The 72,089-nt window shown below is 25.6% G+C and overlaps 3 protein-coding genes and 2 non-coding genes across 5 annotated transcripts; 3 read left to right on the top strand and 2 right to left on the bottom strand.

Moving 5' to 3' along the window:
- The first annotated feature begins 21,307 nt into the window (after window positions 1-21,307).
- On the top strand, window positions 21,308-26,462 carry LOC145837108 (bis(5'-nucleosyl)-tetraphosphatase [asymmetrical]-like). The gene is made up of 2 exons (XM_082944877.1): window positions 21,308-21,439; window positions 25,810-26,462. Exons 1-2 carry the CDS (start codon window positions 21,331-21,333, stop codon window positions 25,920-25,922), a joined length of 222 nt encoding a protein of 73 aa, XP_082801003.1. The 5' UTR covers window positions 21,308-21,330; the 3' UTR covers window positions 25,923-26,462.
- A 1,066-nt stretch (window positions 26,463-27,528) lies between these two features.
- LOC145835958 (endoplasmic reticulum membrane protein complex subunit 7-like) lies at window positions 27,529-35,751 on the top strand. The gene is made up of 4 exons (XM_082943729.1): window positions 27,529-27,751; window positions 28,280-28,455; window positions 34,384-34,515; window positions 34,994-35,751. The coding sequence occupies exons 1-4, from the start codon at window positions 27,536-27,538 to the stop codon at window positions 35,118-35,120; spliced, it is 651 nt and encodes a 216-aa protein (XP_082799855.1). The 5' UTR covers window positions 27,529-27,535; the 3' UTR covers window positions 35,121-35,751.
- Window positions 35,752-47,491: 11,740 nt separating this feature from the next.
- Window positions 47,492-67,500, bottom strand: LOC145836174 (O(6)-methylguanine-induced apoptosis 2-like). Its single transcript, XM_082943987.1, has 8 exons — window positions 67,374-67,500; window positions 62,647-62,768; window positions 61,065-61,163; window positions 60,201-60,389; window positions 55,432-55,540; window positions 51,934-52,102; window positions 49,386-49,551; window positions 47,492-47,816 (listed from the first exon to the last, which is right to left on the bottom strand). The coding sequence occupies exons 1-8, from the start codon at window positions 67,414-67,416 to the stop codon at window positions 47,718-47,720; spliced, it is 996 nt and encodes a 331-aa protein (XP_082800113.1). The 5' UTR covers window positions 67,417-67,500; the 3' UTR covers window positions 47,492-47,717.
- Window positions 53,783-53,864, top strand: Trnas-uga (transfer RNA serine (anticodon UGA)). Its single transcript has one exon. It is a non-coding gene; the product is annotated as a tRNA-Ser (tRNA).
- Window positions 54,257-54,338, bottom strand: Trnas-uga (transfer RNA serine (anticodon UGA)). Its single transcript has one exon. It is a non-coding gene; the product is annotated as a tRNA-Ser (tRNA).
- Window positions 67,501-72,089: the final 4,589 nt, after the last annotated feature.

Below are 72,089 nucleotides of genomic sequence, written 5' to 3'. Positions count from 1 at the left end.
TTTATTACAAATCTATCTTTCAAGAATTAATTATAAAGTTTAAAACATGTTTATTTTGTATAAACTTATCTTCTAAAAGTTAATATTATATAAAAACCTTTTTTTTGTTCAGCCTTTTCAAAATGTTGTATTTGCGTTCTTAGAAATTGTATTTTATAGAAAAATTTTTTTTAGCTCTTAAATAAAACTTTTTATTACTACAATGTAAGTCTATATTTCATTAAATAGTTATTTATTTCTAATTACTAACTTTTTTAATTATCGATCTGTATTCCATTTTGATAACTGCTAATTCTGTTTAAAATTAGTTTTATTAGTTTGGCGTAAAAATAGTTTTAAATTGACTTGAATTTAATGAGTTTTTTATTTACCTTTCTTTAATCTTTTGTACTTTTTAAATTTTTTGTCTTCAGCTTTTCGCTTTTCTTTTTTGCGTCTGTTTTGAAACCAAACCTAAGAAAATAATTTGTGTCAGGTAACTTATCAAAACTTCAGTAATATTCATTTCATATTTAATTAAGGTAATGATTTTTTTTAAGTTATAACTCCATCAACTAACTTTTACTTTTTCACAAGAATTACCAATATCATCTGCAATTTCCGATCTCTTAATTTTGTCAACGCGTAGTTTTTCTTTGTACTTTTGTAAAGGGAATATATTCTGGTCTGGAGTAAAATCGAAACGGAGTCTGATTAAAAGTTTGAGTTATTAAGACAATACAAAAGTATGGTTAGAATTATACCTTTTTAAAAGTCTGTTAGAACTTTAACTCGCCTTTTATTGTTGTTTTCATGTTCAAATGATTTATCTGATTTTCGGTTTATTGACTTCGGTTCTGTAAAAATAAAACCAAACCTTTTTTAATAAAACTATAAATAAGAAAGTTTTATATTCAATATATTCTAACATTTACGTTATTAATTAAACAAACCACTTCTGTTTTGTACAGGCCTTGAAAAGACTAAAAGTGAGTTGTTACAGTTCTGGTTCCAACAATCTTGTTGCTGGAGTACAAAATAATTCTTCTGATCTATTTGATCGAACTAACCTTGAAATTTGATTTGAAACAAAGTTGAAGACGTCGAATCTGGTTGTTGGCTACTTTTAAGGTATTTATTCTTTCCGGTGACGTTTTCACTGTACAGGTAACTAGACTTGTCGTACTTGTAATTATTGGAAGCTTGTTGACGACTGTTGTAACTTTGTTGAGACTGAGAACTGTATGGGTTCATTGAAGACTGATTTGGATCGTAAACATTAAAATTTGAAGTAGAAATTCTAGATTTTTGGCAACTTCCATGAGGTTTGTAGTCACATCGGTTGTCAATCATACTTGTTTTATACTGTGTATTCCGCAAGTTAACTGACAAATTATTTTGAATTCCATCTTCACGCGTAAACGTGTTTGAAACAACATCGTGTACGTTTGTTTTTCCAACATAAGTGTTTCCGGCACCATGGGAGTCAGTACCAAAGAAGTTGTCTACTTGATTGATAGGTTCATTTCCCTGAAAATGTTACTATTTCTTTAAAATATCATGTTTAAAAACAAAGTTACACGATACCTCTTAACAAAATATATAACATATATTAATTTACTTTAACTTCTCTTCTTTCCAAGTTCTCATCTATTTATTTTTGTATTTCCTTTTCAATCTCTTGAGCTATCATACCGACATCAAGTTCACCAATACCGTACCAATCCATGATTGAATCACTACTTGAACTATATTTTAAAATATTATTCAGTGAAAATATCGAATTATTTTGAACTTCAGCATTTGTAACAGACAGGTTTGATTCTTGGTGATTTTCAGTTTGACTATTTTTTACAGAAACGATGTTACTGAAAAGGTAACTAGAGTTGTCACACTGGTAACCAATAGAAGCTTGTTGATAGCCGTTGTAACTATGTTGAGACTGAGCATTGCATGAACACATTGAAGATAGATTTGAATCGCAACCGTCAAAATTTAAAGTAGGCATTTTGGAGTTTCGGAGACTTTTATGAGGGTCGTAGTCACGTTGGGCGTCAACAGCAGGTTGTTGATGGTCCTTGTTGTTACTTTCAATTTAACCAGACATTTTAGTGAAAACCTTCTATAAAATATGTATTTTTGTAGTTTGCTGTAGAAAGGTTTGTTTTAAATTAAAATAGTTTTTCTGAACGTCATTAAGCCTGTATAATGAAATAAATTTTATTTTTTTCAAACTAAATTTAACTATATTTTATTGACTTTAATTAGAAGAAATAAAGATATCGAACTTGTTACTAAAATCGATATAGAAAAGTTCTGAAAGGCATGTATAAATGTGTTGCGCCTAGAAACTGGAATTATACCTAGATTTATTATATTAGAATAACATTTAAATTTTTGTTGAAAATATTTTACTTTTAAATTGTTTTTAAACAGTTAAATATAAGATTTAGGTCAGTTAAGTTAAACTCTAAAATTTGATTAAGTCTTTGCTGTTTTAAAAGCATAATTACAGCTATTTTTTCCAAAATGATGTTCACAATTTACAATTCATCATATATATTGTTTTTGTGATCTACGATTAGATACAATCATTATTATAATGACTTTTTGCAATAAGTATATATTTCAAAAAACTTCAATATTCAAAAAGAAAAAAAAGAAATGATCAAAATAAAACTAATTCAAAATATCAAAAATAAATATCAAAAATAATAAACTGATCAAAAACAATGTTTAAAGTATACAGTATACACCAGGGTTTCCCAAAGTGGGCCATGGCAGATACTCTGGGGGCCATGAGTAGTAAAGGAGCCACAGGGGGGGCATGAGGTCTTAATTTGAAACTTACACTAGAAATTCTTGAGTTGCAGATAAAGTGCAAAAAAACAGGCAAAGATGTTTTTTATTGTAGTTTATAAACTTACACTAGATATTCTCGAGTTGTAGATGAAAAGAAAAAAAGGTAATTCATAAGTAATCTTGCTGAAGGGGGCCATGGCTTTATTAATTTCTTTAATGGGGGCCATTTGCAGAAAAATTATGGGAAACCCTGGTATACACCTTCTCTTTTAAGTAAAGTTGAACGATTTTTAAAATTTCAACTTGCTTTAGCTGAAAATTAAAAACTACTTCGTAGTAACATGTTTGTATAACAATTATGATATGAGTTTAGTTATAACTAAAACATAAATTTATTTTATGAATGAAACTAGAATCTTTTAACTAAATTCGTTCTGAATTAGTTTATAAATTTATTTAAATTTAAGTAACTTTTATATTCGATAAAGTGTACACATAACTTCACTTTCAAGCATAATTGCCAGATCTTAACCAGCTGGGAGCAAGATGCACAAAAACAAACAATCGTTAAGCAAAAAAAGGTTATTGTGGCAACTATGCTTTTGATTAATATAATTTGTTGAGGTTTTATTGTCAATAATACAAAGTATTCAGATTTTATAACAATATATATTTTTTAACTTTAATTTAAGTTAATGTTTTACAATATTTACAAGGTATTTCTGTTTTTTTTTTTACAAAGTAATTTTTTCAATACTTCGTTATTATAATAACTATCAAGTTTTAAAAAAAACTTAAACAAAATTGTCGTTAATTTTAGTTAATGTAATTACTATTCGGTTTCAACTTATTGCATAAAATTAAACTTTTTATTTATTTTTTCACATTGGTTGGATGATTTAAGCATTTTTGAACTTTTTTTAAAATATTTTTTTTACGTTTTTATATTCATATTTTTTGATATTGTTCAAGTAAAACCTGTCATCCTGAACTAAAACTCGTGGCTATGGTGACGTACAAATTTACTTCTCTTACGTTCTTTTTATTAAAAAATCTGAGTTTAAAGTTTTTCAAACTATTTGCATATCTACTAATATTTTGTAATCTAATTTTAACCAGTAATATTTCGGCCATCATCAATAAAATTGAGTTGTTTCACACCATTAATAATTAATAATAAATTTCACTGCACGTCCAACAAAAACGGCATCTGAGACGGCCTCAGCCGGTTTCCTCCTTATTAGGGCTGTTGAGGTCCAACCAAGGGGTGTACGACTATTTAAATATTGATAACTCAAATTACGACAATTCACACTCGGAAAACTCAAATTTCGAATATTCTAATACCGATAGTTTAAGTGAAACAATCAAGTTCTCAAAAATTTATTAAGTTATTGCACCAGTGTGGAGAAAATAAAGAAAGTATAATGATCTAATCTTTAAAAAAAAGTTGAAAACCAATTATAATAACTAAATAAACAAAAATAAACTAGTTATATAGCTTTTTAAGAGCTTGTTTGTTATAAAAGTAACCATGTACCAAAAAGTCTATAAAGCCAATATTTTGAATAAAAAGTAATTTACAACTCAATATTTTTATAACACCTTAGTATATTGTATTGTTAATAATAAAACAAAAATAAAGTAAATTAATCATAAACTGAGTTGTCATTATATTAGTTTTTTTATGCCAAAGCTTGTTTTTTATAGTATGTGTTGCTCCCACCTGGTTAAATCTGGCAATTATGCTTAAAATAAAAGCTATCTTAACGTTTTATTGAACAGAAAAACTACTTAGTTTAATCAAATTTCTAAAAAATTCTGAATGAATAATTAAAACAACCTAGTTTAATTCTTATAATAGTTGTTAAAATTACTTATATACTGCAATATTATTTTTTAAATACTATTTTGATATTCAGTTGATTAAAAATAACGTATTTTAACTTCTAAGTTTTAGTCAAGAATTATCATCTATTTATCAATGTAAACTGAACACAAAACAAAACACTAAGGTTTCGACATTGATAATTTCTTTATTAAAGACATTAAAATTACTTTTATAAAAGCAACTTTATAAAAATAAACATAGCAAAAGAATTGAAAAGATTAATTTAAAGCAATGACTACAACAAAAAAATTGATATAAAACTATAAGACAAATGTAATGTAACTTATTTTCATTGAAAATAAATTAAATTTTAGTTTCTAATGATTTAAATTAAAAGCAGCAGAAAAAAAAAATTGGAAAACATTTAACAGCAGTAAAAATTGTGAAAATCGGTATTTGCCGTCTCAAATTAAGGAAATATTTCGGTTCTTTAATGAAGAAGGTGTTTATTCAAACTAGACAAATGTTCAATTACTAGATGAAGTCATCAGCATATTTGCTGTTCATCTTTCGTCTTCTTTTGCTTCTACCTGTTATTAAATGAGATAAATTGTTTTTTAAGAGGTTTTCAAATGTTATTTTAATTGTGTAAAACCGTGCTTAATTTAATAAGTTTCTACCTTGGCGTACATGGAAATTATCAATATTTTTAATGGTTCAATACGCATTTATTACTGGTATAATTATTAGATGTTATTACTATTTGAAGTAAAAAAATTGAGCAAGGATGTTTATCAATGTATACAATACATACATTTAAACATACACAATATTAAAACCTCTTTTTACTCTTACGCTACTTCTAATTCAAGGTTTGATACATTTGAAATATAAAAATGTCGAATTAACATAATAAAATATGTCATTTATAAAAGCTTCATAATAACTGACAAAATGCACTCATTTCTTTAATGAAAACTTTTATTTTTTGAAAACAATAAGAGAGTAACAACAACATATACCCGTAGCTGCAGTTAGTTTTGTATGTGCTAAATAAATTTAAAAATCATCACAAGTTTTCAAAACTGGAATATTAGATATCAGTTAACAAACACTTTATATTTATTGGCTAAAGATTTATGTAGAAAACAAAACTAGTTTTCATTTAAAATAGTTGTAAAATAATGCAAATTTTTAGAATTAACATACTTAGACGGTTATAAAACACAAACAAAACTAACCAGTTGATGACGGTGAACCAATATCCTGGCTTTCTGCTTTCAATTTTTCCTGATATTTTTTATCTGCTTCTTTAGTCAAACCCGGACAGTCCAGGTCCTTCTTATGAACATACTTAATTTCGAACTGACCTTTCAACTTTATCGCGTATACAACCTGTAAGATAGGTGTAACAACAATCTATTTTTAATTAATAACGAACATCTCATAAGTGTTAAATTTTTCTAGTTAGATGCAATGCTTACTGAAATCACATGGTATTTGAAGCAACATAAACTACCTTAAATATATTTCATCTCTAATTAAACTGAAAAAAAATTTAATGAAAAAGAATTCAAAATTGAAGTTAACAATATTAACTTAGATAGTTGGTGCTGGACCTGTTTTGTCTTAACACTTTATTTAAAGCTGAGTACTAAAAAAAGTAACATTTTTTAGTTTTAAATCGATTAAGTTGAAACTTAAATTATCAACTTGTTAAGCATGATTTCTAACATGTTTATGTTCCTGTAGTATATAACATAGTGCTTAAACGTATCTTAAGATTATTTTTTATTAAATTTATTACAGTATTACAATTTTTAAGTTGACCAAAATAAAACAATAAGTACTCAATTTTAGTAATACGTATTAATAGCATTACATTAATACCCGTGGAAATGAATACATACAAAAAACATTAACACAATAAAAACAACCTCATTATCAAGTATGTGTCTACCTAGCATCTCTTGTATGTCTTTTTCAGTATATGGTTTACTTTTTGATGAAGGTTGCGGCACAACGTCAGTTACTGAGAGATTCCGTGCTTGCGATTTTGGTGGTGAAATCTATTAATTTTTTGATGTTGCAGTACTAAGTGAAAAATGTACTATTATTTTCTTTAGGATTTCAGGTATGAATAAAAATGGTATCTAAATAACTAAACATATGTTTTTGTGGTTGAATTTCTCAGATAGTTTTCTAAAAGTAAATGATCAAATTTCAGAAGAGTTTTGAATGTTAGTATATATTTTAACACTATTGAAAACAATAAAAATTCAAGAATAAAAAACGGGAAATTTCAAAACGCTAAAGTCTGGCTATAATAAAGTACCTGTTTACGTTGCACCTGTGCATTTTGCGTCGCAGGTTCCTTCTTTTTTTCTTCCTGCTGCTTGTACAACATTTCATACTTGTCAAGGAGGCCTTGGTAATTTACTTCGAGGTCTTCTAATTTCTCCCATGTGTTATCAGTTTTCGGCAATCCCTATAAATAGCAGCTAGTTATCTATTAAAAATTTATGTAGTAATTTGTTATTTCAATATATCTATTACCTGCCACTTAACACAGTATTTTATGCTGCTGTCTTTGTAAAGTTTCTTTCCTAACACCTTTTCTGGAATGTGGGTGAATTTTTTAGGGGAATATAATATGAATTCTTCAATATATTCTTCTGTTAAAATATATGCATTTAAAATTTTAAAAATATATTACATATAAAACAAACTAAGATAAGGTGCTCATTAGTTTGCAGAAGTATTGAAAACACGAAAAAGTCGACCCACCTTGTTGAGGATTTTGAGGTTGTGTATTCTTTTCGGTAACGGTTTTAGTTTTACTTACGTTTTGGAGACTTTTAGGAGGGACGTAGTCACGTTGGGCGTCAACAGCGGCTTGTTAATGATCCTTGTTGTTACTTTCAATTTCACGAGACATTTTAGTGTGAACTACCTATAAAATATGTGTTTTTGTAGTTTGCTTTAGAAAGGTTTGTTTTAAGTTAAAATCGTTTTTCTAAACGTGATTAAGTCTGTAGTATAAAATAAGTTAAAAATCTAACTTTACTAAAAAATTAACGTACTTTTGAGAACTTTTCTTTACCGATTTTAGTGATAACTTAGATATCTTTAATTTTTCTAATTAAAGTGAAATAAAAATCATTAATTTAGTTTAATAAAAATCTTTTTATTTCACTTTAATTAGAAAAATTAAAGATATCTAAGTTATCACTAAAATCGGTAAAGAAAAGTTCTCAAAAGTATGTAAAAACTGTGTTACTCCTACAATCTAAAATTATACTTATATTTATAAAATAAGAATAAAAGAAATCCTTTTTAACAAGTAATAAAAAGTTAGATGTTTTTAAGAATTTTAATCTAATTTTTAGTTTTACTTGAGGACTGATTATTATGGTATATTCTCACTGTTAATTAAATAAAATTATTTCAATAAAACGCTTTTTTAACCAGTAATTTATGCTACATAAAATAGAAACCCAAACTTTAAGATCCTTCATAAAAAAATTAAGTTTCAAACGCTGCACTTAGCAACTATAATATTCTAAAGCATAAAATCAACTAATACATAATAATTTTTGTTGTTGTTGATTTTTTAATTATGCACTAGTAGAATTCAAATTAGCTGGTTTTGATTTAGTTGAAACCTATTTGACAGAGAAACTTGCGGAATATTCCTAAACTTTTATAAAAACAGTAAGAACAGAAAATTAAATATTGTTAAGACTCATCACTTGCAACATAAACATTTATGTGATAAAATTCCAATGATACATTATAAAAAAGAAAATTCAAAAGTTAATTGAAACAAATCTTTACAGATGAAAAATAGGACTAGTTATTTTACTCACAAAAAGTATTCAAACTTCAACAACTAATAAAAAGACAATAATATTGTTGTTTAAAGTTTATTACTTTTAAAGTTATTCTAAACAGTTAAATATAAGTTTTAGGTCAGTTAAGTTGAACTCTAAAATTTAATTAAATTTTTGCTGTTTTTAAAACATAATGACAGCTATTTTAATCAAAAACGATATTTACAACTTTCAATTCATCCTCTAAATTGTTTTCGTGATCTATCATTGCCAAACAATCAGTGTTTTAATGTTTTTTATTAAATAACTCAAACTTCAATATTTAAAATTGTAATGTAATGATCAAAGTAAAACGATTTGTAAAAATTTGATTAAATACAATTCTTAAAATATACAGTATACACTATCTAGTTTTAAATAAAATTGATCAATTTTTTAAGTTTCAACTTGTTTTAGCTTAAAATTAAATAAGTACTTTTAAGAAAAACCATAGTAGCACAATTTTTATAACAATTATGATTTGAGTTTAGTTATAACTAAAACATAGGATTATTTTATGAATAAAATTAAGTTTTTAAAGTAAACTGTTTTGAACTTGTTCAGAAGTTTATTTAAATTTAAGTAGCTTTTATGTTCGATAAAGTGTATACATAACTTCACTTATAAACATAATTGCCAGATTTTAACCAGCTTGGAGCAACATTTAACAAACAATCGTTTAGCATAAAGAGGTTGATATTATGGCGACCGTGTTTTTAAATAATATAATTTGTTAATGTATATTGCCAATAGTACGAAATTTCAGCAATTATAACAATCTATATTTTTAAACTAAACGTTTTTAAATAGTTATAATGTAAACTGTTCAACACTTGATTACTATTATACCTTATAAGTGGTTAAAAAACTTAAAAAAATGTTTTTATATTTAGTTGAAGTAGTTTTTGTTTGTTTTCAGTTTTTGTCATTAGATTAACACTAAACTTTTATTTATTTTTTCCTGGTGCGATTACTTAAGCAGTTTTGAGCTTTCTATAAAATATTGTATTTAATTATTCTTATTGTTCAAGTAAAACCTTTCATTTTAAGCTTAAACCGGTGATTATGGTGAAGTACAAATTTACTTCATTTACGTAAAAACGCTGATCGTAAGCCGTACTTAATTTAAAAGACAGTACTTTTATGTTAAAAAAAAACATTTAAAAGTTTGTTAAAATAACAGTTTCAATAAGAAATGGACAACAATTCAAAGTTGTTGAAATAAAAAGTTTAAACATAATTAAATAGTAAGTATTACATTCAATTATACTATTATACTATTATTAAAACCAGATTTACTTACTTTAAAAAGTAGAGAGAGATTTTCAAGGGACTAGCTAAAATATCAGCGATAACTTATAACAAAATATCTGAACTTAAATCACTAATTTGACTCTGAGTAACATTTTGTGAATACGGCACTGATTAAAAATTTTTTGAAACTTCTTTTTCGAGAAAAATTTTGTTCATTTGTAATACACTTCATCACCTCATCAGCAACTGTATGGGGCTTCTTTGGTTTGGCTATGTTATACGCCACATGGTATGAAGCCATTAAAAATCGTTTTTCAGCAGATACAAAACCCAGTTTTAGAAGTATTCATCGAGATTCAAAACGGATCAGTTTTTGATTCAACATCATGAACTTAGCTGTAAAACTAAACATCACATAACTATCATTCCACTTCCTTTTCTTCGTCATAATCAAGGACATAATAATTAAAAAGTTATTTTCTAAAGAAGTATAAAAAAGATAATTTTCAAGAAATTAATTTTTTATAAGATTAATTTAAGAAAAACAAGTTTCAGACTATGACCTCGTCAGTTTGTTTATAAAATCTAAAAAAAAACTTAAGAAGTGAGAAAAAGGCACCAAAAGAGTAAATAAAAATTAGGTTTATACTTAAAACAAAATTGTTGTGTACATTTTATTATGTATTAGGTAGTAAAAAAAAAACTAACTGTTCTAGTTAGAGTCAAAATAGTATTTTCAATTAAAAACTACACACTCACATTAGTCTAAAACTAGTAAAAATAAACTTCGTTTAGAAGATGCAAAGCTATAACAAGCTTTAAGTTTATGTAATGGTAGTAATATTTTTTGTAAACCAACAGTTAAAATCAAAACAACATTGAATAAATAAACTAGGAGTTTAAAAGCTTCATTAAAGTTATGCAAATAGAGTTTGACGTAATATTCAAAACTTTAAAAATTTTTGTATGTTTTGAATTGCTTGTTAGTTTAAAAATCGGTAGTTATGCTTTGTGTAGTTAGAGAAATTTAAGCTTACAGTCGCAAAAGTTAAAGAAAAATTTCTTAATAAAAATGAAAAGCCTTCTCGCATCCTCTGATATGTTCCTTGCACCCCCGGTTGGGAAACCTTTTGCTAAATAAAATGTAGTTAATTGTACTAAATAAGCTTTAAGTTGAGATACATTTAAATGTAGGTAATTTAAATTATGAAGTAAACATCGAAAGTTCAAAGAATTTTATTCTTGTAATAACTATGAAAATTTGAAATTTTGCTTGAATGCTTTTTATAGAAACTTTTAAATTCAAGAAAATATTAATTATGTATTTTTTTTTAGACAACAATGCAACTATCACATCACTGAAGTTTGCAATGATATAATTATCACATCACAGTAGATCGCAATAATACAACTATCACATCACAGTAGTTCGCAACAATACAACTATCACATCACAGTAGATTGAAGTAACACAACTATCACATCACAGTAGATTGCAGTAATACAACTATCACATCACAGTAGATCGCAATAATACAACTATCACATCACAGTAGATTGCAGTAATACAACTATCACATCACAGTAGATTGCAATAATACAACTATCACATCACAGTAGATCTCAATAATACAACTATGACATCACAGTAGATTGCAGTGATACAACTATCACATCACAGTAGACCCTAACAATACAAGTATCACATCACAGTAGATTGTAGCGATACAACTATCACATCACAGTAGATTGCTGTGATACAACTATCACATCACAGTAGACCCCAACGATACAGCTATCGCATCACAGTAGATTGCAATAATACAACTATCACATCACAGTAGATCTCAATAATACAACTATGACATCACAGTAGATTGCAGTGATACAACTATCACATCACAGTAGACCCTAACAATACAAGTATCACATCACAGTAGATTGTAGCGATACAACTATCACATCACAGTAGATTGCTGTGATACAACTATCACATCACAGTAGACCCCAACGATACAGCTATCGCATCACAGGTGTTTTATAGTTTGCATCAGTTACAAAGCCACCAACTGCTGCTTGGAGTTCGATGCAGAACAGTGCAAAAGGAAGGTGTCTACTGCACTGAAGGAAGCTACATGTAGTGCGGCTTGCGCAATTTAACGATAAGCTGGTGGTTTGCAGTGGACTTAACAAAAGCGATAGAAACTGTGGTGAAATTATCAAATTAAAATCAGTTGAATCAAATTACCCTGAAAGCGATAAGAAGTTAGCAATGCCAAACTTGAATGGAACTAAAGTATGGTTTTCGTTTAAAACAAGATGTTTATAATCGGGTTCGGGAGGAATAACAGTGAAATTTTGATAACAGCAGTAATTTCGAATTACTATAGTCGTTCAAAGTACCAAGAAAAATTTGTTTCATGGTTACTGCCTTGTATAAGAATAAAGTGATTGCTGTTGGCACAAAAAGTTTCATGACGTTTTATTATGACACGAACAAAGAAAATGATCGAAAATTTCATTTAAACTTGCCAAATGTTTCTTTTATGTACTAACTTACTTGTAATTAAGTTTTTAGTGTGCATTTTTCATAAGTTTAAATATATGACCTTCAATAATGTTCTACATATGTTTCCGATTAAATAATGACTAAATTGGTTTAAGTAGCTTTTACCATTTGTATTAAAAGCTTCGTTTTTGTATAGATATATGTTTTAATGCACCAAATACAATAATCAATGTTGTTTGTTTTTAAAATTTTACATTTAAACATTGTTAAAATTGAAAAAATGTGATCCATTAACTTGGTGTTTTCAATAAACCCTATAAAAACAAGTTTATTTTAGTATTTATGGTTTTCATACCATCTATTCGTTTTATTAATAGTAAAGTAACAACGTCAATCTATTTGAGTTTAAAACAACCCAGCTGAATTAAACTAAACTAATAAAACATAACAAAAAACTATAAAAATGGATACAAGTTCAACTCCTAATTCTTTAAAACATATAAAAGACAAAAATAAAATTAACGTTGAAAGGTTTTTGTCGTAAATAAATACCGTGTGCAAATGAAAACGTAAAATATTCCTGTTCATTATTGTAAGACGGAGCTTTTCTTAATTTTTTTCGTAATAAATTTTGTTCTTGATCTTTTTTTATTCTTGATAAGTTTTTATGGAAGTAGGACGAAAAGTTTCGAATCTATAATGAGTAAAACTGCTTTACATTTTAGTTGCAAATGGTATTTATTTACAAACATAAAAATTTTACAGAAAAAAAACACAGTATCTTTATATATATATATATATATAACACATAAATAGATATTATACGTATATATAATTCTTAAAAGACAGTAGATTTGTTTCATACAAGCTATTGCTTGTCATCTTCAGCTGTTCAAGTTCGAAGTGAATTGTATGTGCATGATATTTATGTACAAGTATACACAAAAACCAATAAACTTTATGACGTAATTACGAAAATTTGTACAGGACGATTTTCAGTGCAAATACCGAACTTTCCTCTAAAAAGACAATCAAAATCACTTAACTACGTACTTATGTTTAAGACTGTTACTTAGGCTTTGTGTAGCGATCTTCAAATGATAATCCTGTTGAACTAACTTAATTTTTAGATTTTACAGTCGCTGTATAAACTATATTTTCTGTTAGAAATTTATCATTAATCTAAAATTTTTGTTTTTTGGAACCACATAAATTTTTTTTGAAATTTTTTGATATATTTGAATAAAAATTTCACAATAAAAATAGTTAAATTGTAGTAAATATTGAGTTTGAAAATTTAAAGTATGTTTTATTGTAGTTCTTTCATATACTCTTAGTAGTTCAGTTTTTGTTTCTGGTTAATGTTATATATTAGATCGATAAATCGAATTATGAATATTTTCGAACTATATATTCAAGAAATCTAAATTTAGCTTAGATTTTATGTTTACAAATAAGATAAATTTTAAGAACAGCAGTTTTAAATCAAACAAAGGAAGTTTTGACTATTGTGTTTTGTTGTTTACAAATACTATACTCAATTAATGTAAAACAGCACTTATAATTTTATAGTAGGTAGTGTCGACGCGTGTTTTTGTTTTTTTGCTATAGGGTGCAAAAATGTATCTAATTAAAAACTCCCCAATATAGAGCTATTGTCTTGATTTATTTAAAGAAAATTTGTTTTAAGGATCTTATTAACATTTAATTTTATTTTTATATATGTTATGTAACAAAAATTAAAGTTTAACGTCAAAATGAAACCCATTCTTAATAAGCAACTATTGCGATTTTTTTAATTTATAATCCATCTGAGTGTTTGTATTTGGGCAACAATGAACTTAAAAACTAGGAAATATTTTTGATTAGTTAGTTATGAACAACTATTTTTATATTTGAAAAAGATAATGAAAGCAATTTAAAGTATAACAATATTTTTCTAAACACATTCATGAGTAATATACTAGTAACAGCTAAAATTTTTTAAAATACAAAGTGAAAAGTAAAGTTTAGTGACACTAAGCATAAAATCCGTATAACAAACTACAATTAATAATATTAAGAAACAAAAAAATTATGTAAGACAGGTGATATTTGTCTAAAACATTTTTTAAACAATGAAAACTAAACAAATAAGCTTTTTGAAATTTAAATAAAAAATACAAAATAACAATTAGAGCAAAACTTACATTAAAATTCACTATAAGCAAACTAACATTAAGTGCAAAAAAATGTAAAAACTGATAAAGGAAAGACAAAAAACACACAAAATTTAATATTTATAATAAAAAAAATTTATCAAAAGCCTTCAAGATTTTTTTAATTCAAATAAAAACTAGAAATCTAAATTAAAGTCGACCTAGCTAACATTACACAGAACTAACAAATAAATAAAAAATGATGTTACAGTTCACTGTTTGCAAATCAACATAAACAACATTAATTCCTAATAACAAAAATGCTTTTTAAAAGAAACTTAGTTTCGAAAACTTAGAATTATTAGTTAAACCAAAATTTATGCAGTAGTTCACTGTTTACAAACTAACATAACTATAGATTTAAAACTATATATAAGCTTTAATATTTAATAACAAAAAATATTTATCTATAACATTAATTTTATACAAAAACAATGTTTTCAATTGTCAAAAAAACTGATATTCATCAAAATATTTTGAAAAAATATAGTTCACCCTACCAATTAAAATACTTTGTAATAGCTACTAATTAACCATAATAAAAATTCATCATTCTCTCCTTTTTTTATATACATACTTAGCAAAAACCAATGTAGGATTTAGTAAAAGTTTAAATAATTTGTTTCATAGTTAAATGTCAGTAACTAGAAATGCAATTTGTTTGGTTACATTATTATACAAATAACTACATTTCAATTTATATTAATTACTTTTAGGAAGCCACTTGTCAGAAGACAGATTAGAAAAACTATAAAATGATCATGCAGGTTTAATTTTTAAATATATGATGATAAGAAAAACTAAAAAAACAGTAATTATATGCTCATGATACTAAAATCAGCAATAAGTTTTAAAGCGTTTTTAAGTCATATAACAAAAAATAAACTATTTTTTTCAACAAGTGAAAATTCATGTAGGTCTAACTAAAAATATTTTGATGATAAATTAATGATTAATAAATTTAGAAAAATAAAAATATGAAAAATTATTAAAACTAATATTGTCAGAAAATGAATTATTTGCACCCTTTAAATTTACACATGATAAAGTTTGCGTGATTGACTTTTTCATAAAATTAATATTTGAGCAGGGTTTGAATACTGATTTTTTTTTACTGAAACAAAACCACCTTTTCCTAATTTTTACACTGTGTAACGTTGTTTTAATTTTTTAATTAGTTAAAATAAGTTGAATTTTTATATGCTTTTTGATCTATGTTTATTTATTGTTTAACTTTAAAATTAAGAAAATGTTTGTTACAGTACAAGATATTTATTAGATATTCAAAATTTACATTGCAGTTTAGTTTATTTTTTTTACTAAATAAATATTGTTACTGATATTTACAATGGTTATCACTGTTTGTTTACACTAGCATGAGTATACATATAAGAGACTAAGCTTTTTCTTGTACTGTCTTACATTTATATGTGTGTGTGGCAAATGCGGTCGCTGTTGGCTAAGTTAAAGGTAGCATCGTAAAGCCACGAGTTTCAGCCATAACTTTTGATTAATTTGTATTTTTCTCTGATCAGAATAAACGAGCTTATGTATTGTTAAACTTTTTCTCCAAAAATTTTCCTATAACACTAGACATTTTTCTAACAATTTATATAAAATTTAACAAAATTAACTAACATATTGCAAGAAGTTTAAAAACACAGCTTAATTTTTATTGGTTGACCGTGATTTTTTGATTTAATCACAAAGTATATAAATTTAATTAATTTAATTTCGATACCAAAATTTTCTTCATATAGTCTCGAGTAATTAATAACTTGCTGTATGATAAAAACCTAAAACTGGAATTAAAAAATTTTTTGCATAGCCCTAATAAATAATTTGAAGAGTTTAACTATCTCACCTAGAAATTGGTCTAATTCTTGGAGTAATATTAGGCTTACTAGTGTTGGCTAAATAATAACGTCGGTAATACAAATAAACCAACGGTAGCTACCATTAAGTATTAATACAGAGAGTAGTTAGCTGATGAGACGTTTTAAAAAAAAAAATAAAGCAATTTTTTTATTCTCATTCTGTTACTAGTCACCAGTTTTGGCTTATAAAATTATATATTATCATATATGTATTATAGGTTAGATATATTCTAAATTACATCACAATAGATCGCAACGACACAACTATCACATCACAGTAGACCGCAACGACACAATTATCACATCACAGTAGACCGTAAAATTACAAATATCATATCTAAGTAGTCGCATATATAAATATGTAAATAAAAGTTATCGTAAAGTGCTACTTAGAGTAATGGCTTTCCGACGATTACTTCAAATTGCCAAAAAAAAAGGTTTATGTAAACGTACGGTAACTTTAGAAAGTACTGAGTCTTTTAAAGAATTGCTTCAAAGTTTTTATGTTAACTAAAAAAATGCTATTTAACTGATAGGTTTTGTTTTTGCAATAGTTTAATTTTATTAAAAAAAATTTGAGATTGTAAGAACATTTGTTAAATTTTAAATCAATGCTACAATTTTTTATAAAATTGCGGATTACTTTAATGTGATTATTGTATTGTTACGGGCTATTGTGATGTAATAATTGTATTGTTGCGGTCTACTGTGATGTGATAGTTGCACTGTTGCAACCTACTGTGATGTGATAGTTGTATTGTTGTAATCTACTGTGATGTGATAGTTGTATCATTGTGGTCTACTGTGATGTGATAGTTGTATCATTGCGGTCTACTGTGATGTGGTAGTTATATCAGTGTTTAACTACTGTGATATTATATTTGCATTACTGAGGTTATAATTTAAAACTTTCGAAACTTACACTAGATATTTAGGAGTTGATAGAGAAGAGCAAACAAAAGGTCTTAGGTTTATTTAATTGCAGTTTTGAAACACTTATACGGATGTTATAGGAAAATTCTGATAATAAGGGGGCCATAAGTTGCGAAAGGGGAAGCAACAAGACCATAATTTGAAACTTAAATTTGATATTCCATAGTTGATTAAGAAAAAGCAAAAAAGTTCTTGGCGTCTTTTAATTTGTGTTTGTATTCTATACTTAAAACAAACTAAGATAATGTGCTCATTAATTTGCAGAAGTATGGAATACACAATAAAGTCGACCCACCTTTTTGAGGATTTTGAGGTTGTGTATTTTGTCTGGTGACGTTCTTACTGTACAGATAACCAAAACTGTTAAAATTTGAAGCGAATATTTTGGTATTTTGGAGAATTTTATGAGGGTCGTAGTCACATTAGGTGTCAACAGCATCTTGTTCGTGATCCTATTGTTGCTTTCAGTTTTACGAGACATTTAATTGTAAATTTTATAATTTATTTATAAATTTATATTTGTAAAAAGTATATTACGTGCAGGTAGGTCTAATTAAAACCTATAAATGCTTTTTTTGTAAATTTATTGAACCAGCGTAAAAAAATAAATAAAGTATATCGATCTAGTCTTAAAAAAAAGTTAAAATCAAATTATAATAACTACATAAACAAAAATGAACTAGTTTTATAGTTTTTTTAGAGCTTGTTTGTTATAAGAGTAATCATGTACCAAAACATCTATATTGTCAATATTTTGAATAAAAAGTAATTTACAACTCAATATTTTTATAACACCTGATGAGTGCATAAGCACGAAACTCGAGTCCTTTAAGTTTTACATCTTTAAATAAACCATTTTAAATAAATATATATATTGTTTTGTTGGTTTAATGCTTTAAAAATCGATTTGTTAAATGTAAGTTATTTAGTTTAACTTTTAGTAAATGATTTTAATACTTTCTAATTTTATGAAAGACAATTTTGTAAAAAAATTCATTGAGTTTAAAGTTTTTTGTTGAATATACAGTGATAATATAAAATATCATTTTCATGTGTTAATTTTCATCAATAAAGTTATTGTAAAACTTTAGTTACAAAAAAATTATAGTATACAAGAAAAACATTAATCCAAGTTAATTTTTCACACATATTTTTCTTACTAATAAAAATTAGTTTTATTCTGTTTAACTAAATTTAGGTTGTATTTCTAGCTATTCAAGCAAAACATTAAGCAGACACTAAACTTAGATGTTATCAGATATGTTATATATTTTAGTATATATTTCTTTCATGTATTTCTTCATTTCGTTAAGATTTAATAAACAAGAGAAGAAAAAGTAGTGACTTTTATAATTAAAAGAAATTATAACTATTATTTTGAATTGTTAACATAACCTTTAATTAAGTAAAAAGTACGTACTCTCCAGAGAATTACTTAAAATGTGCATACTTCGGAGAAAAATAACTAAATGCTTTGTTTTTTAGCTTGTATTTGTTCATAATTTTAAATAGAAGACAAGTATACAAAGTTAAACTATATTTCTTACTAACTTCTGTAATTAACGTCAAGTAAAATTAAAGCGGAACATTTCAACTTTGTTGATGAGGGCCTAAATAACGAATGGTTAAAACTAATTAATCAAGCGTAGTCTATAATCTCACAATTAGCTGACAATTTTTTAGCTGTTAATGATTTAGCTAAGTTTAAGACTTTACCCACAAACGGTTGCTTCAGTGCCCACTTAGTTGTACATCAATAGCATTTTGTCGCGACTATACATGCCTAATGAGTCCTATTTTGGACGAAACTGGTCGTAGGTTATTTCGGATGCTGTTGTTGGTCGTGCAGTGAAGTTTTATTATTGATGTTGCGAAATATTCTAACCTGATTAATGGTGACCGAAGTAAATACTGGTTGAAAATAATTTATCAAGTTAATTTACAAAAATGTTTAAAATCTTTATACTAACAGGTTACTCAAAGCAATTATCACTCAAGTATTAAGGCTCACTAGTGGTGACTAAGTAATAACGTCACTAATACAAATCATTTAAGTATCAATACAAAGAGTAATTAGCTAAACAAACAATCATTAAGAAAAATTAAGTTAACTGTTAAGGAAACTGCTTTATTATCATTTTATCACTAGTCACCTGTTTCTGCTTAGAAATTCATATGTTGTCATATATATATCACTGATACATTCCAAATTATAAATTTCAACAATGATATCACTATCACATAATGGTAGATCTCAACAATGAAATTATCAAAAGACAGTAGATTGCAACAATTCAACTATTACATCATAGTAGATCGCAATAATACAAATATCCTATCACAGTAGAGCAAAACGATACAACTATCACATTACAGTAGATCGTAATGATATAAATACGTAAAAAAAAACTGTAGGAAAATTCTACTTAGAGTGATGGCTTTCCAATAGTCTAAATGAAAAACAAAACTTTACAAACAAAGAAAAAGAAAAACAGAAATGAAGAAAAACAAAAAACTTAGATAAAGTTTTTAGTCACCTTAACGGAAACATATCACTTCTTAAAAACTAGTTTTTTATTTGAAGATTTACCAAAATTAGAAAGAATAGACGTTTGTTTTATAGTTTTTTCACGTTTTGCAGCAGAAAACTCACGGAATTTAATAAGTTGTGAAACTTTTAGAATAACCTTTTGTGTTTACAATTGAAAATTTTTTGAACTTCCCCATGACCGAAACTATCTGGGTAAGTGAGGTCCCAATAAGTGAATAAGCAATGTAACTTTTTTATTGCTATTTTAGTTTTATGATAAAAATAGGGCAAGAAAACTTGTACTTATAAAAGACTATTAACAGGCAGCAAAAATTGAAAGCAATCCAGACTACCAGGTAGAAATTATAAAAATAATAAACACCTTAAACTATTTTCAAACTACTTTGTAAAGATAAAAGTAGACATGTTTACTCCAAGTTCTAAATTCACTATTTTTAATATTTAATTTAATATTATGTACTTTGAAATTTAGGTTATTTACAATGGTATGTACTTAGTTTGTAAGCATATACTAGCACATTAAATAATGATGCTCATACTGATTTTGAAAATAATCTTAACAATAAATAATAAAATATTTGAGTAAATTTTTAGCACTTTAATTTGTTTAATTCATGTGTTTAGTGTACTTATTTTTATGTTTGACTTGTTTGTATATCAAACTTTTAATAAAAGGCAAAGGGGAACTTTTCTTTGAAAAAAAAAATTGTTCTTAAAAGAAAGTTCAAAGTATAAACTATTAGTCATTCAGTTTTTATAAAATATTATAACTTCAATTATCCTTTGAGTAATAGTAATTTTTACAAAATTTTATGATATAAACATATGACCACCATTTTTTCATTGTTATATTTCAAAAACTTTAAGTTTCTCTATAAATACATCATCTTTTTCTCCTTTAAACTAAAGACAACAAATTTCAAGAAAGTGTAACTTAAGTTACTTAAAAAATATGTATGAACAATTTTTTTTAGAAGTTAAATATCAATAGTTTTCAAACTAAACTTTTTTTTTTGAAAAATCAAATAAATAAGTTTCAAATAATTCTTTTAACTGATTTTTCCAAGTTATATATATTAATTAGAATTCTAAATAATAATTGCTTAGATGTTATAAGGGAAAGTATTTTTTTTGTAAAGCAGTATTTTTGCTGTTTTAAATAATTATAAATACTGAAAACAAATAAAACAAAAAAATACATATTTAAAAGTCATAGGTTGTATTTATTTTTCAATGCTTAAATAAACAAATATGGAAAATTATAAGTGTTCTAAATTTGCAGTTTTTTTTTAATTCACTTCATCTGCTTCATTAATAATTTTTTGATGAAAGTTATACATGAGAGTTTATGAATTAAAAATCATTAGGCTTTTTACTAAACTTAAATTTTAAGCTAGTTTGTTATAGAGCCAACCTTTTTGCTTGAATTTTTTTTTTTTCATTTATATTTTAAACAGTTACTAAAAAGTGTGGTTTTAATTTTTTTCTCATTATTAGCTTTTACATAGAACATATTTAAATAAAATGAGGTCAAGAGCTACAGGGTTTATTCTGTTCAGAAGAAAGCAACTCTTAATAGAATATCTTCTATTGAAAGCATCTTACGGAGATATTCACTGGTCACCTCCTAAAGGTGAGGTTTTATATGATGCAGAATGAAAGTAGAAGCTACTTTTAAACTTAATCCCTTTAGTTATATGAAGTTGCTTATGTAGTATCAAATGAAACTTTACTAATGTACAGTTTGATTTTTTTGCAGATAAGTTAATTTATTAAGTATGGAGGTTAGCTTTTTAAATGTTTCTTATTTTACACTAAAATTAGTTACTAAAATAAGTTTAGAAATGATAAAGTATAAAAAAATTCTAAAAAATGTCTTTAAAACTTTGATTTAAATAGATTACAGTTATAATAAAATCAATTATCTTTTTGTAGCTAATCACAGTTATTGTATTGCTAACTATACATACTAAAAGTCCCTGTTAAAATTAATTAAAAAAATTTTCAATACCTATATGTCAGGTTATAATTTTTTTTTAATTTATAAATTTATATGCTTTTTAAAAATACAACTTTACTTAACACAAATTTTAAGATAATTTATCTTATCGGTTAAAGTATTTGTTTTTTGTTATTTTCAATCTAAACTTAAATATTCCTAACAGTTGTTTGTAATGGTTACATAAAAATTTGTTCTCTATATAACTGTTTACTGATTTAATTTAATATATTCTATTGTTTATATTACATATATTTTCAGCTTCAATTATATATAGAACTTCTAAAGTTCTAACAAAAGTATACATCTATATTAAAAAAATTCTCTGCTTACAACTTTAACTTCAAGGTTAGATTTTACAAAGCAATAAATCTGTTAATACATAAAATAGGAAACTATTATTAGTAAACAGTACAGTAATAGTGATAAAGGTTTTAAGACAAATAACAAGGTAAACTACTCAGTTTTTAACAAATTTTAACATTGTCCTTTATTTATAAGTCCAAAAGTACTTTTGATTTACAAGTACTTTGCAATATTATAATATTTATTACTAAACTTTGTTCAAACAAGTTTTCTTTTAATAAAAATAGCAATAGATTGTTTTCTTTTTCCTTTTACAGTAAGCAGGGTTGCCATGTGTCAGGCTAAGTCAGTTTTTTTTGGATCAAAATGACCAAAAGTAAGTTTTAAGGTTATAAGTCAGTTTTTTAGGTTAACATTTGTCAGTTCTAACTTACAAAATTCCTTAATTTTCAAAGCCTTAAAATGGTTAAAAAATAACAATAAATCCTTTATAAAGTCAGGTTAAAATTGCAAATTTTTCTAGAAACATGTTGAACTATTACCGTATTTGAACAAGTAGTTATTGTATGTAATCATTTAAGTATTGATGATCTGTAGCAAGGACACTTCTATAGTGAAACTTTGATATATACACACCAAAGTATATTTTTGTTAACTAATCGATAGTATATAGAGAACAAAATTTTTGAATCAGACTGTTTTTGTTGAAGTAAGTTATTAAGATCCTTCTAATTAGAAACTTAGTTAAGTATTTTTTAAAAGAGCCCTACTCTTGTTTATTATATAGTTACTGTTAAATTACATGTGTTGTTTTAATTATTTTTGTTGGATTTTGTAAGGTTTATTTAAGTATAATCATGGCTAATTTTTTTAGGGTACATCATGATACTATTTTTTTAGTTTTAAAGTAGGGGTAGGGAGTACATCACATTTTTTGGTGTTATTGTAAAATTCACACGAGTACATATGATTAGGATGTGTTTTTACTTCATTAAGAAGAATTAAAAAAAAGCAAAAAAAAGTATGCTGCCCAAAAAACTAATTTCAACCCCAAAAATCAAATATGTTTTGATTTTTTGACCTAAACAGTAATAAAATCACTTATACATCATGTCCTAGCTTATAAATTATATCTAAAATGAAAGCATATGATTGTAGGCATACATTTAAGAACATTTCAACTGCTTTAGAATATTATGACGTCATTATTACACAAAATATGCAAAATTTATCTGTTAAATTGTACTTTTTTTTCTAATACAAAAGGCAAATTCTTCTGTTGTTTTTACATTTAGTTTTTATTATTTTCAATGTAAAATGTGTGGAGTCAGCTAGCCAGAAAGATATTACTGATGTAATGTCATTTCATTTGCATTGTAATAAACTGCTGCAAATAATTACATTATTTGTTGTTGAACTCTGTTGAACTTAAGAGAGTATTTAGAGCTTGCTACACTTATGAGAAATATGACTTAAAATCAATGATGCAACATTTCATCAAAAACATAACAATATACCTTTATGTGTGCAGTTGTGTGTTTTGTGTAGCTGAAAGAAGGAACTCATGAACTTATCTTGAACTTATTTGTATTTGCTTGTTTTAGGTTTTGTTTAAATATAGAATTAATATTTTGAATTGCATGTTAATTGCTTTAAATTATTTGAGTTACATTTAAATGTTTAATAGTTTATTAAGCCTTTTATAGTTTTTTTTTCTAAGTAAAAGTATTTATTTAATTTTTAGTTAATTTTAGCAAAAACTTTAATCTTTATTATTAATTGAGATTTAGTTTGAGTATTCTAATTAAAGATTCTTTGCCAGTAGTTAAATTCACATTAGTGACACTTAAAGATTATATGCAAAGAGGTAAGCAGCGAGAAAAAAGTTTACCTAGTTTAGTGCAAAATTTTTAAATTAAGATTGTTTTATTTATTTTTACATTCCAATATTTTATGATTACAGTTATCATAAGCTAAAATACACATTCTGAACACAGCATCTACTCAATAAAAAGTTTGTAGCTAAGAATTACTTATCTAAATAGAAAAGAAATCTAACAGAAAGTTTTTATTTTTAATATAATAAAACTTTTACATTGTTGTAAATTAATACAGGGTTGCCACTTTACCTGGAAACCTGGAAAAACCTTGAAAAACCTGGAATTTGACAATTTAGGCTAAAATAACCTGGAAAAACCTGGAATTTGAGAAATTTTGAAAAAAACCTGGAAAAACCTAGAATTTTGATCAAAAAACCTTGAATTTTTAATAATTTTAACATTTTCAATTGTAAAATTTTGATCTAACACAAAAAATCTATCATATAATTAAGATTTTTTGTCAACATTAAATTTTTTTTTTATTAAAAAACACATTTAAAGTAACTTTACAGTATCTTTTCAATATTTTATACTATTTAACACAGTATCTTAAATAGAAACTAACTTAAAACTAAAAATAGACCCAAAAATGTGTACTTTTAAAAACCTAGAAGAAATTTGGAAAACCTGGAAAAAAAATTGAAAAAACAAGTGGCAATCCTGTTAATAAAAATAAATTAAGACCAAAGTGTTTAATTGGTCTTATTGCCAAAAAGTAAATTGTGTACAGAATAAGAAGTGTGTACTAAAATGAGTACTTGTCAAAATATGTGTACTCAAAATGTACTCAAAAAAGTACTTATGAAAATATGGCATATACAAAATTTAACTGGAAGTGCGTAGTTGAATGGCATACCAGGGTTGCCACTTTACCTGGAATCCTGGAAAAACCTAGAATTTGACAATTAGGCAAAAATAACCTAGAAAAACCTGGAATTTAAGAAATTTTGAAAAAAACCTGGAATTTTTAAGAAATTTTACATGTTCAGTAGTAAAATTTTGGTTAGACTCAAAAAATTTTACATATGGATAAAAATTTTTGTCATCACCAAAAATTTTTTTTATTCAAAAACACATTTTAAGTAGCTTTACAGTATCTTTTCAATCTTTATTTACTATATTACACTGTTTCTTACCTTAAATTTAACTTAAAACTAAAAATAAACCCAAAAATGTGTACTTTTAAAAACCTGGAAAAAATTTGAAAAACCTGGAAAAAATTTTGAAAATACGAGTGGCAACCCTGGCATACTTACAATGAAGGTAAAAGACTAGTTAAATCAGTCAAAATCTTGAAAAGCTGGGCTATATTTACAAAATTTTGCGTGGCACCCTAAGTAAGACAGTTTATGTAAAAACCTGTGATAGCTTTTTGTTTTACTAAGGAATAAATACTAAATAATGTATCAAAAAATTTGAAATAACAACACTGAAAACCTTAGAATAGCAAAACATTATTATTATATTATATAATGTATATTTTTAAGGATTTTCGATTTAAAGAATTTAAATCAGGGTTTCTCAAAAAAAATTTGATAATGTCCCTTTAGAAGAAATTATTAAAGCTATAGCCTCCTTCACAAAATTTTGCAAAAATTTACCCTTATAAACCCCTAATGTTTTTTGCTCTTCATCATCAACTCCAGAATATCTATTGTAAGTTTCAAATTGCGGCGCCTTTACTACTCACGCCTTAACTATCTCATAAAATATTTAAAAAGTGTTTATGTTACAAACAAAAAACATAAATTATAAGAATTATTTACTAAATTTATTACATGTCTTTTGTTAAAATTCAAAAATAATTAAAAATTACAGGACACGTGGACAACGACATGCAGACTGTGTTGCGAGAAACCGAAGAAGAAGCCGGATTCAAAAAGAAGGACCTCAAGGTTGGCTTGTCAAAGAAGATCGAAATACGACGTTAGAGATGAAGACTGTGGTGTACTTTGTGGGCGAGGTGGTGAGTGACAAGGAGGTGAAGTTAAGCAGGGAGCACACAGAGTTCAAGTGATGTTGAAGAGGCGTGCGAGTATGCAAAGTACGAGGACTTGCAGGAGGCGCTGAGGGAAATGCACGAGTATGTTGGTTCAGCAGGCCATTTTAACTGACTGTTGGAATAAATATGTGCAAATTTGAACTTTAGTAGATACTAAAAAAGTTTCATTTTAAATTATATTGATTAAATAGATGTATTTATTATTTTAAAAGTTAGACTATTGGTGAGCTTTTAAAAAATCGTATATATTTTTACTGTATCATAGTCCTACATTGCTTATACAAAATATAGTAATATTTATATGTACAACATAAAATCAAATTACTAAAGTGATTACGCTCTTTGTCAGCTCAGAAAGAAATTTTGTTTTCTTTTTCTTAAATACATTACAAAATACTGTATATATTAAAGTTTATAATAAGAATCACTTTTAAGTTGCATCAAAATAAAGAAAATTTGAGAAAATATTGTTACAGTGTGAAATAGTTTTTTTAATTGTGTGTTAACACAATTTGTTTAATTTCATGACAAAACTTTTGATTTAAATCTCAATTTAAATTCAATCCACCTTGATTTATACAAGTTGATCTTATATTATAGAGTTTTATCTGAGCTATCAGACATTTTTAATCGCTTGAAAAAATTATTTTTTTTCATTATTTTATTTAAAAATATTTTTTGACATGTGAGCAAAGTCAAGTGACCTCCATAGGTTCCTAATGGAAGGCACAAACTAAAAATGCAAAAAAAAGACCGTTTCACTAAAAATCTATCTCCTCCTTCATTTTTTAAGCAATCTTCTTCAAATTTTCACAGGTAGTGTATTATTAAATTTTAAAAAGATTGATTGCAGGTTTTTTTTTTAATTTTAAAAAATAATTTTTTTTAAAAATAAAACCTTCTATTTTTTTTGTTTTTTTTATCTAAAATTTTATTTTTTAATAATTTTAAAATTCCAACATTCTAAGTCTTTTAAACTATAAAAGGAACGTTTCCTGAAAATTTGAGGTCTCTATCTCAAAAAATGAATTTGAAGATAGGTTTTGAGTGATTTTTTAAATTTCCAAGAAAATTGACCCCAAAAAACTTGCAATCCATACGTTTGTATTGGAAACTTTTTATAAATATTACAATATCTCAAAAGTTAAATAATATTTTCGAATTCTATAAAAAGTGGCTTGTAGTTTGTACTTAAACCTTTCATATAAAATTCAATGCTATTTTTAGTAAAAAAAATGTCGGACCCCCCTATGCCCTTAAGGTTCTTTTTAGTTATAAATTGGTGATAATAAAAGTTAATTTCTTTGCCACCGTTTATAAAACTTATTTTGTTAAAAGATTAATAATACTGAAAATTACAAAAATGTTTGGGTTTCATTTTATTGTGGACCTTGAATTATCACATAGTTATAAGTAATTTTGACTTACAAAACAAAGTCCATAATTTTCATTCTATGCTTTTTTATCAGTTGTACTGCACTGCAAAGCTTTTAGATAATTCACCAAAAAAAATAATAAAATACTAACAGATTTTATACTAAAATGAAATATTTGTTACTACTAGTCCTTATTTCCACCTGCCTAGCAACAGGTTGCCATGGTTTCAAGGTTGAGGGCAGGGTTAGGGGCTGTCAGGGACCGGACAACTACAACGTGATGGCGGAAGTTGTTTTGGAAGGGGGACTTCACCGGGGGTTCGTCAGAACTGACAACAAGTTCACCATTCACAACGTTCAGAAGGGTTCCTACGTCGCCACTGTGAGTTTTAGATAATTTACTTTGAAGTATGTTTACCTTTTGCATAAATGCTGTTACAGGTTTTATAATTAAGTATAAAAAAATTTAACAAAAGTTTTACAATTAGCAACCTGAATCATTTTGTTAAACACAATTAAGATCCAATAAATTCAATTTAGATTAAAAACATGCTATACTGAAGTTTTGGAAGCGACTATTTTTTTTTTAACAAAAAAATAAGTGATTTTTGCACTAATTAAAGTCAAATAGTAACAAACAGTCTGCGAAGTAAGTTGACACATAAACTACACAACTTTAGCGCATTTCAAATTTTCTTCAAGCAAAATTTAGTGTGTTTTATCTTCATAGCTATTTATTTTTATTGATGCATAATACATAAAAATTAGATGAAAAATTAAAAAAAAAGTTTCTTTTTTAACTTCTGCTCCAAACGCGAGACCACTATGCAACAAAAATCGTTCATTTATTTGCCTTCGTTTTAGTTTTGTATTTTATTTGTAATTTTTCTGTTACGGTTTATTCCAACAGGTGAACTGCCCCGGTCAGGCGTACGAGGGAGTTCGCGTCGAGGTGAGCAGCAAGGGAAACGTGCGAGCCAAGAAGCTGAACCTGGCCAAGCTCGCCAAGCCCGAGCTGGTCAGCTACCCTCTCGAGTTCAAACCGGTCGGAGTGCCCAAGTACTTTCAGCAGAGAGAAACTTTCAGGTTGGTTTTAGTTAGTTTGTTTAAATAAATTCTATTAAACTATAAGGCTACTTTCAGCAGAGAGAAACGTTCAGGTTGGTTTTAGTTAGTTTGTTTAAATAAATTCTATTAAACTATAAGGCTACTTTCAGCAGAGAGAAACCTTCAGGTTGGTTTTAGTTAGTTTGTTTAAATAAATTCTATTATACTATAAGGCTACTTTCAGCAGAGAGAAACTTTCAGGTTGGGTTTAGTTAGTTTTTTTGAAAAATAAGAAAATAAAAAAAACTTGCAAGTTATAAGGCTACTTTCAGCAGAGAGTAACCTTAAGGTTGGTTTCAGTTAGTTTTTTTTGAAAAATTAAAAATTAAAAAAATTGTTTTAGTCAAGTAAAAGTTTTAGTTAAATTATAAGGCTTTTTTATACAGATAGGAGCCTTAAGGTTTTTTGTTTAAATAAAATTAAAAAAATTAAGTGTTAAAGTTTTGTTCCAGTAAAGATTAAATTGTAATGAAATAATAGTGCTTTATCAAAGATAAAATACTTTAGGCTTAATTTTGTATATAAATGCTTGTGTTATTTTGCTGCATAATAGTTAGTTACTTTTATGATAAAAACAAGCAAGATTTCTTTATGCTTTGTTAAATAAATTACTTAATATTTTAAATTGCTTCTGACCAGGGTTCTCACAAGGTCAGGAAAAGTCAGGAGAAACTTTAAAAAATGAAAAAAAGTCAGGAAAAATTGGGGTTTTTGAAAAAAAGTCAGGAAATTTAAATAAACGTCAGATTTTGTTAGTTCAAATTTACAAAATTCCTTATTTTCCAAAGCCTTCAAATGGTAATAATTAATAAAATAAGTGCAAATAGAAAATAAATGAAGCCAACAAACTGTGGCTAGATTTACAGAAAAGATTCTCTTTGACAAGTGTAGGAGCAGCAGATGAGAATGATTTAAATAAAATGAGGCAAATGGTTTTAACTGCCAAGAAAGTTAAATGGGATAGATAAGATAGACCAGATAAAAAAACCATATCTCCATTAGATGAAGAGGTTAAGGGCTAATAAAGAAACAGAGAAATTAAGTTTTAGTTACTTGCTAAAAAAATAAACTGTGTTTGATTAAGTTCTTTATTGTTTTAAGGTTTCAACTTTAAAAGTTCGTAAATGTCTTTTCGTTTATTTAGATACATTTATGTTAGGAAATGTTAAAATATTGTATCTGTTTTTAGACAAGTTGTGTTTATATATTAAAAAAATACAAATGTTTTGCTGATAAAGCTCTTTATTGCAAATACATCAATCATACAAAGACGGTTCAAGTGATGTAATGGAAGCTACATGATTGAATTCAGCAAAAAAAAAACTGTTGTTTTAACCTTTATCAAAAATATATTTTACAATACGTTTAAATTAAGAGCTTGATTTAGAAAAGTCAGGAAAATTTTAGTAAAAAGTTAGGAAAAGTCTCAGCTTGATCTGTGGAACACCTGTTCAGACACACAATTCAAGTTGTGAAACAGAATAGGTGACATACTGCGGTCATCATATTATATATAACAGAACAATTAATATATTGAAATCTCCATATAAACACCAGAATAATAGGTATACTGAAATTATCATACTAATAGCAAAATAATTTGTAATTGAAATTACCAAATAAATACCAGAATAATAGGTATACTGAAATTATCATACAAATAACAGATTAATTGAAGTATTGAAATCACGATATAAGTAACAAAGCAATTAACATATTGAAATCTCTATATAAATATCAGAACAATTGACAATTGAAATCACCATATCAATAACAGAATAATTGACAATTGAAATCACCATATAAAAAACATAAAAATTGACGAAATCACCATACAAATACCAGAATAATAGATTTACTAAAATCATCATACAAATGACAGAAAATTAAAGTATTGAAATTACAATATAAGTAACAGAACAATTAACATATTGAAATCTCCATATAAATATCAAAATATTTAACATATCAAAATCTCCATATTAAAACCAGAATAATAGGTATACTGAAATCATCAAACAAATAACAGAATAATTGGTAATTGAAATCACCATATAAATAACAGAATATTTAACATATTGAAATCACTATATAAATATCAGAATAATTAACATATTGAAATCTCCATATAAAAACCAGAATAATAGGTATACTGAAATTATCATACAAATAACAGAATAATTGAAGTATTGAAATCACGATATAATTAACAAAACAATTTACATATTGAAATCTTTATATAAAAACCAGAATTATAGGTATACTGAAATTATCTTACAAATAACAGAATAATTGGTAATTGAAATCACCATATAAATAACAGAATAATTGAAATATTGAAATTTCCATATAAATAACAGAATAATTAACATATTGAAATCACCATACAAAAAACAGGATAATTAACATATTGAAATCACCATATAAAAAACAGGATAATTAAAATATTGAAATCTCCATATAAAAAACAGGATAATTAAAATATTGAAATCTCCATTAAAAAACAGGATAATTAACATATTGAAATCTTTCAAACTATATAAGCAAGACTCAATTTTTAGAACAAAATATATTTCATGCTTCTTTCATCAGTTGTATACTAAGCAATAAAGATAAAGTTTTAAATCTAACTTATATAGTGGAAATGCAATCAACGTAATTAATAATAATAAAGCAAAGAGTAATTAACAATATATAAGTACTTCTAATTACAATGTAACTAAAAAATAATAAAACAGAGCAACAACTTATTAAACAATTTAAGAAAACAACGAAACAGTATAATCAAAATCTTTATGTTTACACAACTTAGGTTTTCTTAATAAAATACAAATAGCCTCAAGTTTAATTAAATCCGAAATGTGAAAACATTTTTTAGCAATTTTAAATCTTTTTTAGTTATAATTACTAGCACAATCAAGGTTATTTACTAAGTGTTCAGAAATAGCAGATCTTTTTGAAGCATTTATTACTCTAATAGATTTAATTTTCTTATTACTCTTACAAAATTCATCAATACTTTTTGGAATCAACAAAAAACATCGGCGAAAGTCAGCAGAGCAGAAGCCTGGACTTTCGTTTGCCGTGAGACAAGCTCAAGTTTAACAATAGGGTTGATCACGCCAATTCGATCATCAGACCACAAGTTTCGGTAAACTAAGACCGGTTTCGTCCTTATTAGGACGCGTCAGTCAGTCACAACCGAAAAACTTGTAGTCGTCAATCTACAAACGGTTTATCATGCTTTCACATGAATCAACCATTACTACTTTTTAGAATATGTTCTTTTATTTTTATGCCAAATTGTCTTGAGGTCATCCCTACATAACTAGCTTCACAGAAGCAGTTAAACTGGTAAACTACCATACTTTGTTTAAATTCTGCTATCGGATCTTTTCCTCTAGGTCTGAACATTGGTTTTGATATAAAAATAACAATCGGCTTGGCCGAAAGATACGTCCTACTTACTAATTTACAAATCTCTCTTTCTAACACTCCTGAGTTCTTATTGACATAAGGCAATACTAAAGGAATCAAGCATTTCTCCGGCCCTACTGGCTTTATTTTGTTCAAACTATTAAGATGTAAATTTATAGTTTTATTAACAAGTTCTTGTAAATAGCCATTTTTATTTGTTATCAATTTTATCTGTTTTATTTCATCATCAATTAATTCTCTTAAACAGATCTTATGTGCTCGATGGCAAAGCGTTCTTATTAAATTTGTTTTTCTCTTCATGCTACAGAATGAATGGAAGTTTAAGTAGTTACCAGTGAAAGTTTTCTTTCTTAAAACGGTTGTCAAAAATTGATTCTTGTGTCGTTTTACTAAAACATCAAGAAAAGCAAACTCATCATTTTTTTCCTTTTCTGAAGTAAATTTTATTGAAGAATGTGTTTTGTTCAACACATTGAAAAGTTCATCTATCTCTTTCTTTGTATTATTTTCTTTTTCTTTGTAAATTATTAAGAAAACCTAAGTTGTGTAAACATAAAGATTTTGATTATACTGTTTCGTTGTTTTCTTAAATTGTTTTATAAGTTATTGCTCTGTTTTATTATTTTTTAGTTACATTGTAATTAGAAGCACTTATATATTGTTAACTACTCTTTGCTTTATTATTATTAATTACGTTGATTGCATTTCCACTATATAAGTTAGATTTAAAACTTTATCTTTATTGCTTAGTATACAACTGATGAAAGAAGCATGAAATATATTTTGTTCTAAAAATTGAGTCTTGTTTATATAGTTTGAAAGAATTTATTTTAATGTCAAATAATGTTTAATATTGAAATATCCATATAAATACCAGAAAAATTAACATATTGAAATATCCATATAAAAAACAGGATAATTAACATATTGAAATCTCCATATAAAAAACAGGATAATTAACATATTGAAATCTCCATATAAAAAAAAGAATAATAAACATATTGAAATCTCCATATAAAAAACAGGATAACTTAAATATTGAAATCTCCATATAAAAAACAGGATAATAAACATATTGAAATCTCCGTATAAAAAACAGGATAATAAACATATTGAAATCTCCATATAAAAAACAGGATAATAAACATATTGAAATCTCCATATAAAAAACAGAATAATAAACATATTGAAATCTCCGTATAAAAAACAGGATAACTTAAATATTGAAATCTCCATATAAAAAACAGGATAATTAACATATTGAAATCTCCATATAAAAAACAGGATAATTAACATATTGAAATCTCCATATAAAAAACAGGATAATTAACATATTGAAATCTCCATATAAAAAACAGGATAATTAACATATTGAAATCTCCATATAAAAAACAGGATAATTAACATATTGAAATCTCCATATAAATAACAGAATAATTGAAATATTAAAATCTCCATATAAAAAACAGGATAATTAACTTATTGAAATCTCCATATAAAAAACATGATAATTAACATATTGAAATCTCCATATAAAAAACATGATAATTAACATATTGAAATCTCCATATAAATAACAGGATAATTAACATATTGAAATCTCCATATATATAACAGAATAATTGAAAAATTAAAATCTCCATATAAAAAACAGGATAATTAACATATTAAAATCTCCATATAAAAAACAGGATAATTAACATATTGAAATTTCCATATAAAAAACAGGATAATTAACATATTGAAATCTCCATATAAAAAACAGGATAATTAACATATTGAAATCTCCATATAAAAAACAGGATAATAAACATATTGAAATCTCCATATAAAAAACAGGATAATTAACATATTGAAATCTCCATATAAAAAACAGGATAATTAACATATTGAAATCTTCATATAAAAAACATGATAATTGAAATATTAAAATCTCCATATAAAAAACAGAACAATTAACGTAATTGAAATCTCCATATAAAAAACAGGATAATAAACATATTGAAATCTCCATATAAAAAACAGGATAATTAACATATTGAAATCTCCATATAAAAAACAGGATAATTAACATATTGAAATCTTCATATAAAAAACATGATAATTGAAATATTAAAATCTCCATATAAAAAACAGAACAATTAACGTAATTGAAATCTCCATATAAAAAACAGGATAATTAACATATTGAAATCTCCATATAAAAACAGGATAATAAACATATTGAAATCTCCATATAAAAAACAGGATAATTAACATATTGAAATCTCCATATAAAAAACATGATAATTAACATATTGAAATCTCCATATAAAAAACAGAACAATTAACGTAATTGAAATCTCCATATAAAAAACAGGATAATTAACATATTGAAATCTCCATAAAAAAAAAAAGATAATTAACATATTGAAATCTCCATATAAAAAACAGGATAATAAACATATTGAAATCTCCCTATAAAAACAGGATAATTGACATACTGAAAAATCCCTACATGCTCACAATGGCGGTTCCCGTACTGTTGCTGATGGTGATGAGCAGATTGGTCAACACTGACGATCCCGAAATGAAAAAAGAAATGGAAGAACAGATGAGCCGGTTCGTTTTAAAATTTCCCACTAACATAGTTATTGTAACAAACACATAATATTTTTTATAAATATAAAACTTAAACAATGTTTAACACGACTATTTTAGTTCATTTTTACCATTAAAATAAAGTATAAATTATTGTTTTTTGTGTATATGTCTTAATTATTTCACATTTAGCGGTTTTAATTTATTTGCGAACATTTTACTATTTACACTTTTATACCATTGTGAATAAAAACAACACTAAACAATCTCACAAAGCTGAGCGAACAAATTTATCCCAGCACAACCACCATTTTTTAACACTTTGATTTCCACTCCAACTCCAACAGGTACAAATCAGAAGGTTATTTATTATTTATTTATTTTAAACACCAACAGGTTCAACAACCCTCAGATGGTTATATATTATTTATTTATTTCAAACATCAACAAGTTCATATCAGAAGGTTATTTATTATTTATTTATTTTAAACACCATCAGGTTCAACAACCCTCAGAAGATGCCGGACGTAAGCGACATGATGACCAACTTCTTCTCGAGCTCCAACAAGCACAAGCGGGCGCTGGAGAGCAAAAAGACGACGGCCAGGCAGAGGAAGGAGAGGTAGGAGAACGTGTGTGCGTGTATTTTATATGTGCTTGTGTTTTGTATATACTTTTGTGTATTTTGTAATGTTTATTTATGTTTTTGTGTGTTCTACGTGAAAATGTTAAAGTTAACTTGAAAAAAAAATTCTTGATAGGTTCTATAATTATAAGTTTAAAAACTTTAGAATTAAAAATTAGGAATATGTACATTTGTGTATGAATTTTGTTTATGTCTTCTACGTGATAATGATAAAGTCAACTTAAAACCACATATATTGTTTATATCTTTCATTAGTCATAAGTTTAAAAATTTTAGAATTTCAAGCTTAGTAATATGAAAGTTTGTGTGTTTTGTTTCCATCTTCTACGTGATAATGTTAAATTCAACTTTAAAAAAAATCTTTATAGCTTTTTCCTTAGTTACTAGTTTAAAAACTTGAGAATTTAAACTTGGGAATATGTCCATTTGTGTTCTTTGTTCCGTAAATAGTTTCTGAATTTTGTTTCTATCTTCTACGTGATAATATTATTCTTGATTTAATATCAAATACCTATACTCTTGATAACTCTCCTTTATCAAGTTAAGTTTAAAATATTTGTTTCAAAGGACAAAAATAGTTTGTTGTTTTATTTAAACCGGCTACAGTTTTTTTGTAGCTTTAAAATATGTTTCATTTTGAGCATTTCTAATTTCGTTTTTTTTTTTTACAATTTTATATAGAGTTTTTAAATGTTATGTTGAAAGAAGTATTGATAAAATAGATTCACAGTTCTTTTTTGTTGTTAATACAAAAAGTGTAAATGACTCTACATAAATTAGTTGAACAAAAAGTATTTTAAGGTACAAGATTAAAAACAATAATTTTTTAAATCGCTTTTATATTTTAACACAATTTTTTTGTAAAAATGTTTTTAGACAGTATGGTAAACTTAAGAGTCTTTTACATTTGATTTTACTGATTTTTTTTTTATGTTAAAAACTATACTTTTCTAAAATATTTATGTATATTCTATTTGTAACAAATCTTTTAAACTTTTATAAATGTTTTGAAAATGTATTGATATTTTTATTCACTGCTTGGAAATTTTTAGTAGTTCTGATTTCATAATTTTTGATATTGCTTCAATTAATATTTGTCTAAAAGATAGTAAAATTGATACATTTTAAAACGCTTCATAAAACTTTTCTGTTGTTAAACTAAACAACTTGACTAGCAGTATGGTTCTATTTAAAACGGTTTCTTGTTTTTATTTTCAAGTAAAGGTTTTTTTGTCAAATACTATGTACTGTTTTTGTGCAATATATATGCAATTATTTTCATTGTTTTATACTCTTGTACTCTATGTTACTTTTTACTTTTTGAACAAGTAAATTAAAATGTTTCCTAATTTGTAGATGTTTTTAATATTTAAGTTGTGCATTTAAATTATTTTTTAAAGTATGATATATATTTATGGTGCATATATAACTTTTCAGGAACTTTCTATATGTTTTTTTTCTGCTGGGACTATATGTTTTACTACTTGGTTTTCTTAGGTTAGTCACAAGATAGGTAGTTTGAACACATAGTATAAAAACACTTGTTTATTAATAAATATAAATTGACTAACACCAACACTGATTACAAGCAGGCAGAATTAGACTGCACTGTATTTAAGTGTAAAAAATAATTTTCAGACAATTTGTAAATTAGTTATTGTAAAGGAAATTGTCTTTATGCAAATGTAAGAATTTAATTCTAAGGTGTTTTTGCTTCCAACATTTATTACAATAGTAGAAGCTTCTAAATATTTTTAAATACCACATATATACAAAGGTAGTAAAAGTATTTTCAACAATATTTATAGTTTTTGCTACAGTTTACTTTCACTATTAAGTTTAGCAACATGACTTTTTACAAAAAACTAAACACCTTAATTTACTTTTTACAACATTAAGGGTTACCAAAAAACCTGAAATTTCGAACAGAAATCAATAAAAAACCTATAATTTTAGACTATTTTAACACATAAAGTAATGAAATTTGGATTATTTACGTAACATCCTTCATATAAAAACTTTTTTTGTATCACTAAAGTTTTATATAAAAAAACAAATTTAAAGTAGCTTTACTATATCTTTCCTATGTTGTTATACTATTTTAGACAGTTTTTTTACCTTAAATTTAATTTTATACTTGAAATAATCAAAAAAAAAATTCTTAAAAAACTTTGGCAACCCTTAGTATTGTAAAATGCGAATAAAAAACTGAGGTTATGTAAATAAAAGTAAACTACTGAAGAACCTGAATAAATTCGTAAAATATATTATTTTGTTATAACATTTTTATATAATAATTACTATGCTATTACGCTTCAGAATAACTCTCTTAGTACGATTTTCAAAATTTAATAAATGCGGATTACTTTTTATTTACAATTTTGATATAGTGGTTCATGAATGTTTATTAGATTTATACTTAAGTTAAAATGTTTTTTACCAGTCAGATAAACTTTAATTAAACAATTTATTAAGTTAAAATTGTACTAGTTTTAAAAACATTTGTTTCATATAATAAAGTTCTCTTTTTTTTTTGCAAAACTCACTATGGATTTTATTTTGAATATACTCACACGATTATTTACACATAATATTTCACAGTGAGTGACTTAAAATTATGTCAATCAGCAATACTTAATAAAAAATGTTAGTTAGCGTCTATAGCTGGGTTTCCCAAAGTGAGCCAAGATGCCCCATAAAACAAATTTAGGAAGTCATGAGGTCATAACTTGAAACTTACACACTAGGTATTGTCGAGTTGATAACGAACAGGAAAGAAGGTGTATTTAATGGTAGTTTTTTGGGTAATCTTGTAGGAAGGGGCCACAGCTTTTTTTTTAATTTCTGTTAAGGGGGCTGTTTGAATAAAAGTTTGAGAAACCCTGATCTACAGTAAATCAATATGTGACAGCTAATTAATACTGAGAAATATTGAAAAGCTCTAACTGATAAAGTATTTAAATTTTGTTTACAAAAACAAATGTTTACTATAATATACAGCAAAACTGTACCCAATGTTAAAAGAACTTGGTTTACTTGTTTAAAAAATACTTGTTGATAAGCCTCAAAACATACAGAAGATATAGTAAGAAACTTGTTTTATTACTAGAATTTCAAAGCCACCAATGAATTTTAGTAATAAATTAAATTTGATGATATAGCGTGAACAAATTATGCATTTAAATTTAGCTCGATAAATTGCTTTTCTTACAGGATTTGAAATCTTTTTTCAATAATTTTTTTTTATATAAATTGAGAAAGTTTATTTTTCGTCAACAAGCTCTAGTAAAGTTGATTAAAACTGTTTATTATAATACTTTAAAAATGTTTGATAAAGTATATTCCGAAAAAAAAACAACTTTCCTAGCTGGTATAATACTAATTGAGAGCATTTATAGATCAATGTTATTGGATTAACTAATGTTTCAAATTCATCAATGTTTAAGAATGTTTACCTTAGAGATGAGTAGTTTGTTATTAAAATATGCGATAAAAAACGGTGAAAACCTAGGTTGCTTCAACTTCTGAACTATCAAAATATATTTTATTTCGAATTAAAGTACATATTAAGTTCTGCTACAAAAAACAGTTATTTAAATGCTTTTTTAAGGTAATATAATCAGTTAAACTTACGAGCTGAAAAATTATTAGTGTTTTTTTTAGTATTACTTTTTCCAAGTTTCGTAACATTTGTTTACTGATTATACTTGTAAAGTTGACACTTTTTGTGGCTACAAATCTTTATTTTAGATTCATTATAAGGCTTTAAAGCATTTTTTATTTGAAAACAGCTGTTTTATTTCAACACTTGGGTTAAACTTGTCTGTTACAACCAAACTTTATAACTTTACTCATATGTCGGCAAAATGTGAATAGCGAGGTATTTTTAGCTCAAAAATACCTTTTAAACAGTATTAATAAGAACTTTTCGTGATAAAGTTTTAAAACTAAAGGATAAATTTAATAACTATTTATTACTAGTGATCTTATATTGCTTATTTATCACATGTTTTGTTTAAAACAGTAATTTTATGTTGATTACAACAAGTATCTTAATTTAACTGCTTTTATACAGTCCCTGCCCGCCAGCAACTTTTCTATCAAACTTAGTCTACCTATCACGAAGGACCACTGATTAATCTTTAATTTAATTACAAGCACTTAAAATCTAAATGACAAATATTTGAACCTATCTCAAGTTTTTTATACTAAAACCCCCTAAGAATCACATGGCCATGCTCACAATACAATTTAATTCTTTCATTAGAAAATTACCAATCATTAACATAAGGCGCTTTAATGTACCAAAATTCGGAGAAGTATTAGACAAAATTAAATAGAATAAGAATGTATTATCCAAAAGCAGAAACAAAAAGGTCTAAAGTAAACATTTTAATCTAATCATTGTTATAATAATTTTTATAATTAAGTACTTATTTTAATATATGTCTGAATTATCTCTTAATTTATTTACTTAGTACAAAAGTTAGTGAACGATATTGAAATTTCAGTTGAAACTATTACCGTATAATGTATCAGTACCTTAAAATGAAAGCTAGTGGTCGCAAAAAGTGCATCGTTGAAATTATTAAAGCGACCTATCGTACTTGAAAACCTTTTACTATACAGCTCAATTGGTTGACTGTGTTAAACAAAAGAACATAAAGAAAGTTTTGTTATATATAAAAAAATATTTTAATTTACAGATAACAGTTACGAATGTTTTGTTACGATCTGTATTGGTACTTAAGACACTTTGTAAGTTAAAATACTTCAGAACATAGAATAACTTGTAAACAAATGAAAAAAAAAGAAAAAAAAAATGCTATTGTGCCTAAAACTGATAAATAAAATTTGTTCTGCGGGCTAAATCTATCAAAAACGTCTGTAGTTATCAACCAAAATAACACTTTAAACAAAAGTATGATAAAGTAAGCAGTAATAAAGATTTAATATTTGCTAAAAAAAGTTAATTCAGTTGACTGTAGGCTATTAAATATTATTTTTAGTTAAATAAGTTTTAATGTAGTCTAAAAAATTTATTTTAGTCACAATTAATGCACGAAATGTATTGTAAAAAATAAGTAGTGCATGATACTTACTATTCCCGAATTAAATACAACTTCTTTTAACTTTTAGCTAACTAATACGGTCACTTAATTAACCGAGTATCCTTTTTTTTTAAATAATAGCATTATAAACAGATATTTAAAATGAAAATGCTAAAAGATAATTTTTTATACATTGGTTAGTAGGAAATAAAATAAATATAAGAAAACTTATTACTAAATCGTTAAAATGTTTAATAAATTGAAATTTGCCTTGTTTATAGAAACTATTTTATAATCCTTTCTTATGAAGGTTTTATCATAAACTCTTGACAGCTTAACCTTTTTAGATTAATTTCCTTTTTTAAAAAAATATTCTTGGTCCTTCATATATAGTATTATGTAAGACAGTTGTCACACAAAAAACCCTAGCTTATTGTTATTTACTAATCTTATTTTTGATACTTAGTAGCTTAATAGATACATTTTAAAAGTGAAGTTTTTTATATTAAACAATAGAAAACAAACAATTGTGACTATAATCAACTTATACTAGATTATTTTTATTTAAAATTCGTGAATACTAGTAAATAAGTAATCCGAGTTTATTTTGATAATTTTTCAATTCACCAAGTTTATTAAATAAAATCATTTAGTTTTTAAATTTTGACAAATAATAACTTAACATAACTCAACTCTTTTAAAAAATTATTCAAATTAGATATAAAACGAAAAAATCTTCTGAAAAATTAAACTTTTTTTGATAATGTTAAAAATACTTAAAAACCACTTGTAACTAACAAATTATTTTTAAAAACTATAAATAAAAAAAAAGTATCTAGCTTCAGTTTTTTTTACAAAGATAATTGCTGATAAGTTTTAGCTGAAAGATTAAAGATAGGTTTTTTATTATGAATACATAGTATGTATTGCTAAATACGAATCTGAAGCTATGCACCGGAAAAATTTCGTTCAAATTGATTTCTAATTAAGGACGACAAACAGCATTGATCAAAACAACATACATTTCTATGCTTAAAACATAACAATACATTTTTAGTGTTTAACGTAAAAAAAATTATTCTTTTCAAGAAAATGTATTACAAACAAGTTGAAATGCCTCACAAATAAGCAGTAAATCACAAAAAAATATTTTAAATATATACATAAATGATTAATAAGATTCTTAGTTTTATATTTTTATTACAAAAAAAGTAAATTGTTTTTTATTCTCTGCAAAAGTTTTTCAAAAACAGGTTTTAAAAAAATAACAAGGATAACTTATTCGACTCATTATTACGTTTAAAAACTCTTATAGACTGTTGGATCAAGATCGTTTAAAGCTTTAACTACATAAACAGTATGCATTATAAATGTTATATTAGTTATATTAGTTATATCGTCACTCATCGCTTTGTAATAAAAAACACTTTCTTTCTTTTAAACTGGTTGAAAATACTACTTTTATTAATAAGAAAGCTTAGCACTATTAAACTTGGAAATCAAAAACATTAAATAATATTGTTTAACAAGCACAGTGTTAAATTCATAGTCTTGAACAAAATTTTTTTTTTACTATTATTTTGTAAAACATATAAAATAAGTTAGTATACTTACTTTAGAGAAACAGAAAACGAATTCACTGTTTAAAAAATTTTGTTTTTAAGGGCCATTAAAAATATATACATTTTTAAGTTTTTATTTATTTTTGATTACTTGCAAGTATTTTATTTTAAAAGTAATATAAAAAAGATTTATTAAAAAAAAAAACTTCTCAGGTATAGCCTTATTTTACAAAATACTGTTTTAAACTGGGATAAACTTTTATAATAGATCTATATTTTTTTCAACTTCAGCTTTACACAATTTATCAATGTAAAAAAAAGATAGATGTCAATATATATTTATTTAAACTTTTAAGTATAAAATTATTAATTTTAAAGATTTAGATAAATAATCATAACATTTAGCTTTTTTATTTTAACCAAGTATTTTATGATAGCAAATTTTTTGTTAAACTTCAAACATTTGTTGTTTTTAACTGTTTTCGTTTTCATTCAAGGGTAACTTACATAAAAATGTTTAAAACAACACAAACTTCCTTGCTTGAAAATCAACAGTACATTGTTGTTTTAGCTTATAGCTTCAAGAAAACTTCATAATGATCGTCAATGGGAACCAAAGAAAAACGGTTAAACGCCGCAATAGCGTTCTTAGAAAAAAAAAACGATTGTTGCAATATATAAACCGAAACTTTTCATTTTCATTTTCACATTACAAAGCGTTCGAAATGAAGCTGGTTGTGATTTTGCTGCTCGAACTTTTGCTCGCCTTCTTAGCGGACAGCCAGAGTTGCGCGGACGACTGCAAGATTGTGTGCGGCAGCGACGTCCCCGCCGTCCCCACCGGTCCGACTGGCACGCTCAGGCGTGGCAAGCACGGACCCAAGGGGCAGAAGGGGGAGGTCGGGTTGCCTGGGTCGACGGGGTTGCCGGGCAGAGACGCGGCTGACAACAGCAATCTGGTGGCTGAGATTAGCTCCAATGTGCAGAAGATGAGAGAAATCGTGTACGGAGGGCTCAGCGGAGAAATTGCCAAAAGTAAGATTATAAACTGAAAATTGTTAATTTAAAAAAGTATATAAATACTAGCTTAATGTAAGGTTTAAACTAAGATAGCACATTTTTACTATACAATGTATGAAGGTTTTGAAAGTAAAAGTAAAAACACATACTTGTATATTCAGATGTTTAATTATTCAAAAAAAAAACAATTTTTAAATCTTGCAGAGTGCGGACTTGGAATGCAGGACAAGAATGTTGTAAAAGATCGACAGATAACGTGTGGATCGTATAATGGTAACCGCGAAGACCATTTATGTAAGCACGGAAGACTGTTTGGAACAACTGGGGCTTCTGCTTGGACTGCAGGCTACAATTCAGGACATTTGACCAATGGTGAGAACAGTTTTTGAGCTTTAGACAAACTTTTGCTTTTATAATAAGACTTTAACGGTTTTGTTATAGTTATAAACATACTCGAAGCCGTGAATAGTTTTGAGTTTTTAACAAAACAGTTAAAATGCAGTTGAATTAAAACAAAATTCTTTTTTTACAAAGAAACTTTTTTTTTATATAGTTTGGTAATACTACTTTGCAAAAAAACTGTTATTATAAAGGGGTGTTCCACGACAAGTTGTGGATACAACTCGACTTCGAATCACCAACGGAGGTGGAGGGACTGACCACCCAGGGACGTGAACCTTACGATCAGTGGGTCACAGGGTTTAAAGTTTTGTACAAAGAGGAAGGCAGCGATCTTTTCAAAACTGTTCTTGATGAGGACGGTCAGACTAAGGTAAATTTCTATTAATAGAATAGTTTTCTTTACGTGCTAAGTTCTAGTGTAAATAATAAGTTTAATGATTAGCTTAAAATAAATAATTTTATGATTTCTTACTATTTGAAAACTTTTGATGATCCTTGGTTTAAATGTATATTGTTTAACGCATAATTACGTAGTTAGTTAAGTAAACTAACAAGTTTATTTACCTTGTCAACTATTAAAAAAAAAATAGAATTTAATTTAGCAAAACTAACTATTTTTTTTAACTTTAATTGTTTTAACAGATATTTGAAGGAAATACTGATAGGAGAACACCCAAAACCAACTTGTTCAAGAACAAAATCACAGCTAGAGTGTTTAGAATCCATGTAAAATCTTGCCACAGTTATCCTTCATTGAGATTTGATTTTATAAATTGTTAAAACTTTTGTGATTTTGAAACTAAATTACATTAGTTTAAAGAATGATAACATTGTACGTAGATCTTCTAATATTTTTCGTATTTTTTAAAACTAGTACAGTAAAGAAAACGTTTTTTTGTGCACTATTGTTTCAAGGCTACAATAAAATATACATATTAACGTTGTTTTTTATAAAATAGCAAACAAGTAAAGTATAATTGTAAGTTAGTTTCAATAGTAGTTATACAACCTTCAAAATCTTTAAAATAAGGTAAAAAAATATGAACAAATATGTATTAAACTATGATATGATAACTGTTAGGTGTTGAATTTTTTGACTCAAATTCATGTTAATACGTTAGCATGACTGTATGTTAAGTTATTTTAAGTTTACTTATTTTTATAAACTTGTGTTTTACATTATTTAAATAAAATTTATACACTTTTAAGTATTCTTATTAGTTTTAGCAAGTTATAAGCAATTCTGAATTTTTTGCAACGTAAATTTCTAAACGCACAAATATGTTATATAGTTATGTATATGTATGTATATTGATATAATATGAAGCAATCAATTAACACAATTATGTTTAACCAAAAGTCATAAAACCTATTTTAAGCTCTACGAAGTTTATTTGAGATATAAAATTTAAAACAAATACTTAATTTACGAAGCTAAAACAACTGTATTGTCTTAAAAATATTTCAATAAAATAATTTATTTAAAACTCTAAACTTTTCTTTACAAAAGGGTTTTGTTTACAACTGTATTTTCTTCATACATAACAATGTGCATGTAAAGACTTTACTAAACTTAATAGTGGGATTATGATTTCATATTCACAACAATTAACAATATTAAAGGAAAAAATAACGAGTTTAAGAAGACTTTTAATGAGAAAGTGTTTAATTTTATTGACTTACACTAGCTTTAAATTCTATTCTGTTAAAAAATGTTTATTTTAGTTTATGATAAGATGACTTCTTGCCAGTTCTAACTACATATTGTATGTTTTTGATAATACATAGCAAAATGCTTATATTTAAAAAAAGTAAAACCGCTTTTTTTGATTGATACTTAATTTTAATCTTTATAAATGATGACAGCGACTAAAATGAGATAATTTGATATATGTATATATTTTTTCTCATTCGTTAACAAAAAAACCATAAACTGCTAAAAACATTTTTACTGACAAAATAAAAACAAATTTAGTTTAATTTCAGTTTTTTTTTAACTTAAAACATTGTGCAGCTGTTGTAACAACCGACCGTGATGTTTTCTTCTTTTGATCTTACATCTTTCGACTTTTCTTTAAACAAATCAGTACTCTCAAGCAAGCATTACAGACCAAAGCACGCTGCGGACTCGTACAACAGATCTCTGTACTTTTCACCAAAACAGCTTCAAGTCTTGCCATTTCGCTTGTTGTGAGATGCTTGCAAATGTGAATGAAGCACATGACATTATCTTCCTGGTATTTGTACGAAGCATCGCAATGCTTTACCATCTGCCTGATGATGTGCGTTTTTCGATTATCATAAAAACAAACACAGCTTTTTTCGATTATTAAAAATAATGAGTTGAAAATCTATAAAGTATTCCTTGGTTTCGACCATAAGGCTGTGCGAAAATTTTGTTTGAGGTTTCAAGACGAAATTAATAAAAAATTGCAAAAAAAAAACAGTTTCTGTTACTTGCTTGCTTTTGACCTGCTTGCGCAAAATAGAGCGTGTTATATTCAGCCAAAGAGTGAACTTGTTCCTAATGTTGTTACCAGATGCACGCATTGGAAAACTGAACAGGTGTAAAAGTTCGTCTATTCGCATCGCTGTATTCAACAGTGTTTCCAAATGGTCTTTCGTAAAGTTGATGAAACTAATGCTGCACTCTAGCAAAAACATGCCGGCGTCAAAATAAACGTTGAATTTTGCAGTGGCCTTCGACAGCATTTCTAATGAGTCTTGTAGTATAACAACATAGGAAGGTACGTTAAAAGTAGCAAGATAAAACAGGTAAAGGATTTTGTAGTAGTTTAAAATAATTACATCAATGCAATCAACTGTTTTTTTTTTGTTATACATTTTCTATTTACAATTTTTCTAAATTATGTTACGAAAGAATTTTCTAATTACTGCAAGGAACCTTTTTTGAAAGTTTGAGGTAATTATGTTAAAAACGTAAAAGATATATTTTTAGTAAAGTAGGCTTTATTTGTCATTTTAGTTTTCGCCTCCCTAAAGGAACTTTCTGACTTTGACCGGCTAAATAGAAAAATAACGGTTTTAAAAAGATAATAAAGTTAGAAATGTTTATTTTTGTCAGTTAAAAATTTAATATATATCAAAAAACTTACTTTTCTTGCGCGGTCTATTTTTTGCTGATACTAACAAAAAATAAGTAGTGAAGTTATAAAACTCTGTATACTTGAAATAAAATTATAAGTATATTGCTTTCCAATTTTTCAGCTTACTATAATAATAACGTTTAATTAACAAATTAATTATTCACTCATAAACTAACTGAAGATAAATATTTAGTCACATAACTAGAAGCTATTTCCCTGTCTTAAAAATACTTCTTTTACAGCTTACTTTTAATGTTTCAAAAATAAGTCTTATTAATTTTGTACTATACAAAAACTAGCGACGGTTAAGATATTAGATTATAAGTCAAAACTGTTTAACTAATTAAGAAGTTACGATCTATGTTTTACAATATATTAAATTAAAAAAAATCGATTTTTTTTATAAAGATAACAATCTAATATTTCTTAGTAGAAATTGGTACTAATATTTTTTAAAAAGAAGTGAAAAACTCCACAAAATTATTTTATAGTTACTATTCAAAATAAAAACTACAGATAAAATTTTAAGCATAACAAATATGAAGTTAAATATAACATGTTTAAAACCTTTTTATTTGGTTGTTTAAAAAAACTTAAAAAATCAATACCTCGTCATTTTAGGTAGTATTAAATAAAAAGTATTAAGCGTAAAAACAATTTAACTTTTTAGCTTTATCAATTTTAAAGGTAAACGACATAAAAAGGTAAATTTAAATACACTTCCAAAACAAGTAGTTAAAGAAAATAAGTATTACATTACGCTTATTAAAAAATGCTAAAATGTATATACTTTGAAGGTATTTTATATGTACAAATAATGTCAGGTTAATGCTTTAAACTGAAAAAATACTATTAAAGCTACAACTTCAAAATATAACATAAAACAAATAAACCAGTTTATAAACTATAAAAATATCATAAAAGTGAATTTTTAATTAATTCTTAATCAGAGTAGAAAACCTTATTCATAAAAACTGATTTTTTACATTGTTTCGGATAAAAATAGTCTAAAAACCCACTTCTTGAAAAATATTAAAAACATTCCAAAATTTTTTGCTACTTGTACTGGAGAATAATAAATTTAATTATTTCTTAAAACAATCAAAACTTTTCTTTAGAACAAAAAGTAAGCTATAAGTTACCTTATAAAGAAACACAAATTAAAAATAAAACTTTTCATATTATTACGAACAGTAAACAGGTAATCAACAAAAGTATTAGTATTAACTTATTTAGCTTTGTACGAATATCTATAGCTTGAAAAAATATCATGTTTTTTTTGATTTAAAAACAATAAGAAGTTTTGTACAACTGTAGAACAAAAAAAAATTAAAACTGGCTTAAAACAGAAAAAAAGTTATACACGTCATAGAAAAACCATCTTTAACAAATTCACAACAAAGTGACTTATTAAAACGAACAGAATTTTATTAAATCAAGCGGGCACCCATCTCTTGTGAACGTTGAACATAAAACTTTCCTTGTTACAGCTCTTTGTCGCCACCTTGTATTTCGCCGGTCCTGGGCTCAACTCCTTTATAATATTTTGTTTGAATTAACAATATAAAGTTTTGTTATCAAAAAACTTTCTGCCAATTTTTTTTTCCTTTCTCATATTTTGAAAATCATGGAAAGAGGTGCATTAATAAAAAAAAAACATTAGAATGAAAACTATTTAAAATATAACACAAAAGCAATCATTTCATCAAGCTACAAAAAGAAACCAATGAAGATTAATATGTTTATCTTAACTTCATGCAGCATGTGAAAATAAGCTTGTAGTCGTGCATTTTTCAGTTTTTTAATTAAGCTTCAAACATATATACTTTGTTATGAAATAAAACCTTGATATTACACACACAAATAATAAAATTAATGATATAGATGAAAATTATCCTAATTCCACAAAGCATGTAAATAAAAAATAAAAATTAGCAAAATTGAGACTGATAAAATTATAAACTTATAATTAATTTGTTATTAAGGCCATAGGGGGGGGGGGTCCACTTTGTTTTTTACAACTTGATCTTATTTTGTAGAATTTAATCTGAGCTATCAGACACTTTTAACCGCTTAAAAAAACTCAAAGTAACTTTTGAGATATAAGCGATCAAAGAAAGGGCATTCAATAGGTTCCTTATGGAAGGCAAAAACTAAAAATGCGAAAAAAGACTATTTCACTAAAAATCTATCTCCTCCTTCATTTTTTGAGTAATCTTTCTGAAATTTTTACAGAATATGTATCATTAAACTTTAAAGAGATCTATTGTAGGAATCTTTTTAATTTTGAGTAAAAAAAAAATATTGTCAAAAAACTACCCTTTTTTTTAGTTTTTTGTGGATAAAAGTTTTATTTTTCAAAATTTAAAAAATTCCAACATTAGGATTCTTCAAAATATTAAAAGGAACATTTCCTGAAAATTTGAAGAAGATTGCTTGAAAAATAAAGGAGAAGATAGATTTTTAGTGAATTTTTAAATTTCCGAGAAAATTGATCCCAAAAAATCTGCGGTCCATACGTTTGCATCGGAAACTGTTTACAAAAAATAAAATATCTCAAAAGTTAAATGATATTTTTGAATTCTATAAAAACAGGCTTGTAGTTTGTATTTTAAGCTTTCATATAAAAGCCAAAGTTAATTTTTGTAAAAAAAAATGTCGGACCCCCCCCTATGGCCTTAAATATATAATAATTGAGAGTATGTTTATACAAGTTATTTATACAAAATTAATATATTTGTATTAGTTATTGTAAAATTGAGACAAAAAAATAAAAGTTCTAATTTATTTATCATTTAACCCTTGAATTAAGAAATAAGTGTATCTGTTAGAGAACTATTTTAAAATTAAAACAGATTGAAAATGATCTGAAAAATTTTTATACTGCTACAAAAACTATTATTTTTAACACTTACTTGTCTTCTTAATTATAACAAACAAGAACGACCGTAAAACTTACATTAACAAACATTAAAACTTCTTTTTTTTTCAATTAAAAAACGCATATATTGCTATTCTATAATTAACTGCTATAACACTAACACACACAAAACATGTTACTCATGTAACTCGTTTTTAACAAAAGTATAAACTTGACAAAAACCTTGATATTGTGCTGCCACCTGCTGGTGTTCGAAACGAACGCTGACGTCATGTTGGTGACGTCACAACTGTTACGCGGGTGGTAGTGGCCGGGTCCCGGTACCTGTTTCTTGCGGTTCTCCGGAAGTTTAATCGCCGGTGCGCTTATCGCCAGGTAGTGCTTGCGGCTGTAAAAAATAATATTTATTTGATGAATTATTTTTTTTTTTATAGTTTAAAATAAAAACAACTGTACAGTAATCTTCCTTTATTGTACCAACATATGTTTCTGTGTGTTAACGAATCAACACACTTTAACTGGGTTCTGTAAAAAATTAATTACTGTAGTGAAAGAATAGAAGCATAAGTAGGAAGTAAAGTAGGTGTATACATGTTTTCATTAAATTGAAATATAATAAATTATAACATTTTCTACCGATAATAGTTAATAATAGGTAAAATACTTAATATTAAATCCGACTGTTATAAAACTATAAAATATTTGCGAATATTAAGTCTAAAATAAGTAAAGTAAACTAAAATACATAAAAAAATAACAAATAATAATATAAACAAAGAACTCTTATTTTAGACTTAATATTCACAGATATTATATAGTTTTACAACAGTCGGAATTAATATTAAGTATTTTACCTATTATTAACTATTATCTGTAGAAATCATTTATTTTAATGAAAAACATAAATACACCCACTTTATTTTATGCTTTTATTCTTTCATTACAGTAATTATTTTTTTACAGAACCCAGTTGAAGTGTGTTGATTCGTTAACACACAGAAACATATGTTGGTACAATAAAGGAAGATTACTGTACAGTTGTTTTTATTTTTATTCCAGTGAAGTTACTTTACTAGGATCTTTTGTTAGCAAACGATTAAACCTATATTTTTGAACAGTCATTTATAGTTTACTCACTTCTGTTTTAAATATATAATAAGGACGAAACTGGTCGTAGGTTGTCTTGGATGCTGCTGTTGTTGTTGTCGTTGTTGGTGTAGTAAAGTTCATTATTTATTTTTAAGTTGATATTAGTTTATTAGTACCAGTAATTATTCAATTATGTATTTAACACATTGGTCGTTTAAGTTTGTTGAAATGAAAATTTAAATAATTCTTTATTATTTAAATGCTATTATTTAAAATTTATATATTTTTTGTTTTGCTAAATTTAACACTTGAAGCTTTTTGAATTATATCTCGAATTATTTGTCAAAAGTTGTTAAAAGGTAAAACATTTTCAATAGTGTTAAAATAATCAGAAACTATATTGATCTTAAGTTGCAAATGGCATTTGAATACAACGAGACCCATTTCGACAACTGTATTGATAAACATGTTTTTTGATTTTGAAAAGAAGTTACATCAGTTATTAGATAGATATAGAATTCAAATCTAAAAAAACCTTTTATACCATACTATTTAGTCAATCACTCAAAGATACATGATTAATCAAAACAAGACAAAGAAAAAATAAACTTGTTAAACTCATTGTTGAAGTGAAACGATGCGCTTGTGCTAACTTTGCCAAACTGAGAGATTTTTTTAAGTTTTTAATGTTCTAAAATCATATCAAAATATTGGAGACATTATGAAATTCTACAAAAAAAAAACAAACACTTTGTCTATACAAAAGATTAAGTTTTGTTCCATTACTTTGTTTAAAATAACGACATTTAATTTATTCAGGTGGGACTACTTAAACACTTTTATTAGTGCATTTCTCCTTAAAAGTCATAACTCAGTTTGTATTTACATGCAAACCATTTAACAACTGAAGCTGAAACTTTTTAATTGACCTCTTTATTTGTTTTACTCATTTTCACAATGATATTTTAGTTACATGGCTTTGTTTTACATACAGGGTTGCCACTCATTTTTTCAAAATTTTTTCTAGGATTTCCAAATTTCTTCCAGGTTTCAAAAGTAAACATTTTTGGGTCTATTTTTAGTCTTAAGTTAATTTCTATAAAAGAAACTGTGTTCAATAGTACAAAAACATTTAAAAGATGCTGTAATGTTACTTTAATTGTGTTTTTTAATAAAAAATGTTTTTATTATGACAAAAAAATCTTATTTATATGATAGATTTTTTGTGTCAAATTGAAATTTTAGTACTGAAAATGTTAAAATTATTAAAAATTCCAGGTTTTTTGATCAAAATTCCAGGTTTTCCAGGTTTTTTTCAAAATTTCTCAAATTCCAGGATTTCCAGGTTATTTTTGCCTAAATTGACGAATTCCAGTTTTTTCAATTTTTTTCCAGGTTTCCAGGTAAAGTGGCAACCCTTTACATACTTAGTAATTAAACACTTCTACGAAACTACTACAAAATCCCCAGTTCAGTATTCTTAAAATACTTTATTAAATATAAACTACATACTTAATCTAGCTCTTTGTATTTTTTTTTGTAATCTCAAAATTTCGTGCAACCCTAAATGAGTTTCGTGTACCCTAAAAATTTTGTGCACCCAAAAAAAAGTTTCGTGCACACTAGTGTGCACCAGTGTACACTTTGACGACCACTGTACTAAACTATCAAACAAACTAACGGCATCAACTGTTTGTTGGGCACGTCTTTCACGGGTTCGTTGGGGCGGTAGCTTCCGGGTCCCGGGACGTTCGAACTTGCGACGTAGTTCCTGTTCGTCTTCGAAGCGAACATGGACGTTAGCACGGGAGTTTTGAACGTGGTCGCGTTCTCGCGTATGTTGTAGTGACCTTGTTGAATAATTTGAAATTTCAAACAAATTCGGTGTGTATTAAACAACAAAAGAGTGAACTTTGAATTTAAAAAAATATATATTGGGTTAGAAAAACACATAGGGGGTTAATTTGACAAACAACTCAATTTAAACTAAGTCTTTTTTAATAAAATGCGTTTTAACGTATGACTCATGAATTTTTATATTGATTTTGTTACTAAAACTTATAGGGTGTCCTTTAAAAAATAATTTAATTTTAGTTAAGTGTTTTTTACATAAAATAATAATGTTCGTTTTACTCAACTAGCTTCATATTTTTACTCATTCACTACGTATGTATTCCCAACAGTATACTGTAAAGTATATTAAAATAAAGTTTCATATAATACTACGTAGTTTATTGACTAACACGTTCAGTAAAAATTCCTCGTAAAAATTAGGGTAAAGTTAAATTTTATACTTAATCTTTTGATTTAAACCTAATAAGTTTAACTCACAATAGTCATAACATTTAAACTTTTACCTCTAACAATTTTTTTACAGTTGATTTTCAATCTTTTGAACCTAATTTAAAACTTTGTACCTTAATCTTTATACCATCAGCCTTAAACTTTAATTCTTGTTAATCAAGCTCTATCTTGTGTAAACATAAACGTGAAAATTTAATATTTAACTCAATGAATAATCACCTTAAAACTGAATTTATAATTGTTAAACCTCAAAGCCTTAAAAATTCACCTTGTGTAGGATAGTTTCTTCTGTCTTATTTGCTTTTAAATTCATACTTGCTTTTTTACTAGTTATACAGGAATGGCCAAAATCACTGATTCGTTTTTTTTGAATTTATATTTAAATTTTAATACTTTCTACACCTTTTTTATCTTAGACTCAGAATTTATTTTATTTAATACAGTAGTTTTATTTAGTTCTTCATACATTTTTATATAGATTTGTAACATTTTAAATCTAAGTTTTAATTACAATTACTTTGTTTTTCTAAGATAATTTAAGTTAAAACCACTACAGTAGTGATTGATAGAATTTAAAAAAGTTACTACCTAAACTTATAAATAATTATATACTTACGCTTTTTATATGACTCATCTAAGCAGTTTATACCACAAATATAGTATGATATATTTTTGAAAAAAACTAAGCATGACATTTACTTTTAATTAAAATTGAAAAATAAAACAGACGCTTATAATTTCACTTGATCGCATAAAACATTTATTTAAATTTAAAATCTAAAATATAGTTTCACAACTATATACTAAACAATTAAAAAAAAAAACTGTTTGTTAAACAAAAAAATTGTTTAAGTTTTTATATCTTTTTTTCAATAGCTTTAATAAAAAGCAAAGTTTAAAACTACCGAATAAAGTTTTAAAATTAAAAATTACTTTAAATATTTGATTTTTTTTATTCCATTAGCAAACTTATAAAAGTTGAAACTATTATTTCAAATAAAAAACATGTTTTATAAAAATTTAGCTTATCACTATTATCTTCGATAAGTCTTTGTTGAATTAATAGTATATATATACATGGAAACTTATTAAAATAAGTATTTTATAACTTAACAATACTTAATCAACTCATGCATACAAGCTTTCATCCACATTACAAACACTACATTGTAGCTTTCATGTATATATATATATATATAAACACTACTACAAGAAGCTTCACAACAGCTGCGATGGCCGAGTGGTTAAGGCGATGGACTTGAAATCCATTGGGGTCTCCCCGCGTAGGTTCAAATCCTGCTCGCAGCGCTTTCTTTTGTTTTGTTTTTTTTTTTTTCATGCAAAAATGACAACTAAGCTTCGTTTATTAACAATCAACTTAATTTAAATGCAAGCTTTAAAAAATTATACGAATAAATTACTCACATAACTTTTGAAAATTAATTACTTGAATCTAAAAATTTAAAGAAAAGCATCAGAATGGTCAAACTGCTTTAAAATGTAAATATTTTACGAAATTTCAAAATAATATATAATGTTGCTGTTGTTTTTTTTTTTGCTTGTTGTTTAACTTTACTTTATTAGGAAAATAATATTTAACGCTTGTTTAACCATCATGTAAGGTGATTGTTAATAAACAAAGGTTATACAGTTTTAGTATAATTGCATGAAATAAAAACTTTACTTTATGTATGAAAAAGCGCTGCGAGCAGGATTTGAACCTACGCGGGGAGACCCCAATGGATTTCAAGTCCATCGCCTTAACCACTCGGCCATCGCAGCTGTTGTGAAATTTTTTGTAGTGATGTATATATATATATATATATATATATGAAAGCTACAATGTAGTGTTTGTTATGTGGATGAAAGGTTGTAAGTATGAGTTGATAAAGTATTGTTTAGTTATAAAATACCTATTTTAATAAATTTCCTTTTAACATTTTTTACTTTATCAAGAGCTTATTGGTAAAAAAGTAACAAAAACAAGTTATTTTTTACTAAAACCAGTTTTTTAAGTATAAACAATAATTCAATTTTTATAAACTAGCTAAATGGAAAAAAAAGAACTGTTTTAATTAGTTTTAATTTGCAAGTATAAAATGCAATTGGGTAACCATTAAATTTTAATTTTATAAACGTATTGAAGTTAAAGAAAATAAAACAAAATTATACAACCTCATTCAAGAATTCAAAAAACTAATTACCTTAAATTTTAATTATTTAACTACAAACTAATAAATTTTTGAGTAAATTTTTCAAAACATATTTTTGATTTTTCTTGCACAAACTGCTTATAACTTTATCTTTCTAGATTTTATTAAGTAAACTTTTAATACATCAAAAAGTTTTTTTATTAAAACTTAGTAAAAAAGGTTGTATTTATAACCCTTTTAAATATAGATATGTGTTTATTGTTTTTTAAAACATCAAAACATACATCAAATTGGTTACACAAAATAAGTTTTAGTATTTACTGTTTTTAAATATAAGAGTAAAAATAATAAATATAGATCATTAAGTAAGCTTTTAATGTAAAGTTTTCTTTCTAAAATAGTAACAATTTTGTTATTGTAATTAAAATTGCAACATTAGACAAAAAAATATTTCAACATAGTTTTTAAATAAAGTTTCAACCTTTTTAATGGTAAAGTTTGGCTAAAAGCCACTATTTTCAACAATGGATATGTTTTAAATTAAAGTACTAGGACATCTTTTAAAAACAAAGTGTATATTCCACAATGTAAAGTAACTATTAAGCGAAATTCATAAATATTAATCTATTAAGGAACATTCTGAAAGTTGAAGTATATACTTTATTTTATCACTGTAAAACAATTAGCTATAATACTTATTCAATATAAAAGCATATACTAACAAGGGGATGGAACTTTGGGCTTCTTCGAATTTGAACTAATTCTTCTGCCGGTTGAATTGAACGGCTTGTTGGAAAAACTTTCACTTTTTTTCATTTGTGTCAAGTTTTGCTGCATTTTTGTTTAAATAAAAGATAAACAATTGTAACAGACTTAAAATAAATCTTTATTACTTAATTTCAACAAAATTTTATATACTAAAAATATAGATAGATTGTCTTAAACATTACAGTTAAGTAGTTTTAAACGCTAAAAAAGCGTAAGAGAATTAATAAATAATATTAAAACATAATATTTATTTGATAATACGCTAAAACTACGGGTAGGAATCTAATATGCACGAAGGGACACTTTTGCATGAAGAGTAATTTTTTCACGGGATGAAAAATATAAATATTAACTTTAATTATTTTTTCATTTTAAAAATATCCCTATTACCGCTAACCCTTACCCTCAGTCTGTATATTATTTTTAAAATAATTATTTTTTTTGATTAAAAATTTTTACTAGGTATATATATTTTTTTTACTTTCGTGCAAAGATGACCATTCGTGCAAAGTGTCTTCGTGCGAAAATATCCCTTCGTGCAAAAAAAGTCTTAGCGCGAAAGTGTCCTTCGTGCAAAAATATCTTTATGCATATTAGACCCGTGCCCGAAAATTACACTTATTAATGATAAAATTTTAAACAGTTCGAGTTGAATAGATGAAACTTAAAACATTCAAGGTTGTAAATTTATTTTTTTGAAAGCAACAAAAAATAATCTATTAAACTTTAGATTAAATGTGACAAGTTTATAGTTCTTTTAATATTGTCTGTTTAGAAAATAAAACTTTTTCTAGAATTTTTTTTTTAATTCTGCAAACCACTTTCAAGTTTAAATTGCTGTTTAAACTGAAACTTAAGGACAATAATTTAATGGTTACATGATCTTGTACGTTTGTTAAACTGAAACAGTGCACTTTGTAGGGTTATAAATGTCTAAAAATATAAAAACACAATATTTATAATCTACAATCAATGTTGTTAGTATTCAAAAAACACTTGTATTGTTTCAGCTTGTAAGTAAAACTTGTAGAAAAAATTATCAAAATATTTTACAAATATAATTTAAAAAGAAATAAGCACATTGTAAAACTTATATGGCATTTGTGAAATAAGTTTGAAAATTATTTTAGTGCCTCTAAACTTATACTTGTTCTTTTTATGCAAAGTGATATTTCTATCAATTAAAACCTAAAAAAAAATATTTTACAATTATTTGATTGTTTGGTATCTAAACTAAATCATAGAGTAACTATAAGATTAAACATTAGGTTTATTTGCAAATGATACTATTTACAGCAAACTCAACTAAAATGGTAGACACACTGTGCTTTAAAACAAACACTAGTTAAAGTCGGTCCAAACTTTAAAGAAATTTAAAATGTAATTGTTGCTATTTTATATTTTGTCTAATTACTTTTCCATTATAAAGCACCTAAAGTTAATTTTTTTTCTTTCTGAATTTATAACTTATCAGTGTTTAGTACTATAAACCATGAATTTTATGATAACATGTTTAAAATACATAAAACACTAAAATAAATTAAGTTTACAAATGCATAGTTTATATTAATGATATTATTTACTGTAGCCTATTACAGCATATTTGTACTAATATATCTTCATACTCTTCAACTGAGAGTGAAATAAATGCATTACCTTTCTTAGATGTTAAACACATATTTACTAAAGCAAATAAAAAAAAATTTTTCTACACCAGAAATTTTACGAATGCTACAGCAATAAATTATACTTTTTTAAATGGCAAATGGTTTATCTACTGAATATTTTTAAAGGAATTATTACAGGTGAAGAGAAAAGAATAAAAGGAATAAATTAAAGAAAAGAAGATTACTTTGAGAGCTTGAAAAAAATCAAAACCAAATGTATTACGTCTAATTTCAACCAAAAATTAATAGAAGACAAATATGAGAAAATTTAAAGGCAAAATGAAAATGAAAACATGCAAAAAAAAAAAGAAAAAACTAACAATAAAAACATCTATTGGTCTTCTCAGTTTAAGAAGATCTTAAAATTTACTAAAGAGGATTCAAAACTCTTCCCTTTAGGTAAAATATAATTTACAAAACCACAAATCTAAGAAAACTTCTAAATAATTATAGTCAAATCGCCAAACAAAAACAAACAAAGACTGTCTCCAGCAAAAAGTACAAAAATGCGCTTTTTGTTGAAACCATGGCCAACATAAAAACATGGTGTTAGATAAAGAAATTTTAACCATTCAGGGTAAAACGGTACAACTGAAACCAAATCTGAACTGTAAGAGTTTTGGTTCTTACGTAGCAGTATGCACAAGATGTGATAGCAGTTATGTAGGCCAAACTAAAAATAGCTTTAGTAGGAGATGGACAGAACACAGATTTAACTGGAACATATGAAAATCAAACTTTAATCCTGAAGATATAACAGATAAAAATGCATTGTTGAGACACTATAATTTTAAACACAATAACAACTTGGAGAGACTTAATTTAGATGACGCATACGCTTTTTTAGAACAACCTAGTTTTGAGAGTTTAGATTATAGAGAACATTTTTGGATCAATAAACTTAAATCAAATATTAATATAGCTAAAACACAATACAGTGATTTATAGGGGTATAGTAGTAAAAGTAGATTTTATAAGATTATGCATTTTTTGTAATTTTTCACTTTATATAAAATTTATTGTATGTAAATTTGTACTATTATTTATTTTTATAAGCTAAGCTTTATTACTTTAAGTATTAAGTGAAATGTTTTGTTGCTTATTATAGATTTTTTTGTTTTTGTTGATAAGTAAAGCTTAATTTATTTAAATTTTGTATATTAACTAGTTTTTGCCTATATTTTTCTAAAAACTTTGTGTTTATATTTAAAATGTGTTTGTGTTTTTAACAGCCGTTTATTTTATTACATAGAAAAGGTCTAATTAATTGATGAAAGCTTTGTAAATGATAGTTCGGTTTGTATTTCACTTGACAGATTGTTTACGAGCTATATTATAGCCTTTTTGATTTGATATTTAAAACTGTGCAACTGCCTGAAATAATAGTGAATTGGCTTTTGTTCTGACCCCGGATACGGCTTACTTGATTTCCTAATTAAATTTACATATCAAAATAATATCAATTATAAAAAAGTGACTACAGTAATCCAAATTCTATACACCAAATTAATTAAAATAACAGTAAGACTATTTCTTAGATCCTACAAAAAAAAACAATGCATATTAAAAATATGAACTTTCAAGGTATTTAGATTTCATACTAAAAATTATATCAACAAAATAATTAATTAAGGCTGTTACAAGTAGAATTTTAGATTTACACAACTAAACAAAAAGAATTTTAAAAGTTATAAAAATCTATTTTAAATCAACTGAAAAGCTAAATGTTGTTAATTCTAGTTCAAATTTAAGTAGTTTACATAAAACTAACTAGAAAAAGTCTAACCAATTAGCAAAGTAAATGTTAGGGAATTTCAAACATAACTAAATCAATTTACCAAACAGAGTGAATAGAAACATCAAAACAATCACAATGTAAGTGGTTTGGGTTTTTAAAAATCACTATATTTTAGTCTACAAAGCAAAGAAAAGCTTATTTAAAATCAACCAACAAAGTAAGTTTATGGGGGGTTATAAAAATAGCTTAACACAAGTAAACAAAGTAAGTTTAGAAGTATCTTAAATATCATTAGTTAGAGTTTAAGGCCATAGGAGGGGTCCAACACTTTTTTTTACAAAAAATAACTTTGGCTTTTATATGACAGCTTTAAGTACAAACTACAAGCCAGTTTTTATAAAATTTAAAAATATCAGTTAAATTTTGAGATGTTTTTACTTTTTTGTAAAAAGTTTCCAATACAAACGTATGGACTGCAAATTTTTCGGGGTCAATTTTTTCCAAAATTTTTAAAGTCACTAAAAATCTATCTCCTCCTTCATTTTTCAAGCAATTTATTTCAAAATTTCCGGAAATGTTTCTTATATTAAAAGAAATAAACGTTACTTATGAATTTCAATAATTTAAAAAATAAAAATTTTATGACAAAAATTTAAATAAAAAGTCTTTTTTTTTTTCAAATATAGTTTTACCTAAATTGTTTTTAATTCCAAAGTAACGTTATTTCGTTATTGTATTAAGATTAGACTGTAAAAGTTTAAAAAAAGATTGCTTGAAAAATGTAGGAGGAGATAGATTTTGAATAAAGTAGTTCTTTTTCGCTGTTTTAGTTTTCCCTTCCCATAGGGAACCTATTATGCGGCCCGACTTTGACTGGTCATATCTCAAAAATTAATTCAAATTTTTTTAAAACGATAAAAAGCATCTTGAAGCTGAGAAAAAACTCTATAAAATAAAATCAACTTGTAAAATCATGGCCTGCCCCCCCCCCCCCTTTTGCCTTAATATGCAAAGAAAGATAAAATAAGAAACTAACAAAGTAAGTGTTTTAAACATTTGAAAATGTAATTCTTTACAATGTAAGAAAAAAAAAACAAGTAATATATAAAATCTAGTAATAAAATAAATTTTGGAGTCATGTTAAACATCATTATTCTGGTTTACCAGAGTAAGAAAAAAAAACTATTTATGTAAACTTTGGCGGCTTTTTTAGGTCATTAATTTAGTCAACTAAAGAAACCAAAAATACCCAACTAAGAAATTTAGTGTTTGGGGCATATCAAATTTCATAAATTTACTTCAAAAAAAACAAACTAACAAAGTAAAGGTTGGGTGCGGGTGCGAAGAAGTTTTTTCTAATCAGGTAATCCCCCCTCATGGTGGCCAGCGGGGATGCGAAGGATGGGGAGGGACGTTTGTTGCTCGACAGCATGTTTAATTGTACGTTGTACGTGCACGCGTCCGGTCCTATGTTGTTTGAATATGGCCTCCTAGATAGCCTGCTGCTCTGTATATTGATGATTGTTACTTTATAGAACATTTTAACTAATTTTTGAGCTACTATATATTAACTACAGTTTTTACAAATTAATATGTTGTTTGAGTATGGCCTCCTTGATAGCCTGCTGCTCTGTATGTTGATGATTGTGTTATATATTTAAAGTTTAATATTTTCGTTTTGCCAAATTTTGTAACAGTAGTATTGATGTAAAACAAGCAATGTTAGTTTTTATGGTCAAACTTATGGCATTTTTGTTCAAAAGCACTCTAAAGCTCTGTATTGTAGTGATTATTAAACTTTTTGTATTTGCTTGGATGAATTTGTTCAAACTAAGTTTATTTTTCTAGATTTTAGTTTTAGCATGTTACAGTTTTATGTTCAAAAGTATCTGTATACCAAAAACAGGTTTTTGTTGATGTATATTAAGAAATAAAGATACTTATCTGAAAACATATGTTAGTTTTTGTGCACTCTGATGTTCTTCAATAACTTGAAGTCAAAGTTTGTGTTCTTTTATTTTTATGCTCTGGTAAAAAAATGTTTGAAGAAATAGGAACATTAAAAAATTTATATTTAACTTTTTTTTTAATCGTTTAATTTATTATGAACATTGTTATCACAATTTTTTAATTTACCAGTTTCTCAATATAAATATAACAATTTAAACTAGTTAAAACTAACGGTAGATGCAAAACTTCCAGTTCCTTTTTTGGAGTAAGAAGCGGAGCACCTCTCAAAACCCTTCTTCATTTTGTACCTGCCTGGCCCGGGCACGTCAGTCTGAAAATTATTTACTTTTTTATTACATAGAATTTTGCATAGATTTAAATTTCATTTTTATACACTAGTTTAAAATGGATTAATTGATATGTTTATACAAAAATAATAAACTATTGTATCTTTATAACTAATTTCAAAAGTAAGAATTTTTTTTTAACATAAATAGTATTTTTATGATATACTAATCACTTCAAAAACAGTTTATTATCTTTAAAAATTTTACTCTGTGATAATTATTTGAAATGTAAAAATTCTAAAGTTGTTATAAATTTCATCTTATTTAACATTGTATAAATAGTTTCATTTAAAGTTTTAAGTTAAACTTCTTATTTAAAAATATAAACTATTCTTATAAAATTGTTTATAATCAATCCACTTTTATTTTTAAACTTAAAAATAAAAAGATAAATTTTTAATTAATTTCCCTTTGTATAGTAGGAAAATATAAATAATAATACTTAATAGGTGAACTTATGTCTAAATAATCAAATGATATAAGACCTAGTGCATACTGATAATTTTTTTTTAAAGTTGGCCAAACTTTGTAGAGTTATATAAACTATAATTTATTTAAAAAGTAAAATAAATAAATAAGTAGTTTAAAGTTTTTTTGTATAAAACTTAATTTTCTAACTTTTATAAAAAATAAATTATATTTATTGACTTACACTAAATTAAATTTTAAAAGATGATATTTATAATAATAGAAACGACTTTAACAGAGGGTTCAATAACTAAATACTTATGAAGTTGAGTTGGCACTAACATATTCAACAAATCTGTTTTTAAAAAAGTTTATTCAATATAAAAATATACAATTTTTTTTTTAGTTCAACTCATTTTTCTTAAAGCTATAATGTACTTTAAACTAAAGTACTTAGTAAGATATGTAAATTAAAGAATTGAAGAACATTTTTATTTCTTTGAATTTAACATGTACATTTTGCAGTAAAATGTAATACAATTCATTTATTATGGTATTAAAACAAACGCTGTAAAAATATAGAAATATTTCCAAATTAGTATTTACTGGAACATATTAATTTTTATTAGTTAAAGCTATGTGTTAAAAAATAATTTTTTCAGATGTAAGTTTTAACAAACAAAAAGCGATAGCTGCTTTAAAACTAACAAGTTCAGAATAACCTACAAAATTTTTTAAATAATTTTTTATTGATCACATTTATCACAAAAACATAAAGAACAAAAACAAAGACACAATCAGGTAAAATATCAAGTTAAAAAAAATTTAAATTGGATATTTAATTGTAAAAAAGAAGTTTATTTTAAATAGAAATTCTATAATAAGTTAATAAGATTTGAAACTTTTATAATGCTATAAAGAAATGTATAAAAATATTATAGCCTTTCTGATTGAATAAAGAAATGCAGCTTTTTTATTTACAACTACTAAGTCAACATCATAACAGAGTACATTTTCATATGGTGTTTAAAACTAATTAGGCAACATTTCACAACTAACAAGGTTATCATTGTAGTTGAACCTTCTTGCTTGGCTGTTGAAACCTTTCTTGTCGCTGTTGTCAAGGACTATAGTTTGGTATTTTGTTGGTATGGACGCATCATGGGGAACAATAGCTCTTGCTGTTAAAACAAAAAAAATTATCTACATTTTACTTAAAATGTTTACTATTTAAGGCTACACAGGGTGTCTAAAGTTATTTTGTTCCAATACAATTAAATTACTTTTTATAGTACATGCAGTTTCAAAGTATTTATTAGACATATGTAAGTTATGTATTAAATTTATAACATGACTTCTGCACAATAACTTTTCTTTATTATTGAAATTTGTAAAATAAAAAAAAAACACCATGATACTGACTAAATGGCAAATAATTAAATTTTCTAAAAAAGAATTATGTAGTAATATATATGAATATACATAATTTATTAGTAAAATGCAATTTCAAAATAAAAATAAAATTTTAAGAGGAAATTTTTTATAAAATTTTTCATGAAAAAGCTCCTCTTAAAATACAATAAATTTTAAAGTATTTTATGGTTGCTTAACTGTGGTTTTTGTAAATTTTAGTTGTTTGTTTAGTTAGATGGAAGATCAATTTTTGCACCAAATATTCTATTCTAACATCATATTCAGGGTTGCCACTCTTTGAGCCAAAAAATCTTCCCTGAGTGACCAAAAATTTCCCTGAGTAACCTTAAATTTCCCTGAGTTTCCCTGAGTATAATTTAAAACTTAAAAAAATTACAATGTTAATACTAAGAATGTTAAAGAACTAGCCGCAAGGCTAAAAAATTCTAAATAACCACTTAAATAATAAAAATTACTACTTTTGAACAAAATATTGAAACTGGATTAACTAAACCTCATTACAGATCTAAAAAAAACTTTCCCTGAGATTTTCAAAAACTTCCCTGAAATTTAGAGAAAAAATCAAAACTTCCCTGAGTTTCCCTGAGTTAAAAGAAAGATGCCAAAATTCCCTGAGTTTCCCTGAGATTCCCTGAGTTTCCCTGAGATTTTCTACAGTTTGAAAATTCCCTGAGATTCCCTGATTTCCCTGAGTTCCCTGAGTGTGTGGCAACCCTGCATATTGTTTTCTGTGTTTTGTATAACTTTTGCATCTATTTTTACCAAAGTGCTTTTTATTTTAAATTTGAACTAGCTGAAGATTAAAAACAATCTTTTTTGTTTTTATGAAACATATGTACTAGTATTTTTAAAAATCGCATTTTATTAATAAACTATTTAAAAGCCCTTCAAGTGGGCTCTGTAGAAAGTGATTGAGTTTAAACAATCATGTTATTTTCTATGAATATATATACAGATATATGTATTTAACAAATTAAGGGCATAGGGGTAAATCACTTTTTCAGGGTTACCATAGGTCAAGCTGAGAAAAATTTCCTGACATTCTACTAAAATTTTCTAGACTTGTCTAAATCAAACTCTTAATTTAAACTTATTCTAAATTACTTAATCTAACACCTTAAAACAATAAATAAATGTACTCTTTACCAGTAATAAGCTATTTATCTAACTAAAAAAGTAAACTTTAGTCAGACTGAGCATAAAAGTTGTAAAACAACCTAGAAGGTAAAAATATCTAATAATAATATGTATTTATCTAAAACAGGTTTTGGCAAACTGCGGCCCGCAAGCCACATTAAAACTTTTAGTCAACTAGTTTAATACGCTAATGTTTTCGGAAACACAAAAATAAAATTTTAGTGTTATATTTAAAGGATATTCTATCGCCTGAATCCTTTTGTTCAAAAAAATGTCTTAAAATATGTTTTTTAAAGCACATAAAAAAACGTTCCATTTTGACCTGCCGAAACCTGATCTAAAACATGTATTACTTATACAAATTGTTCACTTAGTTTAATAAAATACTACCAAAACCATTTAATATAAAATCTTAAATTAAAATCAATTAGAAAATAACATACTTAGTAACTGTAAAAATTACACAAAAAAGTAAACTATATATATGTTGTATAAAATATTTCTTCTTATCATTTAGTATAAAATTTGTAACAAATAAATATACTCTTATTTATTTTAAAAACCTCAAGTTATTCTACAAAAACTACAAATAAGTAAATTTAATCATGGCATGTACCTTCTTATAACTAATTTTACAAATTTAAATATTTGAAAAATTATAAAGAGGTAAAGTATATACATCAAATTTTTACATAAAATACTAAACTAACTGCTTAATAATAAAAAACTCAATTAATTATTTTAACAAAAAACAATTTGATTCTAAAATTATGCTAAATAAACTTTTGTGTATATATCACAGTTTCACTAAGGAAGTGTCCTTGCTACAGATCATCAATACTAAAAACCTTACAAAAACTGCTTGTTCAAGTAAGGTACTTGTTCAATATGTTAATAGAAAAAAATTTCAGATTTATAAGAGATAATTTATCAATTCATACCAGATGAAGGCATTGGAAATTAAATATTTTTGTTAATTTCTAGGAAAACTTTGCAATTTTTTTCTGACCCTAAAGGATTTCTAATTATTTTTTTACTGTTTGAAGGCTTTAGGATAATAAGGAATTTTTTAAATTTAAACTGACAAAATTTGACTTTTTTTTAAATTTTTTTGACTTTTTTTCAAAAACCCCTATTTTTCCTGACTTTTGTAATTTTTTCAAGTTTTTCCTGATTTCCTGACCTTGTGGCAACTCTGCTTTTTTCACAACCTTATCTTATTTTATAGAGTTTTAACTAAGCAACAAGATGCTTTTTATTTATTTCAAAAAGTTAAATTATTTTTAAGATATAGCAGGTCAAAGTTGGAGGCAACAACAGGTTCCTTATGGGAGGCGCAAACTAAGACTATTTCTTCTTAAAAAAAAACCTATTTCACTAAAAATCTATCTTTTTCTACGTTTAATGTGATAAATACCTCAAACTTTAAGGAAATGTTCCTTTCAATATTTTAAAAAATTTGTCAGAAGAAATTAAAAAAAAATAAAATATAAAAGTCTTAAACAAATAAAAAAAAAAAACAGTTTTTATATAAATTATTAAGTTTTAAATTTTTTGGTTTTTAATTTTTTTCAATTCTGTTCAGACAGAATTTTACAAATGTTGAAAAGAACATATCATAAAATTTTGAGGTAATTATTTCAAAAAGCGTAAGGAAAGATAGATTTTTAGTAATTTCTAGTTGTTTGCTGGTTTAATTAGTTTAATTTATTAATTAGTTTTCACCTCCCATTAAGAGCTTATTGTAGTCTCTTACTTTGACCAGCTATATCAAAAAATTATTTTGAGTTTCAAAAATCTTTAAAAAGCTTTAGTACAAGCAATTTGTAGCTTTGATTAAACTCAATAAAATAAAACTTAATTGTGAAAAAGGTTATTTCCCACCTATGCCCTTAAATTTAAATATTTAACTAATTAAAAAGGACATGTATATGTTTATTTTATCTTTTATTTGGATCAACCGTGGGTAACAATAGCTCTTGTTGTTATAACAAAAAAATTCTATTTAAAGGTAACAAAGGTACTATTTTTATACAAAAACTAACATAGGTCCTTGATAAAAACTTTTAGTATGAAGTATTACTTACAAACTTACAGTACTATAAATTTTTAAGTAAGTTTGATTTGTAATGAAATTTTGGGTAAAGTTTAATATATGACTTGTAAACAGTAACTTTTTCTTTATTATTAAATTTATCAAATCTCTAAAATATATGGACTCTAAGTTTAATTGGATTTTTTTTAAAGTGTTTTACTGTCGATTCTCTAAAAAAATAAAAATTCCTTTTAAAGTTTGTCTTTTTTTTTGTCAAGCTATTAAATTAAAATTTTTAGGAAACATTTATTACAAAAAAGGGAAAATATATAATGAAAAAAATTGGAAAGATTAAAATACATATAATTATGTATATAAATTTTATGGCCAAAGGAAGGAAAATAAAGTTTTTAACTTGTATTAAAGAAAAATATATAATTAAAACTGTAGGAAAACTGTGTTTTAAACAACGAGTCCATTTCACTGTTTTTTATTTAGTTCTTCCATTTTAAACTCTTTGAAAATACACTTTTTTACCTCAAAAACTAACTTTCACATTAAGAAGCTGTAAAAACCGACTGTTAGTTAATAAAATCAACAAAAAAAATCCTTACCCCACATATTGGCAAAATATCTGATTTTAAGGTGAATTAGAACCTTGCCAAGAGTGTGTGATAATTACAGAAAAGATTTTTAATTTTTATGTTGTATATTGAAATCCTCATATGTAAAAATAAAAAATAACATTATTTTTATAACTAACATTAACTTGAAATATTTAAAGAAAACTGTATTAAGACTGAAGAAAAAACCTGTTTTAATTTTTTATTACTAAACCCTTAAAACCTTGCTCTCATGTCAAAAATCATTATTTTAAAACTGTAAATAACATGTTCTTAAGTTGCAACTTTGACAAACATACTCATATTAAAAAATTACTGTTATCATATGACCCTAATTGAAAATAACACAGAAACATGATATTTCAATAGATTGCAATATCTATTTTATTGCTGATTAATAACTCTGTTGATTATTAAAATCAAATTAAAAAAATTGATTCCAAAAAAGAAGCATTGTTTTACTTATTTTATGCTTAAAACTAACTTAAAAGTTAATTATTAATAATTAATTAAAAGTTTATTAATTTAAAAGTGTTTCAAATAAAAAGCAAACTTACCATGATGCAGGCCTGATAACTTGTGAATATGTGAATTTTGCATTGTTTATTTACCACGGCATCTCATAAAAATAAAGAAATTGGCTAAATATTCTTAAAAAGTCTCATAACAATATATTCTAAATCTGAATGAAAAAAGCATTTATGAGAATTAATGATTAAACATAGTCTTTGAAAATTATCACTAACCAACTGTATATAAATATAAAAAAAAGATTAAAAAAACTTTTTAGTTTTTAAAGATGTTTTACATTTCAGTTTATCGTTAGTATTTGAAAATATTTCAGTATTCATCAAACAAGAATTTAATTAGTGTGAAAGTTTAAAAATAACTTCTCCTTACCTTTCTAAATATATAATAAATGAGTGGAGTATGGTTTGTTTCCTTAGTCGCTTAAATTTCCTGAGATTATTTCAATTTATAAATCTGGTAAAAATGACATTCATAACTACCAACCTATTTCTCTTTTATCTCCATTTTCAAAAAGTTTTGAGTTTTTAGTGTGTGAGAGATTAATAAAAATATTTATGTTAAATGAGGTACTACATGAGAAACAATATTGGTTTAGAGAAAATAGTAAGAATGAACTGGCTGTGAATTAGATTGTTGATGAGTTAATTGAGGCTGGTAAGAAAAAATTGATAAATTGCTCTGTATTTTTGGATTTGGCTAAAGCATTTAACAAGGTTATTCATAAAATTGTCATATCAAAACTTGAAGTTTATAACATAAAAGGTTAAATGTTAAGTAACTAAAAGACTAACAAGGTTATTCATAAAATTTTAATATCAAAACTTGAAGTTTATAACATAAAAGGTTAAATGTTAAGTTTACTAAAAGACTACTTAATAGATAGTAGCCAATCAGCTGTTGTGTCTGAGTGAGAAATTGTGAATGTTGAAACACCACAAGGTTCTTGTTTGGGTCCTTTGTTGTTTCTTGTGTATATTAATTATAATTTTCCTCTACTGAGATAGATATGAGATTTTTTGCTGATGATGCCTTCTTAAGCTACCAATATAGTGATCCTGAGTATTTAAACAAAATTATTATTAAGAAATTGTTTGAAGTTGATAAACGCTTGTGTGTTTTATAAACTTCGCATTAATTAATAAAAAACAAAATTTTTGCTTTTTAATAAAACTTCAAAAAACTGTGAAAAAAATGTTAAGATTAATGGTTTTCTTATTGAGAAGAGTGATAGTATAAAATACTTAGGTGTAGTTTTGGATGATAAGATGAATTGGAAAAATCATTTAAGTTCTCTGAAATCAAAATTGTCAAGGAGCTGTTATTTTTTGTCAGATTTTAAATGTTATTTGGGTACATTTACACTTAAGATGCTATATTATATTCATTTTTACCTTCACATCCAATAATGTAGATCTGCTTGGGTTGTGCAGCTGACTGTAACTTAAAACTAATTGTTAGTATGCAAAAATGAGTAATCAGGTATGTTTATTGTGTGCCTGCTTTGACCACAACAAATCCTCTGTTTAAAAAAATACAAATGAATATAGTGTGTAATATGAGATGATGTGTATAAATTGCAATGTTGTTAGTTGATGCGAAATACTATAATAGGGTATGGTGTAGATTTACACTTACTAGTTCAGTTCACTCACACAACACAAGGTTTTCAAAAGAAAATGAATTTTATACCCAAAACACTTAAATCAAGACTTGATCTAAGCTGCTTTTGGTATTTGGGTTCAAAGTTTTGGTGAAATGTCCCTGAAACTTTTAGAACTTACAAAAAATGTATTCAAGTTTAGTTATAAAAACTTATTGTTAAATAACTTAAATAAGTAGATCTAGAGTGCTTTTGTATGAATGTTTTGTTTGAGTAAAAATTTTGTTCATGTTATATGCGCAGCAGATTGTGATTGGTCTTTTATTATATGATAGTTTTGCTAATGAAAGAGTAATTGATTTGTTATAAATTATTGAAATAAATTATATTCATTGTTAGTTTATTTTATTTCAAAGTTGCCAGAGTTATAAATTAAGTTTAAGGTAAAAAACTGTGTTTTATAGTACAACAACATTAAAAAAATATACTGAAGCTTGTGTTTTTTGATCAAAAGGAATTTTGATAATGACTAAAGAATTTTTCTATATGATAAGTTTTTTGAGTCAAATTGAAGTTTTAAAGTTCCTAAAAATTTCAGGTTTTAGGTGATTTTTGTTCAAAATTCCAGGTTTTTTTATAATTTTTGTTCAAAATTTCTCAAATTACAGGTTTTTTGGCAACCCTGTTATTTGTTATCTTTTTGTTACTGTGTTAGATTAAAGACAATTCATTTTATTATTTTATTTTACTTTTTATTAAAAATAAGAGGTAAAAGTATAATGTTAATACAATTTTATTACTATTTATATTTTTATTATTTTTTGAGTTTTATGTAAAGTTAACAAATTTATTTACTACTTATTGTTTTGATGATTTTATTATTAATATATATATGTACAAACTTTTAATTACAAACAATATTTTTGGTTTCTTACTTACAGTAATAAATCATTTTAATTCATTTTTATAAAACTTAATACTTTCAATGAGATACTGGTTTATTTGAATATGCAACAGCTGATTGAGAGCTCACACTGGTGGCAGCAATCACATGATTGGATTGTTGGTGTGTTTTTTTGTTATAGGTTGGCAGGTACTTGCTTGGGGATTTGAACTTTATGATTTTTAGTGTTGAGATTTTATACTTGTGAGAGTCTGCCAAATGATGTGTCACCAGGGGGAACCGCTCATTTCAAACCCCAATAATTTCCAACCCACAATCAAATCCTACCCAGTCAAGTTGGATAACTGTTTACAGACCAAGGATAAGGGTTAGGGGTAACAGTGATAGTAAAAAGTAATTATTTAATAAACATATGTAAAATAAAACTACTAAAAAATAAAGGAATAAATTAAGAAAAATTAAAAAATTAGGTGGAAAGTGTGCGCGGGTTGGATTTGATTGGGCAGGGATTGTCAGTATACCATCACAAAGGGAATTTTTTTTAAGTAAAATATATAGTTTTTTTATTTTTTGGTTAGTTTAGTATAAATTTTAAAGGAGAGGTAGAATTACAAGTGATGACAAATTGCTTGCATTACCTTCAAAAAACGTTTGTTGTTACAGAGAGAAGAGTAAGTCTGATGTTTCTCTACTGTAAAAAAATGAATTGCAGAAAAATTATAATAAGTTTATTTTTATAAAACAACCCATCATAACAAAACAAAATATTTTGAAATAATAAATAAATTAAAAATTTAAATTTTTTTATTATAGATTCAATATGTACTTTTGAAAAAGTTGGTTTAAAACTTACATTCAATGGTTATTTTGGTCAGAAAAAAAAAAATTAAGAATATGATCCAGTTACTAAAAGTTTTCAAGAGGCTTTATGGTTGCCATGTTTTGGTCTAACTATTATGGATTAAACTTATTTTACTAAAGTACAGTAATAAATAAAGTAGGAGTATTTCAATGCTGAATATAATTTTTGCTTAAAAATTTTAAAACCAATCAAATAACATTTAGTTAACAAACATAAATTAAAACCCGATATTTTTTGAATTTATAAAAAGATTAACATTTAATTCAGAAGCTTTTTATAGTATTTATTAAAACATTTTTTAATTAATTTCGCGAGTTTAGAGACGTTAAGACTAACATGTAAATAAGAAAAGTTTGTAAAGCTTTTTGTTCTTAAAGTTATGTCAGTTAATGATTTTTGTTCTTTTTTGTTTTAAAAAAATTCATAAACAATTAAGAAAATATGAAAATCTTGTTTTAAGGAAAAGCACTGATTTTATTAATTAGTTATGTTTAAAATTAACTCATTTATATTTCAATTTTTACTAAGTTTTTTTATGTATGTAGACCAGATTTTTTAAATAAGTTTAATTCTTCAAATAAATCAGCTTTATAACGAAGGTAATTTTGTTATTTTTGATCTTTGCTTATTTTACGTACTTAGTTATAAATATAATATGTGCTACAAATTATTTTTTTAGTTAATTAATTACTTAAAAGTGTAACAATGCTTTAGAGTTAAAAAAAAGTAGGTACGATTATCAATTATCTTAACAAGTTGATTTTGTGTAAAGTTTATAACTGTATTAGCTATAGATAATGTACTACCGATAAAACGAAATTAGGATAAGTAAACAATATAAACTAAATGATTTTATTCATTCGTTATTAATCTAAATCCTTTATTTTTAATATAAGCTAATGAAAATTGCTTACAAGATAATTTTTTTAAACAACCTGAATTTAGAAGTTTGACTGAAAAAAAAATATGATAACAACATTTAAAGCAAAAATCAACTCAAGTAAAACAATATATGAAAATATTTGATATTAAATATTCTAGATCTTGATATTTTATCATTATTGTGAAAAGAGCATTTTTGTACATGAAGTTTTAGTTATTAAACTTGTATGCAATTTAAAGTTTGTAGTTGTTTAAAACTTAAATTTTGGAATATATTTGTGATTATGTATATTTTGGTTTTATTAATAGAAAAATTTTTTGATATTTTTCTACAGTCCAAAAAATTTAGTTTTTTCTTTAACTTTGTTTACTTTTTAAACTTATTACTGATAATAGTTTATATTATGCGCTGTTTTTCACTTATTTTTTTTTTTTAACAAAGCAAAAGTACTTGTGAAATAAAAAGCGTGCATTTGTTTAAGTCTAGACAGTAA

Source organism: Thalia democratica, chromosome 5, assembly GCF_965202585.1.
Source record: "Thalia democratica chromosome 5, ktThaDemo2.hap1.1, whole genome shotgun sequence".
Taxonomy (NCBI): Eukaryota; Metazoa; Chordata; class Thaliacea; order Salpida; family Salpidae; genus Thalia; species Thalia democratica.
The sequence above is the reverse complement of the archived record's forward strand: the minus strand, read 5'-3'. Positions and strand labels throughout refer to the sequence as shown.

Excerpts from the sequence above, each read along its gene's own strand:
- LOC145837108 (XM_082944877.1), top strand. The coding sequence starts at position 21,331 with ATGAGGTCAAGAGCTACAGGGTTTATTCTGTTCAGAAGAAAGCAACTC. Across the intron at positions 21,440-25,809 it reads TCACTGGTCACCTCCTAAAG|GACACGTGGACAACGACATG; the intron begins GTGAGGTTTTAT and ends TAAAAATTACAG.
- LOC145835958 (XM_082943729.1), top strand. The coding sequence starts at position 27,536 with ATGAAATATTTGTTACTACTAGTCCTTATTTCCACCTGCCTAGCAACA. Across the intron at positions 27,752-28,279 it reads AGGGTTCCTACGTCGCCACT|GTGAACTGCCCCGGTCAGGC; the intron begins GTGAGTTTTAGA and ends TTATTCCAACAG. Across the intron at positions 28,456-34,383 it reads CAGCAGAGAGAAACTTTCAG|GATAATTGACATACTGAAAA; the intron begins GTTGGTTTTAGT and ends CTATAAAAACAG.
- LOC145836174 (XM_082943987.1), bottom strand. The coding sequence starts at position 67,416 with ATGCAAAATTCACATATTCACAAGTTATCAGGCCTGCATCATG. Across the intron at positions 61,164-62,646 it reads TCAACTACAATGATAACCTT|ACTGACGTGCCCGGGCCAGG; the intron begins GTTAGTTGTGAA and ends AATAATTTTCAG. Across the intron at positions 49,552-51,933 it reads CCCAACAAACAGTTGATGCC|CCGCAAGCACTACCTGGCGA; the intron begins GTTAGTTTGTTT and ends TATTTTTTACAG.